Below are 72,089 nucleotides of genomic sequence, written 5' to 3' on the forward strand. Positions count from 1 at the left end.
TTTTATAGAAATCTTCTTTACCTTCTTGAGCTTTTTTCATGAGACTCTTTACAGGTTTTTACTGAACTTTCCACCAACCCATTTGAGCGTGGATAGTGGGGAATTGACGTAGTATGGACAAATTCCCACTCATCAGCAAATTGTCTAAATTCAGCACTGGTAAACTGAGGACCATTGTCAGTGAACACTTCCATAGGAACACCATGCCTTGCAAAGATTGACTTCATGCAATTGATTACGGCTTTACTAGTAGTTGTATGTAGTGTCTTCACCTCAGGGTAGTTAGAGTAATAATCAGTCACGACAATGTACGTTTTCCCATTACAATCAAACAAATCTGCGCCAACTTTCTGGTACGATCTCTCTGGCACTGCGTGAGAACTCAGTGGCTCGACTTGTTGTTTCGTTCTATACGTAAGAGATAATTCACATGTAGCTGTAGTCTGTGCTATGTCTTGGTTCATTCTTGGCCAATACATAAATTCACGCGCTCTCCGCTTACATTTTTCTTCGCCTAAGTGGCCTTCATGTATCTTGCACAGCATAGTTTTTCTTAGTTGTGCAGGTATGACAAACCTATTGCCTTTGTAAATAATACCATCGACAACTGTAAGGTCACTGCGATACATCCAATAATCATGGATAGACAGTGGGCACGCATGTTTTTCTGCTGGCCAACTTTTCAGAATGATATCTTTCAACACTCTCATTGTGTCATCTGTCTCAGTTTCTTTCCTAATCTGTTCTTGTCTTGCAAGAGACACTGGTAGAGAAGCTACGATCAAATTAACATAGGCTTCTATCTCTTCATCCATCAGACTTTAGGAACCTTCACTTTTGTCCACAGCACGAGAAAGTGTATCAGCAATGTACATGTATTTGCCGGGACAGTACAGCAAGTGTACATCATATTTCTGTAGTCTGATAAGCATTCGTTGAATTCTCATGGGACAGTCATGTAATGATTTAGTCATGATAGCTACCAATGGCTTGTGGTCAGTTTCCACTGTAAATGTTTGACCATACACAAACTGATGAAATCGCTCACATGCATATGTGATCGCTAGAAGTTCTTTTTCTATCTGAGCATACCTTGTTTCAGCACTTGTCAGTGCTCTTGATGCATAGATTACTGGTTGCCATGTATCCTCATGTTCTTGTAACAGCACTGAGCCTAGGCCAAATTGCGAAGCATCTGCTGAAATTCTTATTCTTTTTGCAGGATCAAAGAATTTTAGTACTGGTTGCTCTGTAATGATCTGTTTCAAGTTTTGCCAACTTTCTTCTTGTTCATGTGACCACATCCACTCGTTATCTTTATCCAACAACCATCTAAGAGAGGCTGTTCATTCAGAGAGTTGAGAAATAAACTTTCCTAAGTAAGTAATCATTCCTAGGAATCCTCTGACGTCGTCTTTGTTGTTAGGACGTTCCATGTTCACTATGGCTGATATTTTCCTTGGGTCTGGTTTTACACCTTGATCCGAGACCACGTCGCCCATAAAGGTAAGTGTATTCACACCAAATTCACATTTGTCCTTGTTTAGCTTTAGATTCACTTTCTTGACAAGTTCCATTACTTGTCTCAATCTAGAATCATGTTCTTCCTTTGTAGATCCCCAGACAATAATGTCATCCATCATTGTTTCAACACCTGGAATATGTTCAAAAATCATGTGTATCTTTTTGTGATATACTTCTGGAGCAGACAATATTCCATATGGTAGTCGAAGAAATCTGTATCAACCTTCTGGTGCATTAAATGTACAAAGCTTTGAGCTGGCCTCATCTAGCTTCATTTGCAGAATCCTGAAGATACGTCAAATTTACTGAACCATTTTGCTCCCGCAAATTGCGACATGATTTCATCTCTGGTTGGTAGTTTAAAATGTTCTTGTTTAATAGCTTTGTTTAAATCTCTGGGGTCTAGACATATTCTGAGTTGTCCATTTTTCTTTTCAACAATTACTAAGGAGCTTACCCATTCAGTAGGATCACCAACTTTCTGTATCACACCCAAGGCTTCCATGCGATTTAACTCTTGTTTCAGTTTTTCTCTCAGCACAAACGGCACTTTTCTACAGTGGTGTATCACTGAAGAAACTTGCGTGTCTATATTTATTTTATGCTCTCCAGGCAAACAACCTAAACCTTCAAACAAGTCTCTGTATTCTGTAAACATCGATTTGCAGTCATCTTCTACTTGTGATGTCACCATAAAAACTTTTTTTAGCAAGCTTAGTTTCTCACAGGAACTTAATTCTAGAATCGGTTGCACATTTTTATCCACAATCAGTAGAGATGTTTTAAACTGTTGTCCCTTATATTTCAGTGTCACTAAGCATGTACCTTTCACAGGAATTTCCTCCCCAGTGTACCCTGTAACTTTCACTTTGGCTGAATGAATTTTAGGTTTTACTCTATAAGTCTTATAGTCTTGAAACAATATTAAATTCACCTGTGCGCCAGTATCAAGCTTAAAGGGAATGACAATCTCGTTCACAGTTAAAGGGACAATCCATTCTTTCTTATCTGCACTGCAAAGTTCAATGCAATCCACAAAGAATTCCTGTTTGTTTAACAGCATGCACATTGGTTGTTTCACTTTTCATTTTACAGCATTTGGCAAAGTGATTAAGTATACCACATTTCATGCAGGTTTTACCATAAGCCGGGCACATTTTAGGATTGTGAGCATTTCCACATCTACTACACATTTCCTTATTAGACTGTGGCTTAGACTGCTTAATTCTTGAGAATGAAGGTTTGCTTGGCTCTGTTTTCTGCACTACATAGACAGCACCATCAGCATCCTTGTGTAACTTTTTGGCTTGAAATCTAGTTATTTCTGCAGATCTACACATAGTCACTGCCTTGTCTAGTGTTAGGTCTTGCTCTCTCAGCAGTCTCTCTCTGAGTCCCTTATCAGGTATTCCACAGACAATACGATCTCTAATCAGTGAATCCTTTAAATCACCAAACTCACAGGTTTTACTGAGTGATTGCAGCTCTGTAACATACTGATCAAATCCATCTACAGACTTCTGATCACATGTGAAAAACTTATATCTTTCATATGTCACATTTTTCCTTGGCACAAAGTAATCTTCAAACTTTTGCATTATAGAAGATAGCACCATATTCTGCCCCTCAGCAAACTGAAAACTATTACAAATGTCCAGCACATCCTCTCCTATCACATGGAGGAAAATGTATGCCTTAGTTTTGTCAGTCTCTGTATCAGCTCCACATGCAGCAAGATATATATTAAACCTTTGCTTAAATCTTTTCCAGTTTTCAGACAAGTTACCAGACATCAGCATGCCGGTTGGAGGAGACAGTTTATCCATGGTTACTCACTGTTTGAAGAGAGGAGCACACGGCAGGCTTTGCAGACACTGAGTATCACAGCCTTGCAGACTTCTGCAAGATTCTTTCACACCCTGAGAGCACTAGCAGTCCAAGTTAAACTTCTTCTGACACCATGTTTTGTTCATATGTTTGTAAATCCAGTCATAAGGATACAGAGACATGTGAGTTCACTGCTGTGCTTTTTTTATTCCATCACCAACTCCAGGCACACTGCACACTGGACCACCCACTTCCCAGCATCCCCCTGGTCCCAGGGACCATCACTGAATATTCAGGCTTACACATATTAGTAAGGAAGTGTCTACAAATATTAAGCATTCTAATACACTAACATCACAATGTGGTTCCCCATGTATGACAAACCGTATATTACAGTAATGGATCTGCGCAATGTTTTGTGAAAGAGGTTAATTCTTTTGTAGGAACGCGACACTGACGTCAAGATCATCATGACCGTCCAGTTCCGGCTTAATAAAATAAACCCCTTTTTGGTCGATGTAATGTTTTATACATTTAAAGTGTTAGGATTATTTAGGCCTGTTAAACGTTGCTGATTGTACTCAGTCTTGTCGGTGAGGGAACATTCAGGTTGTGGTAACGACCGTTTTCCTCAATAAACCGATTTCTCTATCGAACTGTGGTGTAATGCCTCCACGTTGAGCTTACCTATTCATCTTTCCGACCTTTACCGAGGAACAAGGTAACTTGCCCCATGTCCAGATTATTACAATAGTACATTGTGCATGAATGCTGTTTTATTGTTGGTGACAATATTTGTTACAGGTGGAATTCCAAGCAATGTAATGAAAAGCTTCACACAAACACAAGAATGAAACAAACTTAAAACAATCCCTTTTCTCTCTTTCTCTCTTCCATATTTCTATGCCTGACTCCCTTTTCTTGTGGTCTGCCACGCTGCCCTTCTTCTGAACCCTTTCTTCCTCCCTTTCTCCTCTCTGTTAACCATAACATTATAATGTATAGTTTGATTAGGGTGGTCTTCAGGTTGCCGACTGTCGGGATCCCGGCGCACAGTATACCGGCGCCGGAATCCCGACAGCTGGCATACCGACATATATTCTCCCTCGTGGGGGTCCACGACCCCCCTGGAGGGAGAATAAATAGCGTGCCACCATGCCCGCAGCGAGCCCGCAAGGGGCTCACTTGCGCTCGCCACGCTGTCGGTATGCCGGCGGTCGGGCTCCCAGCGCTGGTATGCTGGTCACCGGGAGCCCGGCCGCCGGCATACCATACTACACCCGTTTGATTATTATAGGCTATGCTCCATTCCTTTTCTTTCTGATGGGTGCAATATATCATTGCCTACTATTACTGTGACCTTTCAATAAATTTTATGTTTAAATAAAAAAACAGTCCCCTCACTCATGATTTATTTAAGCCATAAATAAGAATAAACTTGGCAACATTTTAGTAGGAAAATGGAAAAAGTTTATTTCACTGAGCAGCCTATTTAGCAATGGGCCTAATTCATGCATGATCGGTCGCTAGGTTTTTTTGCAGTCCAGCGTTCGCATAGTCGCCGCCCACCAGGGAGTGTATTTTAGCTGTGTAAGGGTACGTCCCATGTGCAGCCGAGCGGTACAAAAAGAGTTTGTGCAGTTTCGCACAGTTTAGCCCAGGATTTACTCCACCGCTGCAATCACTTCAGCCTGTGCGGGCCCAGAATTGACGTCAGACACCCGCCCTGCAAACGCTTGGGAACGCCTGCGTTTTTCCAACCGCTCCCTGAAAACAGTCAGTTGCCTTGTGATCGCCCATGTGAATGGATTCTTCGCACAAACCCATTGGTGAGCGGCGATCTGCTTTGTACCTGTGCCACGCGCCTGCGCATTGTGGTGCATATGCATGCACAGTTCTGACCTGATCGCAGCACTTAAAAAAACGCTAGCGGGCGATCAGATCTGAATTACCCCCAATATGTGGTAAAACGTCTGTTTGAAAAGCACCTATTATGACAATCCACCAATACAATATCTCCCGAGAGGCATAGCAAAATTCTGTTTTCTCAGTGATACTAGTCTAGAGCAGTAGCTGCTAACTTACTTATGTGCTGGGCCAGTCTAAATGGGTATGTGACCAGATTAGATGGTTCACATATGCTTAGGCTTGTCATAAAATCCCTTTAATATAGAGATGTGCAAGTTCAGATTTACCCGGATTTACCCAGATCTCAAAACAACATGTTATTGGTTCTCAGATGTCACGTGTTTTGGATAGCCAATAAGAAAAATCCGGATAAATCCAAACTCGTGTTAATTTTGTCGTTAAGAATTGAGTAAATCCGAACCCGCACATCTCTACTTTAGTCCTGGACACCTAGGATTCACCTGATTAAAACCAGGTGAAATGCAGCCAGCCACAGAACCTGTGTCAATCATAGGTCTCCCAGATTAAAGGGATATTAGCCCTGATCTAAGCAGTCAGTTCCACCAATTAATAAAAGACATTGTTAGAATAGAAATAGTCACAAAAAAAATAATAATTCCAAAAATTTAATTGCAAATATAATGTGTGTATATATATTTCCTTAAAGAGGTGGTGCTAGGATTAGGTCATAAGGAGGTTGCAGTTTGATATGACACTTTTGCATAGTGTAGCTCATAACATTTTTCCCACCTCTCTGCACATCATGGTGTATTTGCTCTGCAAAGGTGTTACCTGATTACTGAACAGAGGCATATAACTTCATGAAACAGCTGCAGAGGAATGTGAACTGCACGCTGGACATATTATAGCTTTATGGTTCATATATGGAAATCTGTGTTTTCAGTGGACTTGTAATGAAAATGTTTTTATTCTTATATTTTATATCACACTTGCCGACAATCTGAATGCCCCCTTTGGGAGGGGGCAGCCAAGTCAGCACAGTGGGGGGGGGGGGGCATGGCATGACATGGTGGGGGAATGTGATGCGGATAAGGGGGCAGACTAGAGGCGTAACCGTACAACCGCATTATCGTGGCTCCACCCCTGCAACTCAATGGCGAGATTGCTGGCAATTTGAGGCAGGGGGTGGGGCCACAATGACGTAATTTAGCGTGTATAGCATAAACAGACTCCCTGGACTAAAGCAAGATAGAGTCAAAGGCTTCCTTTGGCGCATAGGGGAAACTTGAAAAATGAGGAAGTGATAGTACTTTCCTCAATCGAATGGTACAATGTTTTATTTGGCGTACCCCCACTCACGCTGATATGAAGTAAATTAAGCACATCAAGGTATCTTTAATACTCTTATATCAAGATAGTCCTGTATGTCGTACCCCAACTCACACGGAAATGGGAATCAGGACTCCTATCAAGGTTTCTTTCAAATATCCTCTCACGATAATTCATAAGAATGTATCCTCAATGTGTGATGACCTCATTCACCTTGATTACACCTCCAATCATTCCACCGTGTGTAATGTTCTTATGGTTTCATGTGCACCACCAACACGTGGGCCCTTCACCAGATTATTGATAAGGTATGCGTACCCCTCACTCACACAGAAAATAAAAGTGGAACTCCTATAATGGTATCTTTATATAGAAGAAATATATCTCATGGGCGTACCCCAACTCACACATGGGTATGCAGGTTGAATCCCATCAAGGTATCTTTATCTGGTCCTTATGCCACAACTTATATCAAGCAGAAAAAAGCCTCTGTAGCAATTTTGTTAGGAAATGCTTGGCTCCCAAACGTAGGTCCCAAATAAAAGAGATTCAAAAAATGGATCTTACTTCCTCATATAACATGTGAGTCCCAGAGACATCGGTAAAAACAATGTTCCACAAAAAAATTATTGAAGAACAGGAACAACTCTACAAGAAATTCATCTAAAAAAATCTCTTTGCCAAAAATACATATGAACCATCTGATATCAATTGTTCACATCAAAGACAAATATAAATTCATAGGTTAAAAATCAAATAAAAAATGCAATAAAAAATTCCGTTGGAAAAATGGCTACTCACACAGGGGTCTGTCGACGCATTTCGGTCTCTTGGACCTTTTTCAAGACATGACCTTCTGTGTGGGAAGCCAGCTATTTATGATGCCTGTAGCCAATCATCCCCTAACCGGAAGTCAATCCACCGGAAGTGACCTCATTGAGATAATTTACATTCTCATTACAATTACACCACTGATAAAATAATCAATTTGTAATCCCCATTCTCTAACCAAGAATCTATTCCTATTTTTGTAACATTTTATAATAAAATACAAAGAATTTATCCTCCCCAGTCTCTTATTACACTCTTTCATGGTGGCGCAAGGAATTATGGATAATGTAGTTCCGCGCAAATGTCGTTCCTCCTTATCTATCGAAAAAACTTTCTTACTGAACAATCTGACTGTCCTCCACAATATGTAAAGCAGCCAGATGATCTGTACATGTATGACACTCTTATTATTACAGTTCTTTATCTTTCCGAAACCGGAAGTGTGCAGTCTCGATCCTCCGCTGCTAATCATCTTGGGAAATGTAGTTTCTTTCGGTAGTTTGTTTATGCGTCGTCATGGTTTTGAAGCCGGAAGCCGGAAGTCCGTCCTCTCCCCCTCCATTTGTATTGGGAATTGTAGTCTTTCACCCGTAGTTCCCGCATGCGTCCTTATCCTCTCGCAGCCTGGCACCAGAGGTCCGTCCTCCTCCATTATTTGCAGTATTGGGAATTGTAGTTTTTCCTCCAAGTTTGCGCATGCGCCTTTCCAATTCCATCGCCTTTATTCAAATATGGTCAGTGGCATAGAAGTTATGATCGGCCACCTCCGTCATCAGTTCTTTTTAGATGATATGTATAATATTCAAAGTGATAATCGGAGATCTGGATATCTTTTCAGATTTGTGCGGCCGGTCATATTTCAATGGGGAAATCACATAGGGAGACAAGAAGATAAAACAAAGGATTACTACTGATGCACAGAAAAAAGGGATTTTCATAAAAACCACTTTAATTCGAAATCCGAATTAAGACCATTAGGGATTAAAGTTTTACACTGATAGATTAGTTTCATTTCAGCTTTTGCTAATGCTGAAGATGAATCTCTATTTCTTAGATTGGATTTAATCACTTTAAGACCATAAAAGCCCGTTATTCCTGACGGAGAACAGTTATGATGTTCCTTAAAATGTGCAGATAAAGAATGTGTCAGTAACCCCTTTCTTACATTTCTAGGGTGTTCCCCCATACGGATCTTAAGGGGGCGTGATGTGCGGCCTATATAATAAAGACCGCAACTACAACCAATGGCGTACACCACATTCTTTGTATCGCATGTAATGAAATCAACTATTTTGATGGTTTGGTTGTTAATGCAAACCTCATTAATCTTATTGATTCCTTTTGTGTTTTTGCACCCCATACAGTTCAAACATCTGTAAAACCCCTTTGATATTACTTTCGAGTTAGATGGAGGAGCTGGTAAACAGCTTGCTACTAACGCTGATTTGATGTTGGGAGCCTTACGATATATGTGAATGGGTTTATCGGGTATTAATGGACCGATGGATGGATCTCTTTTTAAAAGGCTCCAATGCTTCCTGAAGATGTTTTCTACCTTTCTGTGATGTGTACCATATTCAGAAATGAAAGCCCATTCAAATCTATTCTCTTGTTTGGGTTTTCTAGTGTTTTTCTTTAATAATTCATGGCGTGGTACTGCATTTGTCTCAATTCTGGCTCTTTCTATCGTATATTTAGAATAGCCACTCGCAGTAAATTTTTCCTCCAGTCCTTTAGCTTGGGTCTGGAATACCGCATCATCGGTGCAGTTCCTCTTTATTCGTTTAAATTGGCCCCCTGGGATCGATTGGAGCCAATTTTGATGATGGCAACTATCTGATGGAATGTAACACTGGGAGTCTGTTGGTTTCGTAAAGGTTTTTGTATTTAATTTTCCTGTTTCTATATAGACCGTGATGTCCAGGAAATTCACCTCTTGTTTGCTTATTTCAAAACTTAATTTAATATTTCTATTGTTGTTGTTGAGTACATTACAGAACATATTCAGAGAGTCACGATCTCCTCTCCAAATGAAAAAAATATCGTCTATGTAATGTACGTAGGACACCAGGTTCGCGCCATGGGGGTTATTGGACCATATACTGTCCAATTCCCACGCCCCCATAAACAAGTTGGCGTAACTCGGCGCGAACCTGGTGCCCATTGCTGTTCCAGTTTTCTGTATATAAAACTTATCTTTGAACAGAAAAAATTATTGTTTAATATAAAATGAATCCCCTCCAAGATCAATTTTTGCAGATTCCCATCTAAATCGGAAAGTGTTAAAAAATACCTCACTGCTTCTACACCTTGTGTGTGGTCAATTATGGTGTAAAGCGAACTTACATCCGCAGTCACCAAGAAGCAATCATCTTCCCACGTTAATTGATCTAACTGGGTCAAAAAATCGCCAGTATCTTTTAGATGGGATTTATTGAGAAACACCAATGGTTGTAAGTAAAAATCTATGAATTTGGACAAATTGGCCGTAATAGAATCAACACCAGAGATTATGGGTCTTTCCGGGGGATTTTCAACATTTTTATGAACTTTTAGAAGTACATAGATAACCGGTGTGATAGGGTTTTCATTGATAATAGATTTTGCTTCTTTTGTATTGATGGTTCCATTCTTCTCATAAACATTGATGAGAGCTTTGAGTTTAATAATTGTTGTCTCTGTTGGATCATTCCTGATACTCCTATAAGTTGTCATATCACCTAGTTGTCTCATGATCTCTAACTCATATTTGTTTATATCCATTAGGACAATACCCCCTCCTTTGTCCGCTGGTTTCACTATAAGGGATTTGTCATTTTTAAGATCTTGTAATGCCCTACGTTCTTTAAATGTGAGGTTAAATCTTTTATTGTGGTTCTTCTTTAGTTGTTCTAAATCCTCTATCACTAGTGCCCCAAATGTTTCAATAAAAGGGCCTTGTATATACTTAGGGAAAAAGATAGATTTGGGCCTAAATGGAGTTGATTGTGCGTCTGATTCTATTTCTTTATTAGTTTGATTTGCAAATAATTTTTTTAAAGTTAATTTACGTAAAAATCTTTGCACGTCTAGATACATATCGAATGTATCTGGAATATAGCTCGGGGTGAATTTCAACCCTTTTTCCAGTACTGTGCTTTCATTATCGGTAAGTACATGGGAGCTTAAGTTAAAGATTTTAACTTTAGGTACAGTATCATTAGATTTCTCAACATTAGGCTGTCCTGTCTGTTTCTTTCTCTTCCTTCTCTTTTTTCTTCCCAGTTTGGGTTTCACAGGCTTTATTTTTCCACCCCGTTTTCCCCTGTATTTCCTATACGTTATCTGTATCGGACAGGTGGTCTGTCCTTCCCCAAAAAACGTGTAGAACGTCTCAGACTATTAAGGGGAGAGAACTGATTAGTAAGAGACAGGGGTTCTCTATCCAAATGGAGTGGCCTTTCTCTGGGTTCCTTAAATTGAACACCTCTCCACTCTGGTGTCCGATCTCTATAGGCCCTATTCGAATGTAAGTCGCCTGAGGGTTCCCATCTTTGTTTTCTAAATGGGGATCTTATATCCTCCATCCGTGATGTATATACAGGGGGACTTCTCTCCCTGAAAGGTTTTCTTCCTCCAGTAGATATTGAGGTTTTAAGTCTCCTATTGGTCTTATATGGTCTTTTTCTAGGTGTTGGATCTTGTAATTCCTCATCTAATCTATCATCCTGATCATTCTGTTCTGGTAATTCCTTATTGTCTTTCTTATCTCTTTGATATTTCCTTACTTTTTTCTCTATAAGAAATTTCTGTGTTTTCCTTAAATTTGATTCAATACTACTTTCTAGAGTTTTATATTCATTTGAATTGGTGTAGGGATCTACCAGGGATTTATATATAGCTATTTCGCCATTGAGTTTCTCCAATTCACTTTTCCTCTCTTTAATAATTAAGTTCATCAAGGAAAGGGAGCATGTTTTCACAATGTCATCCCATTCCTTTTTGAAACTTTCACTCGAGGAGGTAAAAGTAGAGGTCTTGTTGATTTTTAGACCTCTTGGAATAAGACCTTCCGCTAGATATTTTTCTAAGGTCATCACCTCCCACCATATTTTACATTCTCTTATTAAAATTGATGATAGCTTATTCATCATTCCCTCTAGGTTGTCATCATGGAGGTCATTGCTTGTGGATTGTATTCCAAAGGCTCTCTCCAATATAGCATTTCTCTGATCTCTACAGGAAAACATATTTCTGAATGGATGAACTAAAAATGGAGTGCAGACTCCCTGGACTGCCTACTTGTGGACATCTGCAGGAAAGGGCGGTGAAAGCGGGTGACTTGCCCACTCTTCCGGCCATTCCAGGAAAGTAGGCAAGTATGTTTTACATATAGGTTTTCTAGCTTCCATCCTCTGAGAATTAGAGTAGTAAGGGAGTATCCCTCAGCAGAGAATCCACCTCAATTGAGAAAAAAAATACAAATAGATTGACTGGCAGAATATAGTAGCTGCTCAGCTGTTTCAGGCGTAGAATATTTGTGTAGGTCAATTCATTTGATTCCTCAGGTTAATGCAGATTTTATTTTTGTCACTTGTATTAAAGAAAATAACTATATAGTATGGGGCGGTGATTCCCAACCTTGGTCCTCAAGGTACACTAACAGTCCAGAGTTTAGTGATATCCATGCAATAACTGTGGTACAAAATAACTTACCTGTGCTCAAGTATATGTCTTACCATAAACCCTGGACTGTAAGTGTGCCTTGAGGAACGTGGATGGGAATTACTGATGTAGAGTGTACTCATTTTGTGTTTTATCAAAAATTTTATGTTTTGCATTTATTTGGTGAGATAAAAGCATTCAAGTTAATATAATTGCAACTATTTTCTTTGCAATCTTTTTTGCTACATTGAAACAGAAAAACACGTGTAAAAAAAATTGTTATTTAAATCAAAGAAAGGTAGAGGCTCCCAAAATGCACGGGACTTGAAGTATATCCATTGCTCAGCACTCATGGCTAAATCAAATTGTCAGACGTACTAATTAAGTCATCTGTGGCTAAGCATGGATATTCTTAAAACATGGAGCATTAGGGTGCCTTGAGCAGTGGCGCCAAGAGAGGGGGGGGGAGGGTACAAATTACCTGGGCCCAGGTCTGTTGGAGGGGCCCAGGTTCACGCCTCCTGTGATGAGGCCACGCCCCCTGAAAAGTACCTGGGTCCAGCCAGGCTCTCTGCTGCACTGGCTAGAGAGGCATGCCATGCTCCTGTGAGTGGGTGCTTTTCATGTGCTAGACACTCCCCCAAAGAGGTGTGGCCATGCCTCCAGCATGCTGTGGTCACACCCCCTTCAGGGGGGGCTCAGGGTCCCAGGAAGTTGTTGTACTGGGGCCCAGGATTTCTCTTGGCAGCCCTGGCCTTGAGGACTGCGTTTGGGAAGCTCTGGTATATGCTGTATAAATATCACCTTGATTATGGGAGTACTGAAGCCTTAAAACCAGTTTAAGTTTCGATATCATACCTCCCAACATGACCCTCTCCTGGAGGGACAGAATGCTCTGCTTCTGGACATTTCTCTTAATGTATGATTGCCGGCACCTGTGTTGAACAGGTTAATGTATAGGTTCTCAAACTCGGTCCTCAGGACCCCACACAGTGCATGTTTTGCCGGTCTCCTCACAGAATTGCAAGTGAAATAATTAGCTGCACCTGTAGGCCTTTTAAAATGTGTCAGTGAGTAATTAATACACCTGTGCACCTGCTGGGTTACATGCAAAACATGCACTGTGTGGGGTCCTGAGGACCGAGTTTGAGAACCTCTGGGTTAATGAATAAAGGTGGGTACACACTAACAGATATATCTGCAGATCAATTGATCTGCAGATATATCTATGGACGGATCGAGCAGTGTGTTCAGCATACACACTGCTCGATCCGTCGGGGACTGACGTCATGAACTGGGCGGGCGTGTACACACGCCCGCCCAGTTCAGCTGTCAATCACCGCCGGCCGCCGCAGCATGTGTACGGGCGGTCGGCCGACCGCCCCGTACACACACAGCGACGCGCCAATATATCGGTAGATATATTGGCCGTCGGCTGTGCTGCGCGGCCGACGCGATACGTCTGTGAACGACGGAGTTCACAGACGTATCGGCCGTACACACTGGCCGACGGTCCCGCGATATATCGGCCGTTCAGGAGAACGGCCGATATATCGACCAGTGTGTACGGGCCTTTAGAAAGGTGTTTCAGCACAGGTGATGGCAATCAAAAATTAAGAGGAAAGTCCAGAAGCAGAGCATTCTGTCCCTCCTGGAGAGGGTCATGTTGGGAGGTATGCGATATTACTTTAATTATAGAACTCTTCTCATGGACCGGCACTCCCTCTTTGTCCAATGTGCTCCGGTGCCCTCAGGAACAAATAAAGTAGAGCAGGAAAGAAGATGACTGCGGCATTCGGAGTCTTAAACACAGGTGTATATTTCAAATGGTCACATCAACGTTTTGGGGCTTACCCGCCCCTTTGTCAAGGTGAATAACAAGAAAAACAATAGTGTACCTACCTAAATACCCATAGAAGCCCGCCAAAGTGCTCAGCGTTGCCTGGGTTCGGAGTCTCCGTACCGGCTTCCGGCGCCTTCCACGCGCGTCACAGGAGTAGCGCCGCAGGGTCGTCATGGTTACCAGGACGCCCAGCGCGTCCCCCATCTCGCGCTGGAATAGAAAAAGTGACTGGTTACAGATCCCCATAATGTCCAGTAAAACAGATTACAACTAGCTATACATGATTGGTAGCCATCTAGATCCGTATGAGGGTTTGTAAAAAAAAACACTATATTTATGCCTAATAAGCTCCTGTCCTAAAGTAACAGTGTTAGAGAATTAGTACAAATACAAGAGCTACTTAATATTTAGTTCCTGGATATTTCAAAGCATACTTATGTCTTCTCAGGTGTTAAATGGGGCCAATGAACATTTAAAATGCCTATACGGTCATATACAAGTTCATAAGCATTTCCTGCATTACCTAGGCATCATCTAAAAAAGTGCTAAATGCTAGTGCTTAGCTTAGTGGACTTAATAACTTCTCAGTTCATCATACTAAATCTAAACCCCCCTCAATGTAAGTGCCCAATAAACTATCACCATGTTGTATTAAGAACAATATTCTGAACGTTAGACATTAGTGACACACCATAATATATGGCTATGTATAATCCTATAACCGTAATCTTATTACTGAAATGTTGATTACTGTGGTACTTACTTGCCTACCTGACCCTCTCCATGAGGGAGAAAATGCTCTTTACCTGGACTTTCCTGGTAATGTATGATTGCCATCACCTGTGGTGAAACACCTTTCTTATCAATTAACTAGCTCACCACAGGTGATGGCAATCATACATTACCAGGAAAGTCCAGGAACAGAGCATTTTCTCCCTCATGGAGAAGGTCAGGTAGGCAAGTATGCTGTGGTATACTAAATTTCTTTACTATCCACGGTGTAACAGCTGTGGAGTAAGTGTTTCTAGTAAAAATTATTACACCGTTCAAAAGTGCAAAACATATCGGTAATAAGATCACAGTCCCTCTAGCTGGCTCACAAATGTGCAGAATGACCTTGCAGTTAATTCATTAGTGCCTCTTTGCATCTCTGACCTACTTTCAAGATGATCTTTCTGGGAGTCCAGGGAGGTGGGAAGTGCAGGGGGTGCACCACCAGGAATTGCATTATTGCATCAAACAACCACCCCACCACCCCCTGTGAAATTGTGATATTGGCACAGCCCACCTACATGGATCTCCATTTATAATGCAGGAGAATACTAAATTGTTAAGGCCATAAAAAGTTGTAGTTATCCATGATGGTAAAATGATCATAAATAGGTCCCTATTTTACTATCCATTGAATGGGAAAGAATGAATATAGTATGCATTTCTATCACATTGTTTGGCCTTCTGACAGCAGTGAGAGGTTAACTGCTCTGATACTGAGTGATATTCTAGCAAGGTAAGAGGAGACACTTGCTTGTTACAGGGCGTAGGGTAATCTGTGCATGAAAACACTAATAGCCACCTGCTACCAAACTAATCATTCCAGCCAAGAGATGGCTGCTTAGCAACTGAGCCCTAGAGGAGAATCACTTTTTGAGCCACTGCTAAATATAGATACCTGTCAAACAATATTAAATCCAGCATCAATGGGAACACAGATATGGCACTTACTGCTAAGATGGATATATGTTTATGACATGGCAATAGAACTGTATAGGAAGCATTAACAGTGTAAACGTATTATCAAATTATGGCTATAGGCGCATAGTGAAAGGGTAAGCATTAATGTATGTTGTAGTTTCCATCTCTTGCAACATGATGTATTTTACTCTCTATACAATGGTCTGCTCCATTTCTTCCAGCTTATTTTCTGTTTACCATACAGTGTTTATTCATTCATGGTTCTTAAAGGTCTTCTAGATCAAGTATTCAGTAATTAATTATGTGCATCTGTTATTCTGGATTAAAACATAGATAAATGTGATTTAAGTTACTTTTCTATACTACAGTATATTCAGACACACCAAGACAAACTTAATGTACATTGCTTTCCGTCCCTTTATGCACACATCCACACATTCATCATACAATATTGGTTAGATAGCCTACCACATTTCAGGTGGGTCCATAATCAAGTAAATGTAGATTAAAGTAGAGTAGTGAGTGACTGTACAGGCTGTGGCATAACTCCCAGAGGCAATGGAAGCACTTGCCTCCGGGCACCAGCTGTCAGGGGGCACAGAGAAGCAGGCGAACTCGGCGGGCGGCATTACATCCCGCCCACTGTGTGCACTAATTGTTAAAAAAAACTTTTAGGGTTCAATTTATTATCATTTGCAACCAGCCCCTGAAAAGAAAGATTCCTTATTACCACAATTCACAGCAATAAATAACATTTATGTGCCCAGAAATACATTTAGTGAGTATGTGATTATTACTTCCTCCTTTGCCCCCTCAACTGTGCTACTGCACCGGGGAGGGGCATAGGGAGTACAACCAGCTATTTTGCCTCTGGGAGCCTGGTATGAATTTACGACTCTGTGTACAGGCTATGGTACATGCCCTAATTTATCACAATTGAAACTACCTTGTAGATTTGTGAAGTAAGTTTATGTTGGATAAGAGAGGAGCAGCAGGACCCAATGCTGATCAGTGTTGTAAATTCATTCAAACATAGATTTCCACTTATTAGGCCTCGATTTTCCACATGCAACAGTGCTGTGGCCAGTTCACAAATGAGCATAGCTATGCGGAAAATGGTCATAATATTTGTGAATATGGGCACACATGGTGTGGCTCATAGGGTCGACAGTCATTAGGTCGACTACTATTGGTCGACATTGACTAGGTCGACACCTGAAATAGGTCAACCCCATCACTAGGTCAACATGGAATAGGTCGACATGGAAAAAGGTCAACATGAGGTTTTTTATTTTTTTGGGTGACGCTGTCTTCGTAAAGTGACCAGGAACTTCAATTAGTGCACTGTATCCCCTCACATGGCTCGCTTTGCTCACCATGCTTTGGGTAAGGTGCCTCGCTCTGCTACCACTGTGCTCGGCACAGGTTACTATTCCCAATCGTAGTCCACATAGATCGTAAACTATGAAAAAGTTCAATAAATTATTTTTTTAAAAATTCATGTCGACTTTTTCATGGGTCGACCTTTGCCATGTTGACCTAGTGACCATGTCGACCTATAGACCATGTCGACCTAGTGAGTGTCGACCTAATTGCTGTCAACCTAAAGACTGGATTTCGGCACACAAGCTAAGGCGAGTCACCTACTTGTTATTTTACTCCATGTTGCATTGTGGAAATGTATTGAACACCCCAAATCACCCAGAAATCAGACAGATTACTAGTCACTCCTTTGTACTACAAAGAGTCACAAAAAGTTCAATAAATTCTCAAGCATAAATAAAACAAAAAGTGCTACAGAACCAAACTTAATTGATTGACTTATACTAAGCATACTTTTATTTTATTTAGTATTTGTCATGGATAGACACCAATGAGAGCAAATATTATATTTCCCTAGCTCATTTATTTGTCACATAGCCGTGTGGCCAACATCATAAGACACTTATAGGCCCTACACACTGGCCGATTTTCTGAAAGATATGAACGATCTCGTTCATAAATGAACGAGAACTCGTTCATATCTTTCAGTGTGGAGACTCCAGCGATGAACGATGCGCGGCCCCGCGCTCGTTCATCGCTGGTCTCCCGTCGGCTGTGCATGCAGGCCAATATGGACGATCTCGTCCATATTTGCCTGCACTTCAATGCAGCCGCGTGACGGGGGGAGTGAAGAAACTTCACTCCCCCCGTCACTGCCCCCCCGCCGCCGGGTCGCTCGTCGGCCGTATCTGCCGTCGAACAGCTCGGCGGCGGGTCGGCCAGTGTGTAGGGCCCCTTAGTGACATTATTGCTGGGTAGGTGTATCTGTGGGATGTAGTCAGGACCCAGCGGTCAGAATCCTTGTGCTCACAATGAGGTTATAGCTAGTTTTAGGGTTAGGCACTAGGAGGAGGGTCAGGCTGTGGGGAGGTGGCGGTTAGGCTTAGGTTGCGGAAGGCAGTGACTTGCGGTGGGGTGAGGCAGGGCCTTTCCTGTCATACTAACATTTGTGCCAAAGTTTTGACTGTATAAAGTATATGAAAAATACAAATAATTTATTAGAAATATCTTCTTTGTATTATTCTAATCATTTTTATTGCCAGAACTGTGGAGTAAAAAGTCTATGGCAGGTGAGGCAGTGCCTCACCTGTCTATCTTTTCAGCACATCTCTGATCAAAACTCACCAAATTTCCAGGAGTTTATACTGCTGCACCTGTGTATAATGACCAGATGTACCCTTTGGCTCATATATTGCATGTATATCTGGCTCTGGGGCTAGCCAGTGCCTCCTGAGCCATTTAGCACACCGCACGTCCCTGGCGGGAGGGGATGGTTAGGGTTAGACTGTGGGGCTAAAATACCAAGATCCATCAGGATTCTGCAGTCGGGATTCTGTGTTTCGGGGCCCCATTTGCCAGTATTTCGATACCAACCTGTATCTGTACATGCCCAACATGATAATGGGAAGACATGCGAAAGGACTTTGCCAAAACAGTAAGGTTAAAAAGAGCACATTTCATGTCACAGGGCATGCTATGTAATACTTGTATATACTTAAAGAGTACTATTATTGTTTGTATTTTGCAGTACACAAGTTCTATTTTTTATTTATTTATTTATTTAATTTTTCAGAAGACTTTGGATTTTCAGAAAATTCCATAAGTCTTCTTGCTGTCTTAGATAGTGACCAACCCCTACACTCCAACCCTGAATCGTGTAAGCAGTCACAAACATTCCAGCTCACCTGAAGTTGGGACATATGTGGCGACTGTTGGGACAGCAGGGCAGTTTATTTATTTTATTTATTAACAGTTTCTTATATAGCGCAGCAAATTCCGTTGCGCTTTACAATTGGAAATAACAATGATATAACAAAACTGGGTAATAACAAACAGTCATAGAGGTAGGAAGGCCCTACTCGCAAGCTTACCATCTACAGGGAAATAGGCATGGATACACAAGGATAGGTGCTATCTATTGCATAGTTGTCTACCAGATTGCAAAGGTTCTAGGTGGGCTGTATGATATGGTCTTACAGCAATGGTGAACTGGGGTCGGGAGAAAGGGAAAGTGAAAAATGAGAAGACATGTGAGGATATGTGTGGACTGTGCAAAGTGGATGCACTTTGATAGGAAAGTTTATGAAAGTTATGTGGGCAGTTCTGGAATTTGATTCGCTTGCCTGAAGAGGTGAGTTTTCAGGGAACGCTTGAAGGTTTGGAGGCTAGAGGAGAGTCTTATTGTGCATGGTAGGGCATTCCACAGAGGGGGTGCAGTCCGCAGAAAGTCCCGCAATCATGAGTGGGAGCAAGTAATGAGTATGGATGAGAGACGCAGATCGAAGAGGTCGGGTTGGGAGATATTTTGAGATAAGCGTACTGATGTACGTTGGTATAGTTTGGTTAATGGCCTTGTGTGTGAGTAAAAGTATCTTATATTGAATATGGTAGGATACAGGTAACCAGTGGAGGGACTAACAGAGTGGATTTGCAGACGATGAACGTCTAGCGAGGAAGATTAGCCTCGCAGCTGCATTCAGAATGGATTGTAGTGGTAAGAGTCTCGTTTTGGGAAGACCAGTTAGGAGATTATTGCAATAATCAATGCGGGAGACAATGAGAGCATGGATTAGAGTTTTAGCAGTGTCTTGTGTAAGGTATGGTCGTATTTTGGATATGTTTTTTAGATGCATGTAACATGATTTTGAGAACGATCATAGTCAAGGATGACACCTAGGCAGCGAGCTTGTGGGGTAGGGTTGATTGTCAAGTTTTCAACAGTGATAGAGATATCAGGTTGGTACCTACTATTGGCCGGTGGAGATATAATTAACTCTGTTTTTGAAATATTAAGTTTGAGGTTGCAAGATGTCATCCAAGATGAAATGTCAGAAAGGCATTCAGTGACACGGCCCAGTACAGATAGAGACAAATCAGGGGAGGATAGGTAGAGTTGAGTATCATCTGCGTAGTGCGTACAGATGATACTGAAATCCAAAAGAACTGATTAGTTTACCAAGAGATGAGGTATAAATTGAGAAAAGCAGAGGACCTAAGACTGAGCCTTGTGGTACTCCAACTGAAAGAGGTAGTGAAGAGGAGGTAGATTCAGAGAAGCGAACACTGAAGGAGCGATTAGATTGGTAGGATAGGAACCAAAAAAGGGTTGTGTCTTTGAGACCTAGGGATTGTAGTGTTTGTAAGAGAGTGGTCAACAGTGTCACAATCAGCAGATAGATCTAGAAGAATAAGAAGTGAGTAATGGCCTTTAGACTTCTCAGTGACCAAATCATTAACCACTTTTGTCAGTGATGTCTCTGTGGAGTGTTGAAACGGAAGCCTGACTGAAGTGGGTCCAATAAGTTGTGTGAGTTAAGAAAGTGTGTGCGTTGAGTCTAGGCAAGTCTCTGAAGTAGCTTAGAGAGGCAAGGGAGCTGAGAGATGGGGTGGTTGTTTGAAAGAGAGTTAGGGTCAGAATTTTTTTTTCACTGCATGCTTGAATAGTGAAGGAAAATACCAGTAGAGAGAGAGAGATTACAGATGTTAGTTAAGGTAGGGATGATCACCGGAGACAGAGCTTTACTTATTTGTGAGGGTAAAGGATCAATAGGAGACGTAGTAGAGAAGCAGGATGAGAAGAGTGATGATACTTCATCTTCATTTGTGGGATCAAATGAAGAGAGAGTGCCAGAGGGTTCAGCTAGAGAACTGAGCAGGTCACTGGCTGATGAAGAGCATACCATTTCATCTTGAATCTTATCAGTCTTCTCCTTGAAGTAGGTAGCAAGATCTTGTGCCTTGATCATGACTGGTGGGGTAGGTGAGGAAGGATTCAGAAGTAATTTAAATATATTAAAAAGCCGTTTGGGGTTAGAGGCTTGAGCAGAGATGAGAGTTTGGAAATATGTTTGTTTGGCAGTGTCCAGGGCATTTCGATAAGAGTGGTAGACAGTCTTATATGTGAGGAAGTTGCCTGAAATACGAGATTTACACCACTGACGTTCAAGTTTACATGTGAGTTTTTGTAGATGTCTTGTTCATTTAGAGTGCCATGGTTGACATCTATGCCTACGTGGAGTGTGATGGGTAGCTGGAGCCATTTCATCAGGGGCTATTTCTAGAGTCTGGTTCAGGTGTGATACAGCCATCTCAGGAGAGGTGAATGCAGAAATAGGTGAGAGCATTTGTTGGAGTGAGGTGGAAAGTTCTTGAAGATTAATTGTGTTAATATTTCTGCGTGTTTGAGGAGGATTGGAGGACTTCAGCAACATAGAGTTTGAATTAATGGAGGAGAGCATGCAGGTTATAAGGTTGTGATCTGAGAAGGGGAAAGGAGTATTAGTGAGTTCAGAAACGGAGCATAGTCTGGTGAATACTAGATGAAGGCAGTGACCCTCCTGATGAGCAGAGGAGTCAGTCCATTGGGAGAGGCCGATAGAGGAGGTTAGAGAGAGTAGTTTGGAGGCGTGAGCAGCAGATTTTGGACAATCAATAGCAATAGTGCAATCACCCATGATGATGGTGGAGTTGTCAGTTCCATCAAAGCAGGACTTAAATTGTAACTATTCTTTCTATATCTGTACTGTTTCAATGTATTCACTGGTCCGATTAGGCAGAACTGTATTAGATGATAACTTTCTAAAATTAAATTTTCATATAATGTATTTTATAAGCTGTGTAAGAACTGGAACCATGGCTTTGGTAACGTGCATTTTCCCACTGTGTCCCAAAAGCTTAACTGTCATCGCCCCCTACTCTCCAATTTTGGAAATACGGTGGAATACTAAAACCAAAGCAGGAGCCATTCAACATTTCAGAAAAGCTTGTACAGTACAAAAAAACACTTAAAAAAAAAAAAGAGGCTTTTAGTACTTTATTTCTTTGAATCCACTCGGGGACACTAGAGGTTAGACAGCTGGGGTGTGAAGAATGGAGACCAGAGGTAACACAATGTATGTAAAAAAAACAAAAGTGGACAGTTGGCTTCTCCCCCTTCATAAAAAAGAGGTTAGACAGCTGGGGTGTGAAGAATGGAGACCAGAGGTAACACAATGTATGTAAAAAAACAAAACAAAAGTGGACAGCTGGCTTCTCCCCCTCCAGTTTGAAAAATTGACAGAGAGAAGAGGGAACATGAGAGAAAAAGCATTCAGGAAGGAACCAACCATACCATAACATTAAACATCAACCAAGCAACTATCAAACAGTTACCCCAAAATGTTTGAGCCAATATAACAAAAACACGCAGGCTGGCAGCACCGAGGCGGGTGTCCAGTGTCCCTGAGTGGATTCAGAGAAATGGATTTATCGGTAAATACTGAAATCCTCTTTTCTCTATCATCCACTAGGTGACACTGGAGATTAGACAGCTGTGGACATCCCAAAGATACTCCCACAGATGGGAGTGCTGTCCGAAGCCTGCAGAACCAAATGGACAAAATTTGAATATCTAGATGCAAATTTGTAAAAACGAGTGAATGTGTGTGTGGAGGACCACGTTGCCGCTCTACAAAGTTGGGCAGTAGAAGCTCCTCTGGCAGCCACCCAAGAAGCCCCTACCGACCTGGTGGTATGAGCCCTCCCCCCTGAAACAGGACTCTATTAACACTGGAGACATACGCTTGTCTGGTGGTGAGTCTCATCCATCTGGACAAAGTTTATTTTGTAGCTGGCCATCCCTCTTGGGACCATTATACAGCACAAACAAAAAGTCTGACTTTCTATGGGATCTCGTAGCCTGTACATAAACCCTTAATGCCCTGACTACATCTATGGAACAGTCCCCCTCTGACACCTGAAAAGATGGGACCACAATTGGTTGGTTTATGTGAAAACCCGAAACCACCTTAGGCAAAAACTCTGCCCTAGTACGGAGTTCCGTCCTATCCTCATGAAAAACGAGAAAAGGGCTCTTACAGGATAACCTCTTTGCCGATGCCAAGGCAAGCAGTAAGACCGTCTTCCAGGACACATATTTAAGATCTGCCTGTTCCAAAGGCTCAAAAAGGTCAGATCTCATGAAGTCTAACACCACGTTTAGATCCCACGGAGCTGTGGGAGGACGAAAAAGGTGGTTGTAGTCTCAACACTCCCTGTTGAAATGTCTGTACCTCCTGCAAGGACGCCAGACGTTGTTGTAAAAATATTGAAAGGGCCGGGACTTGTACTACAAAGACCCCAACCTCAAACCTCCTTCCAAACCAGCTTGTAGAAAGCTCAACAATCTGGTAAGGCAGAATTTTCTGGGGTTCCAACCCTTAGGCTGGCACCAATCCATATATTTCTTCCAGATTCTATAATAGTGTGCCACAGTAACCATCATTCTTGCCACTAACATGGTAGGAATAGCTGATTTCGGAATACCCCTTTCCTTTAGTATCTTGGTCTCAGGAACCATGCCGTCAAATGCAGGCGGTTCAGGTCTGGGTGTAGAAATGGGCCCTGTGACAACAGATCCTCCCTCTGCGGCAACCGCCAAGGCTCCTCTGCTAGAAGTCCCATCAGATCCGATTACCAACTTCTGTGAGGCCAGTCCAGTGTTATCAGAATTACCCATGCTCCTTCCTGTTTCACCTTTTTTAACACTCTTGGCAATAGAGGAAATGGTGGAAATATGTATACCAGTTCACTGCCTCTGCTGCTGGATCTTGCATCCTGGCCACATATCTCGGAAGTTGATGGTTGCTTTGAGAGGCCATTAGATCTACATGTGGTAAGCCCCACCATCTTACCACTGTGTCGAAGGCTTGGGGGTGTACACTCCACTCTCTTGGGTGCATGTCTTGACAGCTGAGGTAATCTGCCTCCCAATTTTCCACTCCTGGAATGAAGACTGCCGACAGGATTATGTTGTGCTTTTCTGTCCAAGACAGAATCCTTGTCGCCTCCTTTAAGGCCATGCAGCTCTTCGTTCCTCCCTGTTTATATATGCTGCTGCTGTCACATTGTCTGATTCACTTTTACGTGCTGTGCTCATACTAGGCTCTTTCTGCCTAAAGAAGCGCATTGTAGATTGCTCATAGTTCTAGCACATTTATCGGTAAGCGGCTTTCGTAAGGTGACCATCTCCCCTGAATTTGTTGGTTGCCCAGTACTGCACCCCAATCTGAGACTTGCATCCGTTGTCAAAATGATCAAATCCCAGATTCCAAAACATTTTCCTGCTGATATGTTCTTGTGGACTGACCACCAAATCTTCAAAATCTTGGCCTGAGGTGACGAGCAAATTTTCCGGTGAAGGAACAAGTGTGATCAGGTTTATCTGGAAAGGCCTTGAGTGAAGTCTGCCATATTGAATCGCTTCGAAAGATGCTACCATTTTCCCTAGAAGCCGTATACAGAGGTGTAGAGACACCATCAGATTTTGTAAAACCTGGCGAACCATGTCCCTGATGTCTTTAATCTTGTCTTCCGGAACGAAGACTCTCAACCGTATCGTGTCCAGGATGAGACCCAAGAATTGAATACTATGGGTTGGTTGTAAGTTGGATTTTTTGGAAGTTCAGAATCCATCTGTGTTGAGTCAAACCTGGTAAGTAATCTGTGTATCCTGGATCAAGGGGATGGGGCCTTGATAAGAAGGTCATCCAAATAAGGTATTATCATGACCCCTATTGACCTCAATTTCGCTACCATGACCACCATAATCTTTGTGAAGATCCTTGGAGCCGAATGGTAGTGCTCTGAATTGGTAGTGGTTCTTTTTCGCAGCAAACCTCAGATATGCTTGATGCGGTGGCCAAATTGGAACATGTAGGTATGCATCTTTTATGTTCATTGACACCATGAATTCCTGTTGTTCCGAACCTGCAATGAACGACTGCATAGATTCCATCTTAAACCAGTAAACTGTCAGGAAGTGATTTAACACCTTTAAATTTAGAATGGGTTTGACTGAGCCACCTGATTTGGGTAACACAAAAAGAGTCAATAAAAACCGTCCCTCTTTGTTATACCGGAACCGGTACAATTACCTCTGTTAGAAACAATTTTTAGATTGCTGTTTCTAATGCCCTTGCCTTTTGAGGGCACCGAAGTAGACCCATAGTAAAGAATTGACTGTGAGGTCGGACTAGAAAATCTATCTTGTATCCCTGGGAGACTATGTTGTTGATCCAGACTTCTGGAGAGGTTTCGGCCCAGGCATCCTGAAACCTTGTCAACCGGGCGCCCACCTTGGGGGACCCAAGATGAGCTGGGAAACCGTCATGCCACGGTTTTGTCAGTGGCCTTTAAATCCTGTTTATGGGCTGTGGACGGAGTACGGCCTCTGCCTCTGTTTCCACGAGTTTGTCCTCCAAAACCTCTACCTCTGGCATGAAAGAACTGTGTCCTAAATGAAGTAAATGCCAGACCAGAATAACTCCATCCTACAGCTGGCGTGGTTCTAGGATATGTAGTAGGCAGGAAAGTAGATTTTCCAGCTGTGGCCTGTGAAATCCATTTGTCCAATTCTTGACCAAACAAGGTCTCCCCAACAAATGGAATAGCTTCTACTGCCTTTTTTGAGTCGGAATCCACCTGCTAGTCTCTGAGCCACAGGATTCATTTGGCAGATACTGCAGAAGCTGAAATACGTGATGCTATCCTGCTAACATCCTTTGCAGCTTGGCAAAGATATGTGGCCGATTCACAGATATGCTCCGCTAGGCGAGATATCTCCTCCAGGTTATTGTCCCTTCATCACTGCTCGAACTATCTGACCAGCCCAAGCTACAATAGCTTTATTAATCCAGGCACTCACCAGCGTAGGTCTGTGGGAAGCCCCTGCTGCCACAAAGATGGATTTAAGTGCCATATCCAACTTGCTGTCCAAAGCATCCTTTAGTCTAGTTACATTTAGTATTGGTAAAATTGTCTTTTTTGGCAGTCTAGCCAGAGACGCATCCACAATAGGTGGGACCTCCCATTTGGTCATGACCCCTTTAGGCAAAGGATAATTTATCGTAAATTTTTTTGGCAATTGGAAGCACTTATCTGGCTGTTTCCATGCTTCTGACATCTGTTCCTGGAGTATCTGAGGAATAGGGAATACCGCCGTTTGCGGCTTTTGAGACTCAAACAGATCGAAAACTTCAGGTTCCTTAACTTCTTCTTCCTTGAAGTTAAAGACCTGCTTAACTGCTTCAATAAGGGATTCCAAACCCTTGACCTCTGAATCCTCTTCGTGAGGAGTAATCTCAAATGCATCATCAATTGATTCCCTGTCATCCTCATCTACTAAGAGACCCTCTTCCTCTTCTGACTCTTTTTGCAGAACAGGAAGAGGCCTCTTTACCGATTTGCGCACAAAGTTTTCTACCTGTGCATGCGGTGTAAGTCTAATGTGGAATTATTCCATAGTCTTAGAAAAACCAGCAGCCCATTCTAAATGTTGCTTGCAAGATTCCGCCATTTCCTTTGAACTATCTGTTGTCATTACAGAGTACTTTTCCAGCGCAGTCAGGATCACCTCTGAGCTATCTTTGAATCATGTAGGCACACACCGGAAAGTTCTTTGTGGTATAACTTGTTTATATATTGAAACTGGAATGGATAATAATACAAACTGATAGTCAAAACAGTATATCTGTGCATGAGCTGTCATCATGCATGCTCCATCTCTCTCCTTCATGTAACCTTCAGAATACAGGAACAAACAAGTGTAAGACATACATCACAGACTGTAAAACACATAACACATATACGACAGCTCCACCTGCTGAATCTATTGAATGCTGTTTCTCAACACCCCTTCACAATAGGTGAGACTTGATCCACGAGACCCATCTTTCTAGATAGTCTTATGTCTTTCTCCAGCCAATGGCTTGGTGAGAATGTCTGCAGTCATTTCTTCTGTTGGGCAATATTCCAAGTTGAGAAGACCTTGTTCCTGTAGATCCTTCAAGAAGTGGTACTTCACATCAATGTGCTTGGTCCTTGGATTTACACATTCTGTTAGTGCTAATACGAGACATCCTTGATTATCTTCAAAGATTTCTGTAGGTTCTGCTTGTTGCTGTCCCAAATCAGCTAACAATTGTCTCAGCCATATTAGCTCTTGACTTGCTTGAGCTGCCGCAACATACTCTGCCTCTGTGGAAGAAAGTGTTGCGCATGATTGCTTCCTATTTGTCCAACTGATTAGTCCTTCACCAAGTAGAAATAGGTAACCACTTGTGGACTTTCTGTCTTTAGAGTCTCCAGCCCAATCTGCATCTACATATCCAATCAGATTTCACTTTCTGCTTGCTGGAAGTCTAAGTCCTAAACTGATGGTTCCCTTTAAGTAACATATAACCCATTTCACAGCAATCCAGTCCATCTGACTTGGCTTGGAGACCTTTCTGCTTAGAATTGCTACTGCTGTGGTAATGTCAGGTCTGGTAATAGTAGCAACGTAAAGCAATTTTCCTATTGCCTTTCTGTACTGGTGATTGTCTGGTAATGGTGTACCTTCATTGTACATTTCCTTTATGTAGTTGGTCTCCATGGAAGTATTTGCTGGTTTTGCATCTTGCATCCCAAACTCCTCAATGGCTTCTTGTATTTTTTGTCTCTGGTTTAAGGTAAAGTCGCCATTTTCTTCTCTCGCTATTTGAATACCTAAATAGTGTGTTATATTTCCTAGGTCTTTTGTTTTTCGAATTCCTTGTTTAGAATCTTCAGTAATTCCACTTTATCCCCTTCTTGCTCGAAACATACTACAAGATCGTCCAATAAATTAACAGGTAGATCCACCTGTCAGCTATTTCTTTAACATTTAATCAGGGATCTGCTTTGCTTCTCACAAAGTCTTCCTGTATGAGTACTTCATTTCATTTTGTGTTCCAGGGTCTTGCTGCCTGCTTCAGACCATATATACTCTTCTGGAGCTTGCATACTTGGTCTGGTCTTTCAGGGTCTTTGAAACATGGTGGCTGTTCCATGTAAATATCCTCCTTTAGCTCGCCATGTAAGAACGCTGTCTTTACATCGAAGTGTCTCACTTGCATATCCTTTGCGGCTGCTACTGTAAGCAATGTCCTTATGGTTGTGTGCTTTACTACTGGAGCAAATGTCTCATCATAGTCTTCTCCATATTTTTGTGAATATCCTTTGGCTACTAATCTGGCCTTGCATCGCTCCACTTTTCCATCTGTGTTGTATTTGACTTTGAATGTCCATTTGCTGCCTATGGTTTTTCTTCCTGCTGGCAGTTCTGTTAGTGTCCATGTTTGATTGTCGCGCATGGATTTCATTTCTTCTTTTGCTGCTTCTATCCATTTTTCAGCTTCCCTTTCTGGTAAGTCAGATACTTTTCCCATGATGCGGGTTCACGTATACTGATGGTGCTAGCTTTATATGAGAGACGCACTGGTGCTCTGCCTTTGTTCTCTCTGGTCGAGCGCCTTACTTAATCTGTGGTGCGCTCTTGCATACCTTTGGTATCTGGTTCGAGACTAATTTCAACCTCTTGGTCAGAATCTGTTGTGATGGTGTCACTAGAGTCAGCGTTGTCTTCTTTATCCAGATCTGCTGGAATCATCACTTAATTTCTTAGTTCCTCCACGAAGGTCACACTATTGCTTATGGTTATCGTATCTGTCTTTGGGTTCAGAATTCTGTATCCCTTGGAGCATTCACTGTATCCAACAAAGATTCCTTCCACTGCGTGGTTCTGCAGTTTACTGCGTCTTTCTTCTGGAATATACACAAATGCTTTACATCCAAAGACTCTTATGTGTTTCACATTACGTTTTCTGCCATGCCATAATTCATATGGGGTTTTCTCCACTGTTCTTGAGAATAATCTGTTCTGTAAGTATGTGGCTGTCGTTACGGCTTCACCCCAGTATTTGTCAGGTAATCCTGAATCTGTTAACATGCATCTGATCATTTCTGTCAGAGTCCTATTCTTTCTTTCAGCTACCCCATTCTGTTCTGGTGTGCAGGGTACTGTCTTGTGGTGCTCTATACCGAGTCATCTCAGGAAGTGTTCTATTTTGTGACCCGTGAATTCACCTCCATTGTCGCTATGAAATACTAGTGGATTTCTTTGAAATTTATTTCTAGCCATTGTTACGTAATCATGTAACTTGTCCAGTACTTCATCCTTGCTTTTGATCAGATAAGTAACTGTATATCTGGAGTAGTCATCAGTGAAAGTTACTATATATCTGTTACCGCTTGGTGTACGTACTTGCATTGGGCCACACACGTCGCTGTGTATGAGATCTAGAGGTCTTTGGGCTCTGTTCTCACTTTGTTTTGGAACTGTCATTCTCGTGACTTTTATACAGTATTCCCACCTCATGGTTTCTGAACAGTCTGATACTGTGAGGTCCTTTGTTAGGCCTCTCTTTTGTAGTTCCTTAATGCTGTCTGGGTGCCTGTGTCCTAGTCGTCTGTGCCACATGTGAATACAGTCTGTGTGTCCGTGTGTGCTTAATCTCACCTGTTGTGCCGCAGTGTCTAGACGATACAGGTGGTGTTCTGCTTTGGCTGTGGCTACTGTTTCTGTTCCATTTTGAATGATGCACACTTTATCTTTGAATTTAACAGTAAACCCTTTATCCTTCAAACACTTAACAGATATTAATCCGCCTTCCAATCTGGGAACATATAATACGTTTTTAATTAGTATTGTTCTATCACTTCCATTAGCACTGGAACATATGAGCATACCATGCCCTTTACCTTCTGCAGTGATATTGGTACCATCTGCAAGATAGATTGCTTCTCTATGACTTGTGTCAATTTCGGCGAAGAAATCTCTGTCGCTTGTCATGTGACATGTCGCTCCTGAATCTATGTACCAACTAAAGTTCGTATGGGTTAGTGCATACTTGCCTACTCTCCCGGAATGGCCGGGAGGCCCCCCAGAAGAGGTGGCAAGTCTCCAGATTTGCGGGGTCCCCCCTGCCCATCCGCCCACTTAGTGTGTAAAGTGGGCGGTCCGGGCAGTCGATGATGCGATTCTTGCTGAATCGGGTCATCATAGCCACGCCCCCTGCAATGTAATGCCGGTGAACGCGGCATTACAGAGTGGGGGCGTGGCTTAATGGAGGTGTCACTGTGACCCTGCTTTTGCTCCGCCCCCATCCCACCCTTGCTCCACCCCCGTCCATCTTCCGGCCACCCCCTCCTTTACGTCACAGCCTCCCCTGCCTGCCCGCTGAGCCGACCTGGCTGCTCTCTCCCGCAGAGAGCAGCCAGAATGTCCGTAAGTATGGGTTAGTGTCGCTTTAAAAAGTGATATTCCACTTATTTGTGCATATGTCTGTAAGTGTAGTCTTAGCTTTCTGCTTGGATCCTTTTAAAAATAGTTTCCGCTGTTCTCCTTTCCATATAGAGTGTGCAAGAAACGATGTAAGATAGGGGCAGTGTGCGCCAAAGGCGCGCGAAAAATATATAGGGGCGAGGCTTTATGGGGAAGGGGCGTGGCCACAAAATAATAGCAATTCATACTACGGTGCACAGTAGTTTCCATTATTCAAATTACGCTGCACAGTAGCGCCACTACACCAGGTAGAGACCCTTTTATACATTACAGCAGACAGCGTCCCCCTTTTTACACATTACGGCAGACAGCGTCCCCCTTTTTACACATTACGACAGACAGCGTCCCCCTTTTTACGCATTGCGGCAGCCAGTCCCCTTTTTACACATTGTGGCAGCCAGGCCCCCTTTTTACATATTCCGGCAGATGGTGTACCCCTTTTTACACATTGCGGCAGCCGGTCCTCCTTTTTACACATTACGGCAGCCAGTCCCCCTTTTTACACATTGCGGCAGCCAGTCCCCCTTTTTACACATTGCCGCAGCCAGTCCCCCTTTTTACACATTGCGGCAGCCAGGCCCTCTTTTTACACATTGCGGCAGCCAGTCCCCCTTTTTACACATTGCGGCAGCCAGGCCTCCTTTCTACACATTGCGGCAGCCAGGCCCCCTTTTTACACATTATGACAGACGGTGTCCGAGAGAGAGAGAGAGAGAGAGAGAGAGATATACTTACCATCTCCCCGCTGACAGGCTCCTCGTGCAGCTTCCTCGGTGCAGGCAGGTGAGAAGGAGGAGGAGGGAGGGGGACTGGAGCCGCAGCAGCGCTATGTAAGTGGTAGTAAGCGCCGCTGCAGCAGTCCCCTCTTCTTCCGTATTGGCTGCCTGGCGCTGCTGTGGATGCTGGGATGGAGGGACCACATCCCATCATCCACAGCAGCGCCAGGCAGCCAATACGGAAGGAGAGGGGGCTGCTGCAGCGGCGCTTACTACCAATGAAATAGCGCTGCTGCGGCTCCAGTCCCACTCCCTCCTCCTCCTTCTCACCTGCACGGCGCTGCTCTCTTCTCCCTCCACAGCGCGGCGGCGCACAGCACAGAACAGGCGGCATGTAATGAGTCAATTTGACTCATTACATGCGCTGGCCGTGCGCCCACAGGGCAACTGCGCTGTGTGCCAAGCCCACTTGGCACACACATAGTTACGGCTCTGCACCATAGTATCTGTAACTTTGAGAGATTTTTCTGTGTCACTGTCCATGTAATGCTGTATGATTTCTTTCCTGCGCTGATATTCATCTATAAACCTGTTTTTCACAAAGTCTAGTGTGAATTCTGTTTCAGGTCTTGTTTACAAAGCGTTTATCAGTGCACTGTATGTGTCTGGTAGACTGCACAGAAGTATGGCTACTGTGTGGCTGCATTTCAGCTCCTCTCCTATGGATCTTAGCTGTGCTACTATCTCCAGCAATTTACTTAAATGCTCTTGCATAGTCTGTCCTTTGCTAAGTCTCATTTGATACAGTTTTCTTAGCAGGAATAAGTTGCTGTTTAAACTGGTTCATTCATGTAGCCTTTGCAGTGTATCCCACATGCCCTTTGCAGGGGTGTGGTATGGTATGCCGGCGGTCGGGCTCCCGGCGACCAGCATACCGGCGCCGGGAGCCCGACTGCCGGCTTACCGACAGTGTGGCGAGCGCAAATTAGCCCCTTGCGGGCACGGTGGCGTGCTACGCGCGCCACGCTATTTTATTCTCCCTCCAGGGGGGTCGTGGACCCCCACGAGGGAGAATAGGTGTCGTATGCCGGCTGTCGGGATTCTGGCGCCGGTATACTATGCGCCGGTATCCCGACAGCCAGCATACTGAAGACCACCCCTTTGCAGTGTCTTGTTGATTTATATGGACTAACTGGTCGTCTTCAACTAATAAGCCTATAGTTGCACGTGCCTGTCTGTTTTTCTTGTCCCATTTCTGGTTATCAACATTTGGTCTTGCTGTGTTTATAACTTCCCACAAATCATCTTTAGTCAGCAGCATTTCAACTTTCAATTTCCACAGTTGGTAGTTCTCATTAGACAGCTTGGTTACTGCCAGTCTAAGATCTGTGCTGCTTACCATCTCTTTCTGTTTGTCTGCTATTCCCCTTTAGTAATAATACTGGGTTTACTCACAGTTGCTGTGCAGATCTCTCAGAGATGTTTCTTGTGCCTTGATCCTTGTAATCTTTGCTCCTGGTAACTGGGCACCTCTTGTCTGTGTCTGGGCCCATAACCTGTTGTCATTACAGAGTACTTTACCAGCGCAGTCAGCATCACCTCTGAGCTATCTTTGAATCATGTAGGCACACACCGGAAAGCTCTTTGTGGTATAACTTGTTTATATATTGAAACTGGAACGGATCATAATACAAACTGTTAGTCAAAACAGTATATCTGTGCATGAGCTGCCATCATGCATGCTCCATCTCTCTCCTTCATGTAACCTTAAGAATACAGGAACAAACAAGTGTAAGACCTACATCACCGACTGTAAAACACATAACACATATACCACTTGTTAACAGTTTAAAAAAGTGACTGGCTTGCGCCCGTTGTCAGGCATAATATTGTACCTGACTACGGGTGCAAGCCCGAAACGTAGGAATAAAGGAACAAGTCTATCATATATATGCATCTATTGGGTCTACCAACACCGCAGCAAGTAAACCTGTCATCATTTGTGTGTGCCAGACACATCTATCCATCCATCCATCCATCCATCCATCCATCTGCAGGATATATCCAGTGGCGGATCGGGGGAGGACGACACGCGGGCCCGTGCCCCCCCTGTCATGTCTGACACTTAAAAAAACAAAACACAGCAGTCCCTTGAAAAAAGAAGCAGTGGCGCAGACGGTGCAGTTCACTGGCGCCCACCGTGATGAAGGGTCCAGTGGCGGCGGCAGCAGTACTAATGAGTCAGACTGACTCATTACAGTATGCTTCAGCCGGCTGTAGTAAAGCCGGAAGACTCGGAGGAGAGGAGAGGCTTTCCCCTTCTCTCTCCTCCCCTCCTCCACAGTCTAGCCACAAGTGACGTGAGCAACTGAAGGGGTTACTGACCGGCAGCCGCTGGTGCTTGGCTCGCCGTACGTGAATCATGCAGGTGACTCACCAGCACCTAGACTCAGAGGGGCAGCAGCAGCCCTCACGGGTGTAAGGTCAGTGAGTGGGTTTCAGGAGAGGGAAGTGGGCAGCACTTACTCTCTAGCATATAACATTTTAGTGTGACCAATACCATACACCCTGTGAATCATGTGGATACAATAAAAATTTAAATAAAAGGCAACAACTTAGCTTCGTTTAAATGCCTTCAGTCTGATGACTCTTAGGAGCATGTAAATTAAAAAGAGAAAAGAACATAGTGTGTACTGTTTTCAAACTGTTTAAATGTGTGCTCTTAATTAGGAACACTGCTGGTCCCAATAACATAATGAAAGAGCAAGCTTAGATAAAAAAGAAAGAAAACAGTTTTAATATACACAATCCAGTAGTAAATGCAGGTAGCAAACGTACAAGATAAACAAAAAAATAGGACAAAACGCGATGGGACAGGGACTTGCTGCTCACCCAGAACTTCCCATAGCAGACAGATAAGCTGTTTTTATATTTTTTATCTTGTATGTTTGCTACCTGCATTTATTACTGGATTGTGTATATTAAAACTGTTTTCTTTTTTATCTAAGCTAAGCTAAGATCCTAATAAAGTGCACCTGAAACATTGAAAGCATGCAGTTGTAGCTGTGCAAATTATTTACAAAGCCGAGGAGTGCCTCTCAAATTGTGCTGCTGTATATTGTGCCCTAGAGGTTCGGAGGGGGCACCCAGGTACTATCTGTTACTGTTTTATGGAGTGCCGTTCAAAACTGCTGGACTATATATATTTATACATATATATATTTACCTGGGCACTCGGTTGCAGCGCCAGGATGCACTTGTGCTTTATTAATTCTTAGATAGGATATATTAGGCTGTTTGCTGGGATCAGGAGCCCCTGCCTCTCTCCCCCCCCCACCTCTCTCTCTCTCTCTCTCTTCCTCTCTCTCTCTCTCTCTCTCTCTCTCTCTCTCTCTCTCTCTCTCCCTCCCTTGTTCCCTCTCCTCTCAGCTATTGTGTTAAGCTCCAATGTTTTCTTCTGTCTGTTTCCCCCAGAGCCAGCCCTAGCCAATTTGATGCCCTAGGCAAAATTTTGTCTGGTGCCCCCTAGCTCCGCCGCTAGTTCTGCATCTGTACCTGCAACGCTCAGGTAGTGGGGCCCACCAGGGGGTTACCCTGTGGGCCAGTTCAACTCTGCACAATGCCACACAGTAATGACCATAATACATATAATTCCACGCAGTAAAGGAACCTTACACATATGCCCCACATTAGTAATGCCCATAATACACATAATGCCACACAGTAATGCACCTTACACATATGCCCCACATTAGTAATGCCCATAATACACATAATGCCACACAGTAATGCACCTTACACATATGCCCCACATTAGTAATGCCCATAATACACATATACTGCCACAGATACTGCCACACTTGCTGGTTATACAAAAAGATCAGTATCAAACATATAGAAACTGTCCATTCTCTTCACTATTCAGTGTGTTTGCTGGTGTCTGTTACTCCCGTTAACTGCATGCCCTTTACTTTATACTGTGGGAGCTAAATGCTCTGCCCTCCAGTCTGATGTGTCCGAAAGTCACGCTGCACTGATGTTTCATATAGAAATAGCACAACGCAATTTACTGACCACGTTACAGTGCTAGATGGCAAGGGAATTTTACGGTATGGACTGACTAGGAAATAAAGTGTGGGGAGAACACTGCCCATGTTATGTCCCTGCAGACACCTGGGGTTTGCACAGGGATAAGGGACACAGGATAACAGGGTCCCCCTCCCCCATGTGCACAAGCAGTATAGGTGATGTCAGGTTTCTGTGAAGCAGTCTTCCAAAATACACGAAGCCATCCAGTAATAACCTTATATAGTCAGTAAAAATGTCACAGGTCCAGGAATTGCATTTACTGGGCTTCTGCTGTCTGTCTGAGGTCTCACAAGTCAGGGGCATTCAAGCATGTCGGAGGAAGTTTAAGGCACAGTGTGCATTTTTTTTGACAAATGTAAACAGCAATGTATACCAGTACTGATTGAATACATTTGGAAAGTAACAGTTAGTTTGCGTACTGTCCCTCTCAGCATGAGATACTGCAGGGACATGCTTGGATGCCCCTAGACATGCTTGAATGCCCTAGGCAAATGCCTAGCCTGCCTATAGCTAAGGCCGGCTCTGGTTTCCCCAGTGATACTTTACCTTCATGTCTCTGTAAACCTCACTACAAATGGCTCACTACTCCCTCCTACAGAGACCTTAGGTACCCACTGCCTCTCCCTGTCCCCCTCTCCTTGTTACCCACTGCCAACTTCCCCTGGCATCACCCACTTTTTCCTCGTCACCCTTTCCCCGGTGTTACCCTCACTGCCTCTCACGGTCACCCTCTCTCTGTCACCCACTACCTCACCCTCTGCCTCTCCCCTGCGTCACTATAAACCCATTACCCTCTCTCTCCTGTCACCATCTTCCTCTCCAAAGTGTCACCCTTTTCCCGTCTTACGAATACGACATTCCCTTTGAGGCCATGACCCTTGTTGCTAGGTCATGCCCTTGTTGTGAGGCCACGAGCACCTTCATGGGACCGCATGCCTTCGGCATGCACAAGGTGCCCTCCCCTGTCATATTTTCCTGGATCCGCCCCTGGATATAGCTATATCCTGCAAATGGGGTGGAGGCACAGTGGGCACAGCCAAGGGTGTGGTGCTGACATAAGGGAGAGGGCCCCCCCTGTCTCAAGTGCCCCGGGCCCCCGAAGGCTTAACCCGACCCTGTGTGTAACGATAGTAATATTGTCATGGAAATAAATTTATATGGGCAAATCCTTAACTTGTGCTTTTTAGAATAGGATAAGTCCCGTTTAATCTTTTTTTCAGTATAGACCAGAAAGACATTGTCTAACAACATAGTCATCTGTAATATTTACATTTGAGAAATAGCTACAGTACTAAGGGAACGTGCTGTGTATGAGAAACTGTATTTGAAGAACCCCCCTGAAAGTTCTGAGAGTTCTCACCTCTTGCACCTTTCACACTCTATCATAATTCACTGTGTAGGAACATTTAAGTGGTAGAGGCTGGACCAAATCTATTTGCAGCATTAATTTAATGTATTTCTGATGGGAGCGGGTGAGTCATTGTAATGATATGAATATGCTGAGAACTGTTTGCACTGCGATTTAAATATGATTAATGAAACCATTAAAATTGTAGAAAACAAACTTTAACGAAGCGTGAAAAAAACAACTTCTGCTTTTCCATATTTGCAGATGATCGTGAGTTGGTTTTACGAATATACAGGGTATGTGAGAAAACATGACAAGCAGTCAGATGACCTAGTGAGAACCCTAAGTTGATCAGTACATTAAATAATAAATTCACAAACAAATCATACCTTAGGCATGGAAAGCACTTGCTACATACAGGGAAAACTAGGCAAAGAAGTGCGGGTAGGCTACAGTAGTACATTTTATTGCTCTCTTTGGGGCTCATTTAGAGTTAGGGGCAATTCCAAGGGTACAAACTTGCATTTGGAGAAAGGAGTAGAGATTAATTTATTTATGCATTTATTTTGCATACTGGCTGCTTTTCCTTGTAGCACACAATTACTGGACAGATTTAAGTGTATATTGTCATTTAGAGGTAAAATAGCACAGGTCTCGTTCCCAACTCAGAATGTGCCAATATATTCATAGTTTGCACCTAGGGAAGCCAATTCTGAGCCATTGTTTTCAATCCTGGGTATCGGGATTGAAAAATGGCCATTTCCGGGATACCTGGGATAGGCTTTTAACCATGTGGTCCCGCTCCACCCACTCTGCACACATAATTTACCATATACCGGTGATAAAGCTAATTATTTATCTTATAACACAAGCTATTTACTAATACCTTCAAGCCGTAATGGCCGCTAAACTACGTGCACGTGCTACGCACTCCGTACGCTATTTGCGTACAAAGACCTCGCACGTGGTACGCAAGTTACGTACACACGCTGCGCTGAGTGTACGGAATACACACAGCGAGCGTACACACAGATAATAACCTTTTAAACCTTAAACACAGAGTATGATTATACTGTAAGTCTTAGTATTGAGATACTGTAATGATATACCACTGGTTAACCTGGATATTTAAGCAAGCTGTTTGAGTGATTGAGATACTCAGAAACCCTTTGTACTAGCTAGAGAAACACAGACACCTTGCTGAGGTTCCAACACCTTTACTAACGAGATTTAGCTATGTAAAAAGGGAAAAGTACAGTTATCAGCTTATACACTACAAAACTAACATTAATACCTAAACACAATAACTAAGCAGAAATACAAACATTAGCAAACGATTGCAAATACAGATAAACAGAAAGAGGATAAATGGCAAACACTTATAGGTTAGCTACAAAGGAACAATTGCATACATACAGAGTAACGGAATGGCCACAGAGAAAAACTTACACACTTGGGAATGAATCGCATGCGCTATCTGGAAACCAGCTCTCAGTTAATCAATGATGAAAACCTTTGTGGATAGAAGTGAGCTGGTCTGGCTATGGGGGTCTTTATATACACAGTATACTGTACAATACAATGGTCCTATAATCTCATTGTTCATTGGACACAGGAATTTGTCTCTGCATTATAACAAAAGGTCATAGGTGGGTTCGTACGGGGGGGGGGGATGTGTCTCTCTCCAACTGCTCAGGTGGGAGGCATCCTCAGGACTCCCACCTCATGTGTAATAAAACAGCAAATACATTTAAATGTCCATAAACTTCTTTTAAACATAACTATACGCAGGAGCGACTAATCTCTACCTAACCAGCACCGAATTGTTTCTAATAAAATACTCTTCAGTTAGACCATAGGTCTTCAACCTGTGGCCCTCCAGCTGCTGCGGAACTACACATCCCAGCATGCCCTGCCTCAGTTTTACCATGCCTTAATAGCAAAACTGTGGCAGGGCATGGTGGGATGTGTAGTTCCGCAGCAGCTGGAGGGCCACAGGTTGAAGACCCATGAGTTAGACACTAAACACCACCGCTCAGACCCTGTCTGACCCTTCGTATCATGCAAAGAGGAATTCCCTTGTCCATGAACCAGTTACACTAAACATACTTACAGATATTATTAAAGGGAATATTACCTACAAAACCCGCTATGTGGGTTAAATATACTATAAACGAGTCGCCCACTACAAGCTCATAAACTCTACCGTAAATACGCATATACCGCGCGTACTCGCCGGAGCGAGCATAGGCAATTTGCGGACATGTGCACGTACAGCAGACTATATGCACGAGCAGCGGGCATGTGCATGGGGTTAATATATGGCAATGTGAAGCATGATATTTTTCGACTTTGACACCGGGGGCGGGCGGGGAACATCCTCCGCTCTCTCCCAGTGGCTCCCAGCGGCGTGTTGTGACGGCGCAGCGTGACCTCTCACGCTGCGCTGGGGAGCCGGAAGAAGGAAGCCGGGCAGCGTCTGAGCATCCACAGGACGCTCAACGCTGATCCCTCAATCCCCGGATTGGAGCTTCCAATCCCAGGATGGAATCCCGGCCATTTTTGGCCCTAAATCCTGGGATCCCACCGATCCCAGGATTGGCCACCATACTTGCACCCCATGCAGTTCAATATGGTTTTGCTAAGCCACATTGCACATGTAGGGTTGGAAGTAAATAAGTTGTCTTACACTGCCACAAGATCCCACATGTTATTGAAATGAACTATGAATCTTTTTGAGAGTAATATATGTCCACAATGATCTGTGCCGTCCCCATCATGTGCCTCCAATGGCTCCTATTTTAGCTATGGTACAGACCACCAGGGCAGGAGGGCCAGCAACGGGGGGTAAGTATAGCAGAGAAGGGACAGGAGGGGGTGGAGCTTGGTGAAGTTTAGTTGACCCTGCATATGCCTGATCCATGTTACTAGTACTGTAGACTCTGGATTTATGCCAGAGACTCAGGTGCCGGCGACAGAGACGCTAACTGACAGGGACGCACAGCTCCTCCGGAAAGCCCCCAGTTTACCTCAGGGGACACCTGTAATGGGCCCCAAGGATCAGAAGGGCCCCAAGGATACGACACTTATTGCCCGGCAGGGATGTGAGCTGTCTTGTCCAAATAGGGCAGCGAGCTGTAGGCAGTGTGGGCACAGCCTCAGAGTGACTGGAGCCTCTCACACATACTAACTGTGCGGCAGAGCCGGCCCTAACCAGTATGATGCCCTAGGCAAGATTTTGGCTGGTGCCCCCTAGCACCACCGCTGGTTCCGCCTCTGACGTTGTACCCCCTATATTTTAAATAGGAACAGTTCGCACATTTGGCGCACAACCCAAAAAGGGGTGTGTTTTTGCTGGCAAGGGGCATGGCCACACAATAACCCCAATTCCAATTACTCCACACAGTACTGCAACTTCATTCACATATGATCATGCGATAGTGTCCATAATTCATATTACATCCCACAGTAGCATCACTTTACCTTATAAACGTTACTCCTCACAGTAGAGCCCCTTATTCACATTACATCACACTGAATTGCTCCTTATTCACATTACACCACACCCTATTGCTCGTTATTCACATTAGACGACACAGTAGTGCCCTTTCTATACGCAATGCCATCTTGTAGAGCACCTTATACACATAATGCCACACATTAGTAATGCATTTACACACATTCCACACAGTAATGCCCCTTACACATGAGACACCTTATTAATGTCCTTATAAAAATAATGCGCCTTACACATTATGGCAACCTTTATTAATGCCCTTTTACACATAATGTCCCTTACACATATGCTGCACATTATTAATGCCCTTATACACATAATGACACACATAGTGCCCCTTACACATATGTTGCACATTATTAATGCACTTTTACATGACACACATAATGCTCCTTACACATATTCCGAACACTACTGCACAACCAACCCACTCACATGCACACAGCACTCACACTGCCAATAACACTATGACCTCTGCCTCTGCTTGGATACAGATGTGTCCTCATAAATCTTGCCTCAATGCTAACGTCGGGCATACCTTTTTTTTATGAAAATGCATCTTATTTGCATTGCTACGTGGCTAGGATGCACAAGCAGCTTCTGCTGATTAAAATGATATTCAGCATGCCTATGTACTGTGTGAGACTGTGACTGTATATGCATATGAAATGCTACACACAGAATATAGGCATGCCGCATATCATTTTAATCAGCAGAAGCTGATGATGCCCCTTGGAATATCAAATGCCCTAGGCAATTGCCTAGTTTGCCTATGCCTATGGCCGGCTCTGCTGTGCGGCACAAGTGTGTGCCTGCTCTTCCGGGTCCAGCTCTGGTCTCTGTTGCAGGCAGTTACGGGACATGGCAGCTGCTCCCCTGGCCAGGATTCCTGTGCTCTGCGCTGGCCTCTTCTGGTGGGATGTGAGGGCCGAATGGTACCTGCTGCCCTGTGTGGTGTTTGGGTCTGGATACTGGGGTGTGCAGCGCAGGTGAGTCTCTTCCTAGGATAAGAGAGAATTGGTGGGATACAGGGCTTTGGGATGGGGTGGGGGAGCTAGGAATGCAGCATGGAGTCATTTGGGAGAGACTGTGGGGTGGAAGGAAGGAGAGAGGGAGACACAGACTGTGGTGTGTGTGGGAGAGGAAAGCAAGACATACATGTTTATATATGTGTATAGATAAATAAATATATATTTCTCTTACGTCCTAGGGGATACTGTGAATCCATTTAGTACCATGGGGTATAGACAGGTCCACTAGGAGCCATGGGCACTATAGACGTTTGATTGTGTGTGTGCTGCCTCCTCCCCCTATGCCCCTCCTACCAGACTCAGTTTAGAAAATTTGCCCGAAGCAGCCAGGCACATCTCCGGAGGCTCCTAAAGAGTTTTCTGCATTTATTTTCTAAGTTTGTTATTTTCATGCAGGACTGGATGGCACCAGTCTGCCTGCTTCGTGGGCCTTGGGAACTAAGGGTTAATGGTCCCGTTCCCCGCTGACAGGACGCTAGCTCCTGAGGGAACTATTTGCAAGCCCCACTACAGCGAGCGTACATCCCCGCAGCACGCTGCCACCCCTAACGGAGCCAGAAGAAAGAAGAGTGGTGAGTACTGAGCCGGAATCACGGTTAGCGGGTCACCGGTCTTTATGGCAGCATGAGGGTACGGAGATGCACGGCTTCTACGTGGGGCGGACTGAGTCTGCTGAGTCTGCTAAGTACACTGTTGTGTACACAGTACCCAGACTAGCAACACAGCCATAAAAGGAGTCTGTCTCCATTTTATGCCCCCAGACACATAAACCAGTATAAAGAAGAGCGGGAAGACCGCGCGCCATTGAAGGGGCGGGGCTTCACTATGAGCGGACCCAGACGCTCACCACTGCCATTTTCCCTACTGCAGCTGACACAGACGCTAACTGACAGGGACGCACAGCTCCTCCGGAAAGCCCCCAGTTTACTTCAGGGGTACCAGGTAGTCATAGCAGGGGGGGAGCGATTACTAGTCCCTAATCTAGACCCGGCTAAGCTTGGCATTAGCGATAAGGGCGCCGTGTGCTGGTTCCATACTCTCTCTGTGTCTCTCTAGAAGGGCAATATGTCAGGCAAAGAGTGTGTTTCATGTAAGGCACATTGTTCATCTTCTCCAGGGGGTTCACTAATGTGAAGGTCTCCCCACTTTTTCACGCACTTCTCCAAGTTCGCATTTGTAGAAAATGTGCACACCCTCGCTGTGATTACATAGAAACATAGAATTTGACTGTAGATAAGAACTACTTGGCCCATCTAATCTGCCCGTGTACATGCGCACACACACCAGGGTTTCTTTTTGTCAGGCACTAATTAGCCTACCAGTATATTTTTGGATTGTGGGAAGAAACAGGAGCACTCGGAGGAAACCCAGGCAAGCGCAGGGAGAAAATACAAACTCCACACTGGAATGGATATGGTGGGAAACTTCATTGCTGTGAGGCAGTAATGCTAACTATTACATCATCTGCACTGCCGCTGGATTTGTTGGTACACAAATCCAGCTGAACGGACATTTGACTTTGCCCACCTAGCTGTGACATTGGCCCCAGTGCAAGTGTACAGGCAGTCGGCAGGCCACCTGTACACACAGTCAGATGCACTGCTATATCTTTAGAAATATCTTCCATGGGATGTGCAGCACAGTCGACATAATATGTCTGTGAATTATGTCATTCACCGACATATTGGGACTACCCACTCACCGACTGGCTCGTGATATATCAAACATTTGCTTCAATGGCTGATATATATGGCCTAGCGTGTACCCAGCATTAGAGTGAGGCTACTACCTGTATAATACTCCCCTCTTAATTGAAGAACTCGGCACCCACTTCAGCTATGCAGGACCGGTCCAGGAGTTGGCTGTGACTTGAAAACTCTGCTCCCCTTTCCAAACCGCTTAACTTATGAATGTGCCCAATGGCTGAAGATGTGGAGGTAGAGGCAGGAAATATACATTATGGTAAGAACTTACCGTTGATAACGGTATTTCTCCTAAATCCACAGGATAACAATGGGATATGATGGAGCGACAGCGGATTGGCACCAAACGATCAAAAGCTTTCAGGCCTCCCAGGATGCAACGGGCCCGTCCATATATCGCCGCCCACTGGCTCAGGCAAATCAGTTGTATTCCAAAGCACTAGGCAGGATCATCATGTAGAGCCATAATCAGGCGAGAAGAACACACATGCACACCCTTCCGTACAAGAAGGGTTAGTGAGTAGAAGGTGTCACAACTGAGGGCCTGAGCTGACGGGAGGCAGCCTCAGTTGTAGGGGCTGAGATGTACCGGAACCTGGGAGGTTGTATCAGACCCCTGGACATGTAAGTTACATGAATAATAACTGCCCGAAGGCGTGACCACGACAACTTGGATAAAAGTCAATGATGTTTATTATGACAACTCCGCAACACAGCAGCAGTAAAAGAAAACGTAAAAGTCAGCAAAGAATAAATACAGTTCCTGGGTACTACAGGATGGCAGGAGCCACAGGGCACTGGTAGTGTGAGATAGTTCTTATGATCTTCTAGATGGAAAGTCCTTACCAGGCCCGACTGTAGCAATGGAGATAACCCAGGATTGTGCCAGCTGGTGTTCCAGGAAAAGCTGGGTTGCTGAAGATAAAACAGCTGCTGTGGATACTGGCTGGAACCAGACTGTTAGCACGGAGTGGATACTGGCTGGAACCAGTTAAATAATAAATGAACTTGGGAGCGATGAAATATGAACTGAAATGTAGAACTTGAGAGCGGAGAAATAATAATACCGGTGGAGAGTGGTAAAGTGTAGAAAGGACACCGGCCCTTTAAGGGAAGCTGTACTCTGCTGGAAGCTGAGCTGGAAGCAGGTAATGTTGTAGCTGGAAACAGATGAATCCACAATGGATTGGAGAGTCAGGCTACACCGCAGGTGGAATGCTGGTGCGGGTCTCTATGGTGGAAGTCTTGAGACAGGAGCTGGAACCTGGAAGACAATCACAGGAGAGAGACAAACAGGAACTAGGTTTGACAACCAAAGCACTGACGCCTTCCTTGCTCAGGCACAGTGTATTTATACCTGCAGCAAGGAAGGGATTGGCTTGGCAATTATGCAGATTAAAAATACTGACAACAGATTGGAGGAAATGATCAGCTGACAGAATCCAAGATGGCTGCGCCCATGCAGACACTTGGAGGGAAGTTTGGTTTGTAATCCATGTGGTAATGAAAACAGTAATGGCGGCGCCGGCCACCGGAGACAGGAGGCGCCAGGCTGACAGATGCACATCCAACCACGCGGACACAGCGGAGGCCGCGGCTGACGTAATCGTCACTCAGACACTCTGCATGCAGAAGTTCAGGGACGGCGGCGGAGGCCGTGGGAGACGCCATGCCAGGTGTAATATGGCGTTTACTGTGACAGCGTCCCAGAGTGACAGGAGAGGATACAGGAATGTACACATCAGGATAACAGATGGGATCCGGTCCTGGAGCGCTGAGCCAGCCTTAGGAGGCATCTGATGGGTAAGAAATGGCGTCCAGATACCCGGATCGTGACAGCACCCCCCCCTTTAGGAGTGGCCCCAGGACACTTCTTTGGCTTTTGAGGAAACTTGGAATGGAATCTCCGGACCAAGGCAGGAGCATGGACATCAGAAGCATTGGTCCATGAACGTTCCTCAGGACCATAACCCTTCCAGTCAATAAGATATTGTAGTTGACCGTAACGGTGACGTGAGTCCAGGATCTTGGCCACTTCATACTCAACGCCTCGTTGAGTTTGGACTTTCGGAGTTGGAGGAAGTGAGGAATGAAACCGATTCAAGATCAGCGGTTTCAACAGGGAAACATGGAATGTCCTGGGTATTTTTAAGAAGGGAGGCAACTGGAGTCTGTAAGCAACAGGATTGATGACTTGTTCAATCTTGAAAGGACCGATATAGCGAGGTGCAAACTTCATACTGGGAACTCTTAACCTCAAATTCTTCGTGGATAACCATACCCGATCACCCACCTTGAGAGCAGGAACTGCTCGACGCTTCTTATCCGCAAACTTCTTGTACCTGAACGATGCCTTGAGCAGAGCTGATCGTACGCTCTTCCAGATATTGGCAAACTGATGCAAGGTGATATCCACTGCGGGAACAGAAGTTGCTGGAAGCGGTTGGAACTCAGGGACTTTAGGGTGGAATCCAAAGTTAGTGAAGAATGGTGTTGAAGCAGATGAAGAATGATACTGGTTGTTATGACAGAACTCGGCCCAGGGAAGTAATTGAACCCAGTCATCTTGAGAGGAGGACACATAGATGCGGAGGAAGGCCTCCAAGTCCTGATTCACCCTCTCGGTTTGACCATTGGTCTGAGGATGGTAAGCCGTGGAAAACTTTAGCTTGACTTGGAGGACTTGACATAAACTTCGCCAGAATTTGGCTGTGAATTGAACTCCTCGATCTGAGATAATTTCTTCAGGAAGACCGTGGAGTCGGAAGATCTCTTGTATGAATACTTGAGCCAACTTGGAAGCTGACGGAAGACCGGTGAGAGGAATGAAGTGTGCCATCTTGGTGAACCGGTCAACTACCACCCAGATGGTATTGAACTTGTTGCACATGGGTAAGTCTGTAATGAAATCCATCGACAAGTGGGTCCATGGTCGACGGGGAACGGATAGTGGAACCACAAACAAAAAGGAATGGACCACCAGCGCTGTTGTTATTAATGAAATGTAGAGAGTCTTTCTCTGTTGAAAGACTCTCTACATTTCATTAATAACAACAGCGCTGGTGGTCCATTCCTTTTTGTTTGTTGTTCTAAATTATTTCAAGTGTTGGTACTCTTGAGAAAGGACCTCAGCTGCAGTTGTTTTTGGCGCAAAAAATAACATCATCCACTAAGAATTCTTAAGGATAGTGGAACCAGTTGCCCCGCAGGCGACTGGCGGGATACTTTATGTTGGGCACACTTTGGGCAAGATGCAATAAACTCCAAGACGTCCTTTTTCAGAGTTGGCCACCAATAGGACCTAGAGATAAACTCCAGGGTTTTTTGGATACCTGTATGTCCGGCAAAACGGGAAGCATGGGCCCAATGCATGAGCTTCTTCCTTAGCATCGGCTTCACAAAACTTTTCCCTGATGGGGGCGTAGAGTCCATCCCTACCGTGGAGAATGCCAACGGATTTATAATAGGATGCTTGTCTGAAGACTCTGACTCATTTTCTTGCTCCCATGAGCGGGAAAGGGCATCGGCCTTGCGATTCTGAGAGCCCGGACAGAACTGGAGTTTAAAGTCGAACCTGGAAAAGAAAAGTGCCCATCTGGCCTGACGAGGGTTGAGACATTGTGCGCCCTTCAGGTATAAAAGGTTCTTGTGGTCTGTAAGTATGGTGATTGAATGAGAAGCTCCCTCCAACAGATACCTCCACTCTTCTAGAGCGAGCTTGATGGCTAGCAACTCCTGGTCGCCAATGGCATAGTTGCGCTCAGCTGGGGAGAACTTCCGGGAGAAGAAACTGCAAGGGTGTAAATGGCCATCTTTAGCCCTCTGAGATAACACCGCTCCTACTCCAACGGAGGAGGCATCCACCTCTAAGATGAAAGGAGAGTCGATGTCAGGCTGTTTCAGAACAGGCGCAGAGATGAACCTTTGTTTTAAAAGATGAAATGCTTGCATGGCTTCTTCAGACCACTTGGACGGGTTAGCACCCTTCTTAGTGAAAGCAGTAATAGGCGCCACAATGGTGGAAAAGTCTCGTATAAACTTTCGGTAATAGTTGGCGAACCCTAAGAACCTCTGGACCCCTTTGAGGGTTAAGGGTACCGGCCAATTTTGGATTGCTTGTAGTTTCTCAGGATCCATCTCTAGTCCGGAACCGGACACAATGTACCCTAGAAACGGAATGGACTTGACTTCAAAGACGCATTTTTCTAATTTGCAATAGAGATGATTGACACGGAGACGGGACAGAACCTCTTTAACCCAAAAACGATGTTCCTCTAAATCGTTGGCAAAAATGAGGATATCGTCTAGATAGACCACGACATGACGGTATAGAATGTCTCTGAAGATCTCATTGACAAAATGCTGGAAGACAGCTGGAGCATTGCTCAATCCGAAGGGCATGACGAGGTACTCATAATGTCCGTCACGGGTGTTAAAGGCGGTCTTCCACTCGTCACCCTCACGGATCCGGATGAGATTGTATGCACCTCGCAAGTCCAGCTTTGTAAAGATGGTAGCTCCGCTAACTCTGTCAAAGAGCTCAGTAATCAGGGGTAAAGGATAACGGTTCTTGATGGTAATGTCGTTCAAACCTCTGTAGTCGATGCACGGCCGCAGACCACCATCTTTCTTTTTTACAAAAAAGAAGCCTGCGCCGGCTGGAGAAGAAGAAGGTCGAATGAACCCCTTTGCTAGGTTCTCTTTAATATATTCCTCCATAGAATGCGTCTCAGGCAGAGACAACGGATAAGTTCGGCCTCGAGGTGGAACCTTCCCTGGAACGAGATCAATCGGACAGTCCCATTCTCTATGAGGAGGAAGGATATCAGCAGAAGCTTTACTGAACACATCCGTGAAATCTTGATATGGAGGAGGTGGAACATCAGACGACCTGGGGGAGGAAGAACAGACAGGCAATACTTTAAACAAACATGTCTCAGCACAGGAGGAACCCCATGCCAGGATTTGCGTAGTCGTCCAATCAATTGTAGGATTGTGAAGACGGAGCCATGGAAGGCCCAGGACCACAGGATGTGTGGCTCTTGGAATCACTAAAAAAGAAATAAGTTCGGAATGAAGAACTCCCACTCTCAGACGAACTGGTAGAGTCCTTAAAGAAATAACTGCATCAAAAATTTTGCTGCCATCCACGGCAGTTAAAGAAATGGACGAAGGAAGTCTCTCGGTGGGTAGGGACCACCGTTTAACATAGGCTTCGGTAATAAAGTTCCCAGCTGCTCCGGAATCAAGGAGGGCAATGACGTTCCGATAACGTTGAGCAACTTGAAGCGAGACTGGGAGATTACAATCTTGAGGAGATGGAGAGGAGATCATTACTCCTAGCCGGCCCTCTCCTTGGCGAGCTAGGATTTGGAGTTTCCCGGACGTTTGGGACAGGCATTAATGGTGTGAGACGGAGCTGCACAATAGAGACAGAGAAACTCGGAGAGACGTCTTCGGCGCTCAGCAGGAGTTAAACGGGAACGGCCAAGTTGCATGGGCTCATCTTTAGATGGTGACAGTTGACGAGGAGGAGGAGCAGAAGATTTTGGAGCAGATGATCTTCCACGCTCAGTTGCTCTCTCTCTGAAACGTAAATCAACTTTCGTGCAGAGTGAGATTAGCTCATCTAACTTAGAAGGTAAGTCTCTGGTAGCTAACTCATCTTTAATACGCTCAGATAAGCCATGCCAGAATGCAGCATACAGGGCCTCGTCGTTCCATGCCAGTTCGGATGCCAGGATCTGGAACTGTATCAGATATTGTCCTACAGTACGTGACCCCTGGCGTAAACGGAGAATCTCGGATGAAGCTGAGGTTACCCGGCCTGGCTCGTCGAAGATGCGCCTGAATGTTGACACGAAGGCAGTGTAGGAAGATAGCAGGGTGTCGGACCTCTCCCATAACGGTGATGCCCAATCAAGGGCTGAGCCACTGAGAAGAGAAATAATGTAGGCAATTTTTGTACGGTCACTGGGAAAATTGCCAGGTTGTAGCTCAAACTGAATCTCACACTGGTTGAGAAATCCCCTGCAGAATCTTGGAGATCCGTCAAATTTTGCTGGCGTTGGAAGATGAAGACGTGGAGCAGAAATGGGTAAGGTGGGTGGGGTTATAGCTGGAGTCACTGTGGTTGACGCACCAGACGCGCCTGATCCACGGAGAGTTGTCTGAATCCCATCCAGCCGAGTAGAGAGATCCTGGAGACAGCGGATGATGTGGCCCTGTGCAGCCTCCTGATGTTCTAGTCGGGCTGCCAGGTCTTGCATCGGCCTGGCCGCTTGATCCTGGTCTCCGGCTGGATTCATTAGGTCAGTGCTTACTGTCACAACTGAGGGCCTGAGCTGACGGGAGGCAGCCTCAGTTGTAGGGGCTGAGATGTACCGGAACCTGGGAGGTTGTATCAGACCCCTGGACATGTAAGTTACATGAATAATAACTGCCCGAAGGCGTGACCACGACAACTTGGATAAAAGTCAATGATGTTTATTATGACAACTCCGCAACACAGCAGCAGTAAAAGAAAACGTAAAAGTCAGCAAAGAATAAATACAGTTCCTGGGTACTACAGGATGGCAGGAGCCACAGGGCACTGGTAGTGTGAGATAGTTCTTATGATCTTCTAGATGGAAAGTCCTTACCAGGCCCGACTGTAGCAATGGAGATAACCCAGGATTGTGCCAGCTGGTGTTCCAGGAAAAGCTGGGTTGCTGAAGATAAAACAGCTGCTGTGGATACTGGCTGGAACCAGACTGTTGTTAGCACGGAGTGGATACTGGCTGGAACCAGTTAAATAATAAATGAACTTGGGAGCAATGAAATATGAACTGAAATGTAGAACTTGAGAGCGGAGAAATAATAATACCGGTGGAGAGTGGTAAAGTGTAGAAAGGACACCGGCCCTTTAAGGGAAGCTGTACTCTGCTGGAAGCTGAGCTGGAAGCAGGTAATGTTGTAGCTGGAAACAGATGAATCCACAATGGATTGGAGAGTCAGGCTACACCGCAGGTGGAATGCTGGTGCGGGTCTCTATGGTGGAAGTCTTGAGACAGGAGCTGGAACCTGGAAGACAATCACAGGAGAGAGACAAACAGGAACTAGGTTTGACAACCAAAGCACTGACGCCTTCCTTGCTCAGGCACAGTGTATTTATACCTGCAGCAAGGAAGGGATTGGCTTGGCAATTATGCAGATTAAAAATACTGACAACAGATTGGAGGAAATGATCAGCTGACAGAATCCAAGATGGCTGCGCCCATGCAGACACTTGGAGGGAAGTTTGGTTTGTAATCCATGTGGTAATGAAAACAGTAATGGCGGCGCCGGCCACCGGAGACAGGAGGCGCCAGGCTGACAGATGCACATCCAACCACGCGGACACAGCGGAGGCCGCGGCTGACGTAATCGTCACTCAGACACTCTGCATGCAGAAGTTCAGGGACGGCGGCGGAGGCCGCGGGAGACGCCATGCCAGGTGTAATATGGCGTTTACTGTGACAGCGTCCCAGAGTGACAGGAGAGGATACAGGAATGTACACATCAGGATAACAGATGGGATCCGGTCCTGGAGCGCTGAGCCAGCCTTAGGAGGCATCTGATGGGTAAGAAATGGCGTCCAGATACCCGGATCGTGACAGAAGGATCCTCAAATCAGGTGCGTCAGGGTGGGATTCCTGTGGAACCTGTGGACTTGGGAGAAATACCGTTATCAACGGTAAGTTCTTACCATAACGTATATTTCTCCGGCAGGGTCCACAGGTTATCCACAAGATAACAATGGGATTTCTCAAAGCAATTTAGTGGTGGGGACGCTCCTGATTGGACAGGAGAACTTTACGCCCGAATTCAGCGTCTTGAGAGGCAAATGTATCTAAGGCATAATGTCTAATGAATGTGTTAATGGAAGACCATGTGGCTACCTTACATATCTGTTCTGCTGAAGCATCATGTTGTGCTGCCCATGAAGGACCTACCTTACGAATAGCGAGAGCAGAGACATTAGCTGGAACAGGGAGATCAGCTTGAGAGTATGCTTCTGAAATCGTCATTCAAAGCCATCTTGCCAGCGTCTGTTTAGTAGCAGGCCATCCTCTCTTGTGAAATCCGTAGAGAATAAAGAGAGAATCTGTCTTTCTGATGGCACTGGTATGATCCATGTAGATTCTTAATGCCCGGACCATGTCCAACGACGCATCTCCCGCAGAAAGTACTGACACCTGAAAAGCCGGGACTACATTAAAGTGGAATTTAGACACCACCTTAGGAAGATAGTAGATACCCAGACCTAGTTCTAAGAACTGGTTTATCTGGATAAAAAAAAATCAGAAAAGGGGAATGACATGACAGCGCTCCAAAATCTGATACTATTCTAGCTGATGCCATAGTCAGTTGAAAGAGAACTTTAGCTGTCAACCATTTAAGATCCACTTTATTAAGTGGTTCAAACGGAGCAACTTAAAGAGCTTTGAGGACTAGACTTAAGTCCCAAGATGCTGTAGGAGGAACAAAAGGAGGTTAAATGCACAGCATTCCCTGGAAAAAAGTACACACATACTGTAAATTGGCAATCTTCTTTTGGAACCATACAGTCAATGCTGATACTTGAACTCTCAAGGAAGCCACCTTCAAACCTTTATCCATTCCTGCCTGAAGGAAAGCTAAGACCCTGGAAACTCTCAAAGATTTTGGGTTCCACACTTCTCTCACTGCACCAATGAATATAGGCCTGCCATATTCGGTGATAAATACGAGCTGAGGAGGGTTTCCTTACTCTGAGCATTGTTTGAATTACCTGTTGTGAGAATCCTCTTGACTTCAGGATAGAGGTTTCAAGAGCCACGCCGTCAAAGACAGTCGATGCAGAAGTTTTGTGATAACAAGGACCCTGCATTAGTAGATCTGGACGTTGAGGGAGCAGAAGTGGAGCATCCATCGACATTATCTGCAGATCTGTGTACCAATGCCTTCTGGGCCATGCCGGAGCTATTAGAATCACGGCACCCTTTGCTTGCTTTATTTTCCTCACCACCCTGGGTTACAGGATGATCGGAGGAAGCAGATACGCCAGAGGCATTGTCCGAGCGGATCTGGACTGGTTTTCCTTGAAGAGTGTCCTTTGCTTGAATCAGTGCCATGTATATGGCCCGAAGTTCTAACAGGTTTATTGGTAGGCAACTTTCTTCTTTGGTCCATTAAGACTGGAATCTGTTGTCAGGATCTCCCAATCTGATATCCAAAAGGGTCTCCCCTTGTCTAGATGGGATGTCTGTAGCCACCAGGCTAATGACTTTCTTACCTTTTCTGAAAGTACCATAGTCTGTTTCTTCATTGTCTGATGTACTTCATTCCATCTGGCCAGAATCAGATGCTGCAAAGGTCATGAATGAAATTGTGCATACTCCACCATGTCGAATGTTGACACCATCAAACCCATCACTCGCATTGCTGCGTTAATTGATACTGTTTGACTGTGTAACAACTCCTAAGTCCTTGACTGTACCTTGGATATCTTTTTCTGAGGTAAAAATACTCTCTGCAGACTTGAATCTAGTACAGCCCCCAAGTGAGTCATATGTTATGACAGAACCAGAGACGACTTTGCCCAATCTATGAGCCACCCGTGCCTCTGCATACATGATATTGTCTGTTGGAGATGACATAGGAGCAATTCCTGTGATTGTGCCAGGATCAAAAGGTTGTCGAGGTATGGAAATATTCTTATCCCCTGCTTGCGGAGATAAGCTGCCATAACCACCATGATCTTGGTAAATACTCTGGGGGCTGTGACTAACCCAAAGGGTAAGGCCTGGAACTGAAAATGCTGCTGGAGGATGGCGAACCTGAGATAACACTGATAGGACAGTGTTATAGGTACATGTAGGTATGCATCCTGAATATCCAGGGATACTATATAATCCCCTGGTTCTAAGGCCAAAACTATGGAGCGTAACGTCTCCATGTGAAACCGTGGTACCCAAATGTATTTGTTTAGCATTTAGAGATTGGGTTGAAATGACCCATTTGGCTTCTGAACCAAAAACAGGTTGGAGTAAAAACCCTGTCCCCATTGTACAGGGGGTACTGGAATGACTACTCCTGACTGAAGCAATTTCTGAACTGCTTCTTGCAAGGTCCTTGCCTTCGCCTCCACCCGAGATGGGCTGGTGCAGAAGAAACTTCGAGGAGGATAATTCTTGAAGGGGAAAACATAACCTAGAGATACCACTTCTTGCACCCAGGCATCTGTTGTAGACTGCTGCCAGATCTGTGCAAACTGAAGAAGCAGGCCCCCTACCCTGGGGTCCCCCAGGAGGGGGCCGGCACCATCAGGCTGATGGCTTATCTTCTGGTTTGGAAGCTGGCCCTCTTGTAGCCCAATGCTTCTTTGACTTACCCAACTTATTGTATTGGGGCTGCTTACGATCGCTTTTTCCCTTCTCTTTTCCTTGCGACCGAAAAGGCCGAAAAACTGGACTTTTAGGTTTGGGATTATATGTGGAAGGAAACTTGACCTTCTTGGAGTCTGCTTCTGACTCCAGAATATCTGTCAATTCTTTACAAAAAAGAATATTTCCAGCAAAAGGCATAAACTTCACACGTCAGATGCATACGCACACCTCTCAAGCACACTTATCTTAATAAATAAAGACACAACAACCGTAATTGGCGTGAAAGGGGTCAGCTTTTTATTTTGACTGAGAGGGAGGCCTATTAATACTAAAACTAAAAATGCAGACTTCCCTCTCTAACTAAGGTGGCGGGGAGAAGAACGGTTAAGCATAATAAAGAACTTAATAAGGGTGATACAAAATTATATGACGAAATAGAGCAATAAACATGTGTGTGTGAGGGGGCCTTCTGCCCCAGATGCTTCGGGATTGGCCTCCTGCCTCCATCCCGAGCAATAAAAACATATGTGTGAAGGGGCCTTCTGCCCCAGATGTTCCGGGATCGGCCTCCTGCCTCCATCCCAGACATCGGAAATCCAAAAAATCCAAGGCCAGGGGTCGACCTTCTGCCACTACCCCTGCCCACCAACAGTTGTAGGGACGGAGGTACGCTCCGCCCCTACGGGATAAAAAATAGGGCCACCGGCCCCGATATCCACACATGTCCATGATCTATCATATGGGCCCACCAGGTACGGTGGTACCCATCAATTAATAATAAGACTATAAAATTACCTAAAAGCTCACCCGAACTTACTAACAATAAACTCCTTAAGTTAAACTAAAATAACCGTTCAGAAACCGGCCACCAAAAGCCGACACAAGCAACCCCCAGGGGAGCAACAAAAACCAACTCCCCAGGGCGGGAGGGTGGGTCACGGAAACAACAGCAAAGAGACAGGCTGTCCTAGGTCTGAAGACTATATGTATGTCAGACCAGCCCCTATACAGAATCTAGCCAATCACATTCTAGGCAGTTTTCCTTACGTTCCTCCCACAAAAACTGTAACCCCTTCCGTGCCAGAGTGATGCATTAAGAGGCGTGCCGCATGCCCATCCGGTGAGTTTATGTTGCTTTCGGCCATATTACATGACCTACGCAGTCTTAAACTTCACACGTCAGATGCATACGCACACCTCTCAAGCACACTTATCTTAATAAATAAAGACACAACAACCGTAATTGGCGTGAAAGGGGTCAGCTTTTTATTTTGACTGAGAGGGAGGCCTATTAATACTAAAACTAAAAATGCAGACTTCCCTCTCTAACTAAGGTGGCGGGGAGAAGAACGGTTAAGCATAATAAAGAACTTAATAAGGGTGATACAAAATTATATGACGAAATAGAGCAATAAACATGTGTGTGTGAGGGGGCCTTCTGCCCCAGATGCTTCGGGATTGGCCTCCTGCCTCCATCCCGAGCAATAAAAACATATGTGTGAAGTAGAGATGAGCGCCTGAAATTTTTCGGGTTTTGTGTTTTGGTTTTGGGTTCGGTTCCGCGGCCGTGTTTTGGGTTCGAACGCGTTTTGGCAAAACCTCACCGAATTTTTTTTGTCGGATTCGGGTGTGTTTTGGATTCGGGTGTTTTTTTCAAAAAACACTAAAAAACAGCTTAAATCATAGAATTTGGGGGTCATTTTGATCCCAAAGTATTATTAACCTCAAAAACCATAATTTACACTCATTTTCAGTCTATTCTGAATACCTCACACCTCACAATATTATTTTTAGTCCTAAAATTTGCACCGAGGTCGCTGTGTGAGTAAGATAAGCGACCCTAGTGGCCGACACAAACACCGGGCCCATCTAGGAGTGGCACTGCAGTGTCACGCAGGATGTCCCTTCCAAAAAACCCTCCCCAAACAGCACATGACGCAAAGAAAAAAAGAGGCGCAATGAGGTAGCTGTGTGAGTAAGATTAGCGACCCTAGTGGCCGACACAAACACCGGGCCCATCTAGGAGTGTCACTGCAGTGTCACGCAGGATGGCCCTTCCAAAAAACCCTCCCCAAACAGCACATGACGCAAAGAAAAAAAGAGGCGCAATGAGGTAGCTGTGTGAGTAAGATTAGCGACCCTAGTGGCCGACACAAACACCGGGCCCATCTAGGAGTGGCACTGCAGTGTCACGCAGGATGTCCCTTCCAAAAAACCCTCCCCAAACAGCACATGACGCAAAGAAAAAAAGAGGCGCAATGAGGTAGCTGTGTGAGTAAGATTAGCGACCCTAGTGGCCGACACAAACACCGGGCCCATCTAGGAGTGGCACTGCAGTGTCACGCAGGATGTCCCTTCCAAAAAACCCTCCCCAAACAGCACATGACGCAAAGAAAAAAAGAGGCGCAATGAGGTAGCTGACTGTGTGAGTAAGATTAGCGACCCTAGTGGCCGACACAAACACCGGGCCCATTTAGGAGTGGCACTGCAGTGTCACGCAGGATGTCCCTTCCAAAAAACCCTCCCCAATCAGCACATGATGCAAAGAAAAAGAAAAGAAAAAAGAGGTGCAAGATGGAATTGTCCTTGGGCCCTCCCACCCACCCTTATGTTGTATAAACAAAACAGGACATGCACACTTTAACCAACCCATCATTTCAGTGACAGGGTCTGCCACACGACTGTGACTGATATGACGGGATGGTTTGGACCCCCCCCAAAAAAGAAGCAATTAATCTCTCCTTGCACAAACTGGCTCTACAGAGGCAAGATGTCCACCTCATCTTCACCCTCCGATATATCACCGTGTACATCCCCCTCCTCACAGATTATCAATTCGTCCCCACTGGAATCCACCATCTCAGCTCCCTGTGTACTTTGTGGAGGCAATTGCTGCTGGTCAATGTCTCCGCGGAGGAATTGATTATAATTCATTTTAATGAACATCATCTTCTCCACATTTTCTGGATGTAACCTCGTACGCCGATTGCTGACAAGGTGAGCGGCGGCACTAAACACTCTTTCGGAGTACACACTTGTGGGAGGGCAACTTAGGTAGAATAAAGCCAGTTTGTGCAAGGGCCTCCAAATTGCCTCTTTTTCCTGCCAGTATAAGTACGGACTGTGTGACGTGCCTACTTGGATGCGGTCACTCATATAATCCTCCACCATTCTATCAATGTTGAGAGAATCATATGCAGTGACAGTAGACGACATGTCCGTAATCGTTGTCAGGTCCTTCAGTCCGGACCAGATGTCAGCATCAGCAGTCGCTCCAGACTGCCCTGCATCACCGCCAGCGGGTGGGCTCGGAATTCTGAGCCTTTTCCTCGCACCCCCAGTTGCGGGAGAATGTGAAGGAGGAGATGTTGACAGGTCGCGTTCCGCTTGACTTGACAATTTTGTCACCAGCAGGTCTTTCAACCCCAGCAGACTTGTGTCTGCCGGAAAGAGAGATCCAAGGTAGGCTTTAAATCTAGGATCGAGCACGGTGGCCAAAATGTAGTGCTCTGATTTCAACAGATTGACCACCCGTGAATCCTTGTTAAGCGAATTAAGGGCTCCATCCACAAGTCCCACATGCCTAGCGGAATCGCTCCGTGTTAGCTCCTCCTTCAATGTCTCCAGCTTCTTCTGCAAAAGCCTGATGAGGGGAATGACCTGACTCAGGCTGGCAGTGTCTGAACTGACTTCACGTGTGGCAAGTTCAAAGGGCATCAGAACCTTGCACAACGTTGAAATCATTCTCCACTGCGCTTGAGACAGGTGCATTCCACCTACTATATCGTGCTCAATTGTATAGGCTTGAATGGCCTTTTGCTGCTCCTCCAACCTCTGAAGCATATAGAGGGTTGAATTCCACCTCGTTACCACTTCTTGCTTCAGATGATGGCAGGGCAGGTTCAGTAGTTTTTGGTGGTGCTCCAGTCTTCTGTACGTGGTGCCTGTACGCCGAAAGTGTCCCGCAATTCTTCTGGCCACCGACAGCATCTCTTGCACGCCCCTGTCGTTTTTAAAAAAATTCTGCACCACCAAATTCAAGGTATGTGCAAAACATGGGACGTGCTGGAATTTGCCCATATTTAATGCACACACAATATTGCTGGCGTTGTCCGATGCCACAAATCCACAGGAGAGTCCAATTGGGGTAAGCCATTCCGCGATGATCTTCCTCAGTTGCCGTAAGAGGTTTTCAGCTGTGTGCGTATTCTGGAAACCAGTGATACAAAGCGTAGCCTGCCTAGGAAAGAGTTGGCGTTTGCGAGATGCTGCTACTGGTGCCGCCGCTGCTGTTCTTGCGGCGGGAGTCCATACATCTACCCAGTGGGCTGTCACAGTCATATAGTCCTGACCCTGCCCTGCTCCACTTGTCCACATGTCCGTGGTTAAGTGGACATTGGGTACAGCTGCATTTTTTAGGACACTGGTGACTCTTTTTCTGAGGTCTGTGTACATTTTCGGTATCGCCTGCCTAGAGAAATGGAACCTAGATGGTATTTGGTACCGGGGACACAGTACCTCCAACAAGTCTCTAGTTGGCTCTGCAGTAATGATGGATACCGGAACCACGTTTCTCACCACCCAGGATGCCAAGGCCTCAGTTATCCGCTTTGCAGTAGGATGACTGCTGTGATATTTCATCTTCCTCGCAAAGGACTGTTGAACAGTCAATTGCTTACTGGAAGTAGTACAAGTGGGCTTACGACTTCCCCTCTGGGATGACCATCGACTCCCAGCGGCAACAACAGCAGCGCCAGCAGCAGTAGGCGTTACACGCAAGGATGCATCGGAGGAATCCCAGGCAGGAGAGGACTCGTCAGAATTGCCAGTGACATGGCCTGCAGGACTATTGGCATTCCTGGGGAAGGAGGAAATTGACACTGAGGGAGTTGGTGGGGTGGTTTGCGTGAGCTTGGTTACAAGAGGAAGGGATTTACTGGTCAGTGGACTGCTTCCGCTGTCACCCAAAGTTTTTGAACTTGTCACTGACTTATTATGAATGCGCTGCAGGTGACGTATAAGGGAGGATGTTCCGAGGTGGTTAACGTCCTTACCCCTACTTATTACAGCTTGACAAAGGGAACACACGGCTTGACACCTGTTGTCCGCATTTCTGGTGAAATACCTCCACACCGAAGAGCTGATTTTTTTGGTATTTTCACCTGGCATGTCAACGGCCATATTCCTCCCACGGACAACAGGTGTCTCCCCGGGTGCCTGACTTAAACAAACCACCTCACCATCAGAATCCTCCTGGTCAATTTCCTCCCCAGCGCCAGCAACACCCATATCCTCCTCATCCTGGTGTACTTCAACACTGACATCTTCAATCTGACTATCAGGAACTGGACTGCGGGTGCTCCTTCCAGCACTTGCAGGGGGCGTGCAAATGGTGGAAGGCGCATGCTCTTCACGTCCAGTGTTGGGAAGGTCAGGCATCGCAACCGACACAATTGGACTCTCCTTGTGGATTTGGGATTTCGAAGAACGCACAGTTCTTTGCTGTGCTGCTTTTGCCAGCTTGAGTCTTTTCATTTTTCTAGCGAGAGGCTGAGTGCTTCCATCCTCATGTGAAGCTGAACCACTAGCCATGAACATAGGCCAGGGCCTCAGCCGTTCCTTGCCACTCCGTGTCGTAAATGGCATATTGGCAAGTTTACGCTTCTCCTCCGACAATTTTATTTTAGGTTTTGGAGTCCTTTTTTTTCTGATATTTGGTGTTTTGGATTTGACATGCTCTGTACTATGACATTGGGCATCGGCCTTGGCAGACGACGTTGCTGGCATTTCATCGTCTCGGCCATGACTAGTGGCAGCAGCTTCAGCACGAGGTGGAAGTGGATCTTGATCTTTCCCTAATTTTGGAACCTCAACATTTTTGTTCTCCATATTTTAATAGGCACAACTAAAAGGCACCTCAGGTAAACAATGGAGATGGATACTAGTATACAATTATGGACTGCCTGCCGAGTGCAGACACAGAGGTAGCCACAGCCGTGAACTACCGTACTGTACTGTGTCTGCTGCTAATATAGACTGGTTGATAAAGAGATGTCTATGTAACTATGTATGTATAAAGAAGAAAGAAAAAAAAAACCACGGTTAGGTGGTATACAATTATGGACGGACTGCCTGCCGAGTGCAGACACAGAGGTAGCCACAGCCGTGAACTACCGTACTGTACTGTGTCTGCTGCTAATATAGACTGGTTGATAAAGAGATGTCTATGTAACTATGTATGTATAAAGAAGAAAGAAAAAAAAAACCACGGTTAGGTGGTATACAATTATGGACGGACTGCCTGCCGAGTGCAGACACAGAGGTAGCCACAGCCGTGAACTACCGTACTGTACTGTGTCTGCTGCTAATATAAAAAACTAGACAAGAGAGCGCAGGCAGACTCCACTGAAAATCACAATTTTAATATACACAATGATCACATACTAAATATGCATGATTAGTACTAATTAGAGCCAATAAAAATCATTAAAATCAATAAAAGTCCGCACTACAATTTCATATATTTCCACACGATTTAGTGTATTAATAACCTGGTATATTAATAATATTTGGATAAGATATCTTGAAAATTAGCAGCTGATGTTTAAATGCTTAAAGTCCAAGCAATATCCATAAAGCAGACTGATGTTTGAAACTGCTTCGTTCAGATTAGAGCCAGGTGAATAAGTTAATTATGGATAAAGACCTCCAAAACCCCAAATCAACACCGGTTCTGCTTTGTTTGGTGTAGCAGCATAATGTGGTGATATCGCTTACCACATATTCTGTGTGTCGGTAACACTGACAGGAACTCCGGTACTGTTTGCTCCGGCGGCTGAGTCCGATGCTTCACTCCTTATTGCGGCGTGTCAGACCAGTTGTTATTCCCCGCTTCTACGGAGCTTCTATGCGGCACTATAGTTATCCAGAGTACCGCTGATCCAAGGTATTAAGCTGACAGCCACGGTCCCCGTATGGCAAGAGGGACCAGTGCAGGTGGCTTTGTTCGGGCCGGTTTAACCCGACAGTGCAATGGAGCTCGAACGGGTGAAGCAGCCGTGAGAGGTTGGGGTGGTCAGATGAAAAAAGTAGTCGGATCCTGGAACAGCCCTGACGCGTTTCTCGACCGGCACAATCTGGTCGTTTCCTCAGAGGGTCATAACCCTCTGAGGAAACGACCAGATTGTGCCGGTCGAGAAACGCGTCAGGGCTGTTCCAGGATCCGACTACTTTTTTCATCTGACCACCCCAACCTCTCACGGCTGCTTCACCCGTTCGAGCTCCATTGCACTGTCGGGTTAAACCGGCCCGAACAAAGCCACCTGCACTGGTCCCTCTTGCCATACGGGGACCGTGGCTGTCAGCTTAATACCTTGGATCAGCGGTACTCTGGATAACTATAGTGCCGCATAGAAGCTCCGTAGAAGCGGGGAATAACAACTGGTCTGACACGCCGCAATAAAAAGTGAAGCATCGGACTCAGCCGCCGGAGCAAACAGTACCGGAGTTCCTGTCAGTGTTACCGACACACAGAATATGTGGTAAGCGATATCACCACATTATGCTGCTACACCAAACAAAGCAGAACCGGTGTTGATTTGGGGTTTTGGAGGTCTTTATCCATAATTAACTTATTCACCTGGCTCTAATCTGAACGAAGCAGTTTCAAACATCAGTCTGCTTTATGGATATTGCTTGGACTTTAAGCATTTAAACATCAGCTGCTAATTTTCAAGATATCTTATCCAAATATTATTAATATACCAGGTTATTAATACACTAAATCGTGTGGAAATATATGAAATTGTAGTGCGGACTTTTATTGATTTTAATGATTTTTATTGGCTCTAATTAGTACTAATCATGCATATTTAGTATGTGATCATTGTGTATATTAAAATTGTGATTTTCAGTGGAGTCTGCCTGCGCTCCCTTGTCTAGTTTTTTGTTTCTCACTTGTTTAGGGACTGCTAATACCCTAATCCTTTGGGAGCAGCAGGCAGCATCTTTCAACATAGACTCAGGGAGGCGCCTTTTCCTTCTTGTAGTTTGCTGCTAATATAGACTGGTTGATAAAGAGATGTCTATGTAACTATGTATGTATAAAGAAGAAAGAAAAAAAAACCACGGTTAGGTGGTATACAATTATGGACGGACTGCCTGCCGAGTGCAGACACAGAGGTAGCCACAGCCGTGAACTACCGTACTGTACTGTGTCTGCTGCTAATATAGACTGGTTGATAAAGAGATGTCTATGTAACTATGTATGTATAAAGAAGAAAGAAAAAAAAACCACGGTTAGGTGGTATACAATTATGGATGGACTGCCTGCCGAGTGCAGACACAGAGGTAGCCACAGCCGTGAACTACCGTACTGTACTGTGTCTGCTGCTAATATAGACTGGTTGATAAAGAGATGTCTATGTAACTATGTATGTATAAAGAAGAAAGAAAAAAAAACCACGGTTAGGTGGTATACAATTATGGACGGACTGCCTGCCGAGTGCAGACACAGAGGTAGCCACAGCCGTGAACTACCGTACTGTACTGTGTCTGCTGCTAATATAGACTGGTTGATAAAGAGATGTCTATGTAACTATGTATGTATAAAGAAGAAAGAAAAAAAAACCACGGTTAGGTGGTATACAATTATGGACGGACTGCCTGCCGAGTGCAGACACAGAGGTAGCCACAGCCGTGAACTACCGTACTGTACTGTGTCTGCTGCTAATATAGACTGGTTGATAAAGAGATGTCTATGTAACTATGTATGTATAAAGAAGAAAGAAAAAAAAACCACGGTTAGGTGGTATACAATTATGGACGGACTGCCTGCCGAGTGCAGACACAGAGGTAGCCACAGCCGTGAACTACCGTACTGTACTGTGTCTGCTGCTAATATAGACTGGTTGATAAAGAGATGTCTATGTAACTATGTATGTATAAAGAAGAAAGAAAAAAAAACCACGGTTAGGTGGTATACAATTATGGACGGACTGCCTGCCGAGTGCAGACACAGAGGTAGCCACAGCCGTGAACTACCGTACTGTACTGTGTCTGCTGCTAATATAGACTGGTTGATAAAGAGATGTCTATGTAACTATGTATGTATAAAGAAGAAAGAAAAAAAAACCACGGTTAGGTGGTATACAATTATGGACGGACTGCCTGCCGAGTGCAGACACAGAGGTAGCCACAGCCGTGAACTACCGTACTGTACTGTGTCTGCTGCTAATATAGACTGGTTGATAAAGAGATGTCGTAGTAGTATGTATGTATAAAGAAGAAAAAAAAACCACGGTTAGGTGGTATACAATTATGGACGGACTGCCTGCCGAGTGCAGACACAGAGGTAGCCACAGCCGTGAACTACCGTACTGTGTCTGCTGCGACTGGATGATAAATGATATAAAAAATATATATATATCACTACTGCAGCCGGACAGGTATATATTATATATTATATAATGACGGACCTGCTGGACACTGTCTGTCAGCAGAATGAGTTTTATTTTTATAGAATAAAAAAAACAACAACACACAAGTGAAGTCACACGACGAGTGTTTAACTTTTTCAGGCAATCACAATATAAGTATACTACTAACTATACTGGTGGTCAGTGTGGTCAGGTCACTGGTCAGTCACACTGGCAGTGGCACTCCTGCAGCAAAAGTGTGCACTGTTTAATTTTAATATAATATTATGTACTCCTGGCTCCTGCTATAACCTATAACTGGCACTGCAGTGCTCCCCAGTCTCCCCCACAATTATAAGCTGTGTGAGCTGAGCAGTCAGACAGATATATAATATATATAGATGATGCAGCACACTGGGCTGAGCCTGAGCAGTGCACACAGATATGGTATGTGACTGAGTCACTGTGTGTATCGCTTTTTTCAGGCAGAGAACGGATATATTAAATAAACTGCACTGTCTGGTGGTCACTCACTATATAATATTATGTACTCCTGGCTCCTGCTATAACCTATAACTGGCACTGCAGTGCTCCCCAGTCTCCCCACAATTATAAGCTGTGTGAGCTGAGCAGTCAGACAGATATATAATATATATAGATGATGCAGCACACTGGGCTGAGCCTGAGCAGTGCACACAGATATGGTATGTGACTGAGTCACTGTGTGTATCGCTTTTTTCAGGCAGAGAACGGATATATTAAATAAACTGCACTGTCTGGTGGTCACTCACTATATAATATTATGTACTCCTGGCTCCTGCTATAACCTATAACTGGCACTGCAGTGCTCCCCAGTCTCCCCCACAATTATAAGCTGTGTGAGCTGAGCAGTCAGACAGATATATAATATATATAGATGATGCAGCACACTGGGCTGAGCCTGAGCAGTGCACACAGATATGGTATGTGACTGAGTCACTGTGTGTATCGCTTTTTTCAGGCAGAGAACGGATATATTAAATAAACTGCACTGTCTGGTGGTCACTCACTAGTAAACTCTCTGCACTCTCTACACTTCTACAGTACTCCTCCTAGTCCTAAGCTCCAGTAAATCTCTCTCTCTTATAATCTAAATGGAGAGGACGCCAGCCACGTCCTCTCCCTATCAATCTCAATGCACGTGTGAAAATGGCGGCGACGCGCGGCTCCTTATATAGAATCCGAGTCTCGCGATAGAATCCGAGCCTCGCGAGAATCCGACAGCGTCATGATGACGTTCGGGCGCGCTCGGGTTAACCGAGCAAGGCGGGAAGATCCGAGTCGCTCGGACCCGTGAAAAAAAACATGAAGTTCGTGCGGGTTCGGATTCAGAGAAACCGAACCCGCTCATCTCTAGTGTGAAGGGGCCTTCTGCCCCAGATGTTCCGGGATCGGCCTCCTGCCTCCATCCCAGACATCGGAAATCCAAAAAATCCAAGGCCAGGGGTCGACCTTCTGCCACTACCCCTGCCCACCAACAGTTGTAGGGACGGAGGTACGCTCCGCCCCTACGGGATAAAAAATAGGGCCACCGGCCCCGATATCCACACATGTCCATGATCTATCATATGGGCCCACCAGGTACGGTGGTGCCCATCAATTAATAATAAGACTATAAAATTACCTAAAAGCTCACCCGAACTTACTAACAATAAACTCCTTAAGTTAAACTAAAATAACCGTTCAGAAACCGGCCAACTGCCAGGTTACCAACCTGCCACCGCCACCTGACCCGAAAACCTAACACAACTAAACAAAGCAGAATACTAAAGAAAACAGAATACAAAACTAAATAGACCTGAATCACATAAAGCGCGGATCTAGCCGCCTGCCTGCCTGGTACTGAGGTTAAGAAATGAAATATGTTTAAGAAATTAAATATATGAAGAAAATGGATAACCTAACATGCAACCCTAACAGGGAGGGAGGGGGGGGGGAGGGGTCGCCCAATTTGACTTGAGGCAAAAACACAAAACTTCGTCAGCCGGCAACAGCCGTAATTAAAACCAACGATAAAACAAAAATTCCTCAAGGCCCCCGCAATCGCAAAGTGCAACTGCAACGAGCGGCTAATCCTCAAAAGGGCGCACTGGGAGGAAAAGGCCTGATATAGCGTCAGACTGCACCAGACCTCCACCTACCCAGTGCCCGGACATCGACTTCGGACCAACCCACCACAGCGGCTGCCGAAGCAGCGCTGATGCGGAGTGAGCCCCATAGCCGGCCAGAGATAGACCCAGGTATAAAATACAACGTCCCAAAACCAACAGGAATTGATTCCTAGTCAATGGGGAACCGCCACAATGGACGAGCCACCCAGGAGGGCGCTGGAGGCCGCACAGACGAATAAGACCGGGCCGCGAGAACTGGACAAAATGCCCCGCACACGAGCCCGACCCCACTCGAACACACAGCCCCCTGCCCACTACGTCGGTCTTGGAGCGCTGAATCCCACACCACAAACCGTCGGGGCGTACGACGACGTGGGCCCCAGCATGGGCAAGGCAGAAGTCCGAGAGACGGACACCCACTCACCCACCCTGAACCCACCGTGGAAGGCCATCGTAAAGGCCGCCGACCTCGTATCCCCGTTTCGTGAGCGCGGAATTTTACACCGCAAACCGTCGAGGCGTATATCGATGGCTGTTATTGACGGAAAGGAAGGCCTATTAAATCCAAACTTGGATGAAAAACTCTCACTAACTGAGGGACGGTTGAAATATTGATCACACATAGCAAAAAGCATACAGCACATGAAAATAAAATATCTCAAAATTATAAGTGAAATAATATCCTAAATGTTGTAGGGCCTGCTGCCCCGATGTTACGGGATTGGCCTTCTGCCACCATCCCTGAGGGCCAGCTGCCCAGTTGTTCAGGGATCAGCCTGCTGCCACCATCCCTGTCATCCCCAATCCAATGCAACTATGGGCCATCTGCCTCGTGAGGGGTCTTACCAGTATGGCCCCGCTCCAGCAGGTGGCGACTTCACCGCTCCCAAGCGGCCAGACAAGCCGCGAAAGTTGCAGGAGCCAAAGACCTGTGGGCTAAGTCCTCCAATCCGCAGAAGTCCCTTTGGATTAGAGCTGCAGGAGCCAACTGCCTAAACCGCTGCCAGTCGACGCGAGAAAAGTATCATCAATGTTGTTGCTCTCGGCCGGGACATGCGCGGCTCGCAACGTAATGTTGTTCACCCAGCATAGCAAGACTATCTGTGCGAAGACCAGCAGTACCGGCAAGGCTGTGGACTCCTGCCTAATGATGGCAAAAGCCACGGCCACCAGAAGACCCCCTGTGTGTTACGCAGGGCATGGAGCCAGAGCTCCGATGAGCCCGGTATGGGAAAAATATACAGCGATAGCAAGTGTGTCAGAAAGCGCTCGCTAATCGCAAGCACCAGAGGTGTCCTTGAAAAGCTTGCCGCCTCCCACCCAACACAAATGCCGCTGAAACTAACCAAATTCGTCCATGGTACGTAAATCCCGCCGAATGTCGAGGGACAATCTGAGAAAAGGATGCGGGCGTCAAATTCCAACTGTCGGCCGCTCCAATTTTCTACAGAAAAACTCTACCCATGGGGATAACTTTGCAGGCAAAATTAAACAGGCCCCATAGGGATGGATCCTGCATGAAAGTAAGCTTGCCCGCAGCAAGCACATAAAGGATATCATACGAAGACGTAACCGTATCTACCGGGAGACTACAGAGGCCGGTGACCGAATCAAACTGAGGGCCGAGATAGTCTACGGATGCAGAGGGCCCATGAGGACGCTCAGGCGCCACCGGAACCCCGAAGTGTGCGAAGAGGGCGAGTGCCCTCCGTAACAAGCTAGCTAAGCGATCTGAGTCCTGTGGCCCGATCAAAAGGACATCATCCAAGCCGTGCGAAATTCGCCGTTAGCCCGTCGCATGCTCCAGGCGCCAATGGAGGAAAGAACAAGAGAGAGAACAACCCATAGAGAGGCACCGATCTATGTAATAGCCATCGCCCAAAAAACCCTAAACCGAAAGGCCCAAGGGTACAGAGGGAGAGGACGAAATGCTGACTGGATGTCCAATTTACACTTCACGACCCCCGTTCCCAAAAGACCTAATGTAGGCTATGGCCGAATAAAAGGACAGGTAACTGACCCTCCACTGACAAACAGTGGTAGCATCATTTACGGATGACCACAGGGGACAGGAAAGATGCTGTAGCAGCCTATATTTGCTCGCGGACTTTTTGGGCACTATCCCGACAGGGGACAAGACCTAAATGCGGTAAGGGGGGGGGGGGGGGCCTCCTGCCCAACGAAACCTCAGCCTGAGCATTCTGCTGGAGCACGACCGGAAACTCCCGAGCCGAACGAAGGGTTGTACCAGCCCCGGGACCCACTAGCCCAGATATCAGTAAGGAGAAGCCGAACGCGAAACTCAAGAGCAAAAATTGGGCGTACAGCCACCCCGGGTACCCTCGCAGCCAGGGTATGAGCGCCAGTAATCTAATTGGGGTGGGGGCCAAGGCCCGCGCCTGGGGCCGCGGAAACGCGACTCTGCTGGGTCTGCGAGCCGGGATAATCCCATGTCCCAGGACTGGTGAAGTCCTTGATCCCTTGTGCTCCGCCACATGTGATGCATGAGCGATGAACACGACACCGACCACCCAACATTGGGCATCATGGAAAGCGAAGCATGTATCATGCCCTGTGCGTGATGGACCCGCTCGAAAAGAAGTAGAACGAGAGCCAGGCCGCTTTGGCCACCGTCTCGCCATACTGCCCTCCTTGGTGCCCACGGAGCCCTGTGTTAGCTCCGAGCACAATTCGACATCCATTGTACCGACATGTAGATTTCCCGGCCGAGCAGTGTGCGCCGGAAGACCTAAAAGTAACGTCGCCCAGCCGACCCTTTGTACTCCTGGTACACCAAGTGTATAAGGAAATTATAGAGCACTGGGTTCATGTGCCCGTCCGTGCGCATCTCTAAATAACACGCCGCGTAGATGAACATGCACCGAACCCCATTAGGGTAGGGTCGCAAAGCGGCTCCGCTGCCCTGTTTGCTTCTTCGTAGCCGAAAGCAAAGCTTAACGATCAACACTAGTGAGGGCGAAGATATTGACGTATTGGCCCTTACGGATCCCGTCCCGGACCCAGGGCATCAGACCACATTGCACCGCCGAGTTTCAGCGCTCTCGCCATTGACCCTGTGCAAACAGCCGTCGGAGGACATCCCCCAAGGGATGAGACCATGCCCCAACGCCTATGCCTACCGCGCTTGCTGGGATCCCTACGCGTACGTCCACCCTCGCTAGAGGAGCGGGACTGAGTACGTGATCCCAACCCGCTACGGGGGGGGGGAGTAACCATACTACCCCGGGCCAGGACAGGGTCCGATGAAGACTCACCTGCACGAGAAGCAACTGCGTACGTCCCTGCTCGCTCCGGATGACTCACGGAGGCACCAGCTGACTCCATTCCAGTCCCGACGTCCACGGATGGGGAGACCAAGGAGACACTGTTCCCGTGAACCCCCAGCGGTCCCACCTCCTCCGCGAGCGGGGCGGGCGAGCCGGTCCGTCAGAGGACAGTAGCGGCGTAAGCGTCTGCGCGATGCTATCATCCAGATAAGTGGCTGCCGGCCCCTGACCCCCGGGTACGGAGGATAACAAGGGGACCGCATCTGACGCGACTGCGGAACAAAGGCGGACAAGACGGTGGGGTCCATCAAAGGTGCGGACGCGGGCGCGCTAAGTTCAGACATGGGACGCGAGTCCCGCGCCACACGGGAGGTTAGCAAACCACCTGTAGGGGAAAAGGACCCCTAGCTGTCGGGTGTAACGGCATTGCTGTCCTGCTGCAATGAGTAGTGCCTGACCGCCTACATCGCGCCATCCCACTATCCCTAGTATTGGTCTTGGGACTAGATCCCTGATTGCTGGAACTGTTAGACGCAGCGCACTTGTACCCTGTGCCTTTTTCCCTGCTAGGCCTAGAGAACGTGCTGGCCGCCTGCTCAGGTCGTCCCCTTGGGGGGGGGGGGGGTACCGGCCTGCAACTGTGCTTCATGTCTGTGGCTGGCCAGGGTAGCACGGGCACGCCGTCCGGCACTACCAGGCTTCCGGGTTATCCCCAGTGCGGGCCGGTGCCACGGTGCTACCCACTGCGGGGGAGGGGGCGAGGCCGCAGTATCGGCCCCAGCGCGACCGGCCTAACCGGGCCCAATGCGACCCCCCCGGCGCGGGCCCACGGCGACATCGGCCCGGCCGCGGCATTGCGGGCACGGAGCCCCGTCCCACCGCGGGCAGCAGAGCGTGACCCTGCACCTGCGTATAAAGTGGCCAACTGTGCTTGGGCTGATTAGGCTGTATGGGGGCCCCCTTGTGAGGGCCGACGGCGTCCCCGGCCAAGTCGCAGTAGTGCAGACGGGCTGGCCGTACCCACTGCAGCCGGCCACCATGTGACCTCGCAACAGCTCTGGGGAGCAATGTGTGGAATATATATATCTGTATGATGCCGCCCCAGACTCAAAACGGCATCCTTCTCCTCCCTATACCACTGTTGAACATTACATTATACATAAGCACCGTCTGTGCGGGGGTGGGGGGGGGCAGTCCCCCAGTCCCCCTCCCTCCTCGTAGAAAAAGAAGGCCTGTGCCCAGCTGCAGGGAGGGAGCGATGTACAAAAGCACCTTGTGTGTGTGGTGTGTGGGGGGGGGGGGAGGGGGGACAGTCCCCCTCCCTCCCCGCGCAAAAAGAAAGCGTGTGCCCAGATGCAGGGAGGGAGCACTGCCCGCCCACCACCAGATTAGCGGCCGCCGGGGCGAGGAAGCGCCCGGCCTAGCAGGCCGCCTCCGCCGCCCCGAGACACCCAGCGCCGCGTCATCCGTCACCGCCGCTGACAGCGGCGGAGACGAAGCTTGAGCAGGCACCCGGGGGGCCGCGAGAGCGGGCGGTCGAGCCCGACCGAGGACGCTCATGGACACTGCCGCCCCAGGCGCAGGAGGTCTGCCCCGGCTCGTTCGGCTCACGGAGAAGTCGAGTAGCGAGTAGGCAGGCCCGCGCCGCGTACAGCGGCCATTGGAGGGGACGAACAGACAGGGACAATGTACAGTCACATACAATAAATAAGAGGTAGAAAAGAAAGTAAATAGGACAGAAAGAGGTAGAAGAGAGGTAGGGATTATATAAAGCAGAAAGAAGTAAAGATTAATGCAAATAGAAAAAAGGACAGTTAGTAGGAAGCAAAGTGTTTTAAGGAAACACTGATAACTTTAGGATATTAGCTTGTACTTAGCTGGTCCATGGAAACAACAGCAAAGAGACAGGCTGTCCTAGGTCTGAAGACTATATGTATGTCAGACCAGCCCCTATACAGAATCCAGCCAATCACATTCTAGGCAGTTTTCCTTACGTTCCTCCCACAAAAACTGTAACCCCTTCCGTGCCAGAGTGATGCATTAAGAGGTGTGCCGCATGCCCATCCGGTGAGTTTATGTTGCTTTCGGCCATATTACATGACCTACGCAGTCTAATATTCCAAAACCTTCTTAGATTCTGAATCCGCTTTCCACGTACGTAACCAAAGTGCTCTGCGGGCAGCTTATTGTTGAGGCTGATGCCCTAGAAGCAATAGTACCCATATCTAATGCCGCTTCTTCCAAGAAAACTGCAGCCTGTTTAATATGAGCTATATAAGATTTTTGTTCTCTAGAAGCTGAGAAAACATCCTCTTCCAGTGCATCAGCCCGGACAGCCACTGCCTTTGCCATCCAAGTTGAAGCCATGGCCTTATGACTGCCCGAGACAGAGAAAATATGGTTTTCAGAAAACCATCCACTCTCCTATCAGTGACATAATTTAATGATGATGACAGAAAAGGCAATATAGACTTCTGCACTAATAGAATAACATGCATATCTACTAAGGAGACACCTCCCTTGTTAAACAGTCCCCTGCTGGAAAAGGATAATTGGAATCCCATTTTTGGGGCATTCTATATTTTTTATTGGGTGTAGCCCAAGCCTCTTCCATGATTTCCATCAGCTGGTCTGACCCTGGAAACTCAGTCTTAACTGTTTTGGGACGTTTAAATACAGGTGCCTTGGTTTTTAACACAGGCTCTGCTGAATCCTCTAAGGATAGAATGCCCTTCATAGCTCTAATTAATTCAGCAATATCCACTGAGCTGAGACCTTCTTCCTCCTCTTCATATGCCGAAGTAGAGTAAATTGAATTTTCATCTTCCGATGAATCATCTTGTGTAGCCTGTGAAGGTTAAGGTTTACTTACCATCGGTTTATCAGCTTGTTTCATATGAGAAGCTGCTGGGGGATTATATACCGTAGGTAGGGAGCTGCATGTATGGGTTATACCCCATTCCTGGTAAAGAAGCTGTACGAATTACCCGTTCAGCTATACTGGACAAGGTCTGTGCAAACATAGCCCAAGGTGGATCCATCTGTACCTGACGTTGTACAGGGATCTGCCTTGTATTTTGTTGAAAAGCAAAACAATCTGCACATAAACCATCCTGAACCATATCCTGAGAGGATAATTCAGTTTTGCAAGACAAACATGATATGAGTGTTGGTGTTACTGTAAGCAGGGCTGTAACTAGGGAGGGGCTAAGGGGGCATGCGCCCCGGGTGCAGGAATTGAGGGGGTGCCGAGGAGTTACAGAGAAACTGTTTTTTTTTTTTTTTTAACCAGCAGTGCTGTGCTGCTCCAGTGAGACAGCAGACTACTCCCGGGGCAATGTCTCTCACCCACCTGTTTGCCCACAGTTGGCTCCGACGCTGTGCGGATGAGCTCCAGTTCCTGGGATCTCTCCTATGCCGGCTACTGTCTTAAACTCTCTTCTTTGCCATGCAGTGCTGCGACTAGTATGCAGTGAACTGTGCAAGCTATAGAGGTGAGCTGTTGGTGCTGTGTTCTTAAGCAGGCTTTGATCCCTGCTGCCTGGCCAGCACCGACCGATTACAAGCTGCCACCTACACACCATTGAGAAGACACGCTGTAGTGTAGTGATGTAGTTCAGCATGTAGGGGATGTTGTACGAGTGATGTAATGCAGTGGATATGGGAATGAGGTGCAGTGATATAGTGCAATGCATGGGGACACACAGGGGACAATGTAGTAGAACACGCTGCTGGGAAGGCATGTGACACTTAGGGCATTTGGGGCACATAGTGGAATAATGTCCAATAATATCCCCTTTTTTTCTTCACATTTTTGATAACATTGGGGGCAATTCCAAGTTGATCGCAGCAGGATATTTTTTAGCAGTTGGGCAAAACCATGTGCACTGCAGGGGGGGCAGATATAACATTTGCAGAGAGAGTTAGATTTGGGTGGGTTTTTTGTTTCTGTGCAGGGTAAATACTGGCTGCTTTATTTTTACACTGCAATTTAGACTGCAGATTGAACTCACCACACCCAAATCTATCTCTCTCTGCACATGTTATATCTGCCTTCCTGCAGTGCACATGGTTTTGCCCAACTGCTAAAAAAATTCCTGCTGCGATCAACTTGGAATTACCCCCATGATTATTTTAGTCTGACAGTGTTTGTTTGTTTGTTT

Source organism: Pseudophryne corroboree, chromosome 7 (genome assembly GCF_028390025.1).
Source record: "Pseudophryne corroboree isolate aPseCor3 chromosome 7, aPseCor3.hap2, whole genome shotgun sequence".
In the NCBI taxonomy this organism is placed as follows: domain Eukaryota; kingdom Metazoa; phylum Chordata; class Amphibia; order Anura; family Myobatrachidae; genus Pseudophryne; species Pseudophryne corroboree.